At 41.8% G+C, this 70785-nt stretch overlaps 8 protein-coding genes across 8 annotated transcripts; all 8 read left to right on the top strand.

The window, feature by feature from the left end:
* The first annotated feature begins 1724 nt into the window (after positions 1-1724).
* Positions 1725-2645, top strand: LOC139314234 (mas-related G-protein coupled receptor member H-like). The gene has a single exon (XM_070939802.1). The coding sequence runs from the start codon at positions 1725-1727 to the stop codon at positions 2643-2645; it is 921 nt and encodes a 306-aa protein (XP_070795903.1).
* Positions 2646-8065: 5420 nt separating this feature from the next.
* Positions 8066-9010, top strand: LOC139315585 (mas-related G-protein coupled receptor member H-like). The gene has a single exon (XM_070941980.1). It carries the CDS (start codon positions 8066-8068, stop codon positions 9008-9010), a length of 945 nt encoding a protein of 314 aa, XP_070798081.1.
* Positions 9011-15900: 6890 nt separating this feature from the next.
* LOC139315586 (mas-related G-protein coupled receptor member H-like) lies at positions 15901-16833 on the top strand. Its single transcript, XM_070941981.1, has one exon. It carries the CDS (start codon positions 15901-15903, stop codon positions 16831-16833), a length of 933 nt encoding a protein of 310 aa, XP_070798082.1.
* Positions 16834-23300: 6467 nt separating this feature from the next.
* On the top strand, positions 23301-24248 carry LOC139315587 (mas-related G-protein coupled receptor member H-like). Its single transcript, XM_070941982.1, has one exon. The coding sequence runs from the start codon at positions 23301-23303 to the stop codon at positions 24246-24248; it is 948 nt and encodes a 315-aa protein (XP_070798083.1).
* Positions 24249-26717: 2469 nt separating this feature from the next.
* Positions 26718-27335, top strand: LOC139314246 (mas-related G-protein coupled receptor member H-like). Its single transcript, XM_070939818.1, has one exon. The coding sequence runs from the start codon at positions 26718-26720 to the stop codon at positions 27333-27335; it is 618 nt and encodes a 205-aa protein (XP_070795919.1).
* Positions 27336-40034: 12699 nt separating this feature from the next.
* LOC139314248 (proto-oncogene Mas-like) lies at positions 40035-43236 on the top strand. Its single transcript, XM_070939820.1, has 2 exons — positions 40035-40066; positions 42228-43236. Exons 1-2 carry the CDS (start codon positions 40035-40037, stop codon positions 43234-43236), a joined length of 1041 nt encoding a protein of 346 aa, XP_070795921.1.
* Positions 43237-53397: 10161 nt separating this feature from the next.
* On the top strand, positions 53398-55332 carry LOC139314255 (proto-oncogene Mas-like). The gene is made up of 2 exons (XM_070939831.1): positions 53398-53441; positions 54321-55332. The coding sequence occupies exons 1-2, from the start codon at positions 53398-53400 to the stop codon at positions 55330-55332; spliced, it is 1056 nt and encodes a 351-aa protein (XP_070795932.1).
* An 11940-nt stretch (positions 55333-67272) lies between these two features.
* On the top strand, positions 67273-69317 carry LOC139314261 (proto-oncogene Mas-like). Its single transcript, XM_070939839.1, has 3 exons — positions 67273-67300; positions 68125-68185; positions 68336-69317. Exons 1-3 carry the CDS (start codon positions 67273-67275, stop codon positions 69315-69317), a joined length of 1071 nt encoding a protein of 356 aa, XP_070795940.1.
* The last annotated feature ends 1468 nt before the right edge of the window (positions 69318-70785 follow it).

The raw sequence follows: 70785 nt of genomic DNA on the forward strand, positions 1-70785 counted from the left end.
TAGCTGTGTCTCCTATCCGATATTTAGCTGCTTTTATACTCTGGCACCATGCCACCGTTACAAGAACAGGCGTTGGGAAAAATGCTTCCTTAATAATTACTAATTTTTTTTTTATAGCTCACATGGGGATTTTGAATATCACAGTGCAATGGTTACAAAGTGGGAGAGAGGATGTTGCTCAATTTCAGAACAGTAAAAACATCCAATACAATCCAATACCAAATACATATTCAGATATTTATTGAGAAGCATGGATGGAGCAACATGTTAGTTATTTTTCCCCCTTAGGCATGGCAATAAACAGTTCAAGGAGTTGGCTCATTACTGCAGACATATCTGTCAAGCTATCTACAGAGAAAGTAGAATAACAGAATAACAATGTTGGAAGGACTTTGGAGGTCATCTAGTCCAACTCCGTTATGAAGCAGGAGATCTGATATCATTCCAGACAAATGGTTGTCTGATCTTTTCTTAAAGCCTGCAGTGTTGGAGCATCCACAGCTTCCAGTGGCAAACTGTTCCACTGGTTAATTGTTCTCACTGTTAGGAAATTTCTCCTTAATTCCAGGTTGCTTTTCTCCTTGATTGGTTTCCACAAAAGGTCCCAGGTTTTGAGCTTCCTCACCAGGATTGGTCCACTCTGAACTGGATCTGTACCCAATATTGTATGTGCCAGGACTCATTGTTTCAGTGGGGTCTTGTCTCTACCCCTCAGTGTAACTGTGGTGCTCCTTGACAAAATATCCACCACATTGTGTCCGAATGTCCGTCAGGAGCTCATACTTGCCCAATGTCTGATTATTTCAACATAGACCACCCTTTCCTTGAATGGATGGATGGACTGGACATTAAGATTTGAAACAGAGGTGGAATGCTCCCGGTTTGGACCAGATCACCCGATCCAGTAGTGATGGCAGCGGGTGGTTCAGAGAACCGGTAGCAAAAATCCCTGCCCCCACCATGCCCAACTGAGCCGCGCGATCATCAGAGGCTTTTTTTTTTACTTTTTAAAAGCATTTTTTCTACAACCTCTTCGGCCGAAAAAATGCTTTTAAAAGTAAAAAAAAAAAGCCTCTGACGATCGTGCAGTTCAGCTGGGATCGTCAGAGGCTTTTAAAAGCATTTTTTCTACAACCTCTTCGGCCGAAGAGGTTGTAGAAAAAACGGTTTTAAAAGAAAAAAAAGTTGGCCATGCTCACCCAGTCACATTACCCCCACCACCACCAAGCCACGCCCACAGAACCGGTAGTAACAAATTTTACATTTCAGCACTGATTTGAACCACTATAAGTCCATGTATTGCCATACACTAAATAAAAGTTTCTGTCCATTGCCTCTAGTTGTGCCTTCAGGTGCTTTGGAGACTAGGTTGACCCCCTTTTCTTTGTGGCAAACCCTTAGATAGTGGAAGCTATGATAATATTGATATTATTTAGGACAGGGATCCCCAACCGGCGGTACATGGCCCAGTGATGGTCTGCATCCCTTTAGGAACCCGGCCGAAGTTGTGGGCCAGCACGTCTATGTGAGTGTGAAGCTGCATTTGAAACAAATGCAAAACCATTCCGTCTCTCCCCACACTGCTTTCACCCCCTTTGCTGGTCCCCTGAGCTGGAAAGACTACTGATTTAGGAGACAAGAATGACTGAATCCACTCTTCTTTCTGTTCTTCTCATAGGAGCTTCCATTGAAAAAGATTGTCAGAGGATTTTCAGAAGCTTTTAATGATGAATTCCAGCTTTGGAGTTTTGGATACTGCAGAGAACTATTATGGATATAACAACACCAATGACTCATATGAGTACGATTCTGATTTAGGATGGATTGCTTTGATGGGCATTACTTTATTCACCTGTTGTATTGGATTTGTGGGCAATGGCTACATCATCTGGCTACTTGGCTTCCAGATTAAGAGAAACTGTTTCACCACATTCATCCTTAACTTGGCCGTTGCAGACTTTGGAGTCCTCACATCTGTATTTCTATATAATATCTACCAATTTACCTATTTTCAAGGAAGTGAAATTTACAGCTACATCTATCCCTTTTTCTTCCACGTGATGTACATCAACGGAAACTTTCTTCTGATGGCCATCAGCATCGACCGGTGTGTGGCTGTCCTCTTCCCAATCTGGCATCGCTGTTCCCAGCCAAAACATTTGTCCTCCAGCGTCTGTGTCCTCCTGTGGATCTCTTCTTTCCTCCTGAGTGGAATTATGAGTGTTATGGACATCTTTCTAAAATACAACCTGTACATCCTCAATTTCCTTCTGATTGCTATAGTTTGCCTTCCATTGATCTCACTCTCTACTGTGGTCCTTTTCATCCAAGTGTGCCTTAAACCTAAACAGAAAAATAAGGGTCGGCTTTTACTGATGATTTTAATTACTCTTGTCTGTTTCCTCGTCCTTTCTTTTCCATTATGTGTCCTTGCAGTGATTACTAGTTTTCCGTATAGTCCTGAAGATTACCTTAAACTGGAACTTTGGGCGACGTGTAGTATACTGTTTTTCTGCCTAAACAGCAGTATTAACCCAGTGATCTACTTTCTAGTTGGGAGAAAAAAAGGAGCTCCGTCCAAGGAGAGCATGAAGGTCATTTTGCAAAAGGTCTTCAGAGAAGGTGAAGCTACTGGAGGGATCTAGAAGAGCCCAAACCCACTTAGAAGACCTCTGTGTTTCTTCTGAGTAGCAATGGTTGATTTCTACTCGGGGTTGTAATCTTATAGGTAGGACCAAATTTCTTTCAACATATTGGCTCTTTCATTTGAATACACATAGAAGTAATTGCATTTTAAGAAATGTCTACATCAATCCACATCTAATGATTTGCAGGACACTGCACAACGTTTATAAAATACTCAGTTTATTTTGCTTTCTAGAAATAAGATTTTTACAAATACAGGGGAAGTCCAACCACACCTGCTACTTCCAGAGGTCAGTTAAAGGCAGTTAATTCATGAAATGAACAAACAATGTACTACCAAGAGCCTCGGTAGTACAATGGTCTAAAGCACCCTGTTATTAAGAACAGCTGCCTGCAATTACTGCAGGTTCGAATCTCGCCAAGGCTCAAGGTTGACTCAGCCTTCCATCCTTTCTAAGGTAGGTAAATTGAGGACCCACTTGTGGGGGCAATAAGCTGACTTTGTATAAATATACAAAAGAATGAAGGCTATTGCTTAGCGCATTGTAAGCCTCCCTGAGTCTCCGGAGAAGGACAGCATATAAATCATTTTTTTTTAAAAAAAAAAAAAAGTAAAAATAAGATAGGGCCAGTCAGAAGCCAGGTTAAATTCAGCAATGAATGTTAAGGCTTTAATCAGTTACTAAAAAGGGAAAGAACAAGAGAGACAGATTTCAAGCAAATCCCATGCCTTGGGAGGAACAGAAGAAAAAATAGGAGCATGGCAAATAGAGACATTCACAGTAGGGTTTCTAAGAGGACCTAAACATTTGCAGATACTGCAGGTTGCTAGAGAAAAAAAACAGAGTTTTCTTGTTGTTTTTGTTGTTCATTTTGTTTTGTCCCTCTTTTCCTTTTCTACATGAATAAACTGCATGTAGAAACACAGTTAAGACCTTCGAATAAGTCATCAAGTTAGGATAGAACCCATATTATTTAACAACCTTTTGATTATTTTGCTATTATCTATGAATGCCACCTTTAGCTGCAGATGTAAAATTTAAGCAACTTTATGCTTATCAGTAGAAACATGTAGTTCATAATCAATATTGCTGTAAACGTTTCTCTTTATTTTTAAAGGTCAAAGTTATCTAAACAACAGAGCGTTAATAATCTCCAGTCCATAGTGTATGAATTTCATTGTAACCAAATAATATACATTAATACCTGGGGACGTTGTGGGTTTGATTTCAGACCACAGCAATAAAGCAAGAATTTATTGTATAAATTATTGTATAAATATTGTAAGAATATAAATAAAATATTGTATAACTAACTAACTAACTAACTAAATGTATAAATAAAGTCAAGCCACACAATTTGAAGGGGGGAGGGGGTGTTTCCCAGTGCATGTAACAAAGTTTTAGGAATTAGCTTTAAAGTGGAATCAAAAAAATAGTCCACCTCCTGCTTCATTAGCACAGCATCCAGTTTCCATTGTCTATTGAGTTTCAGCCTGGTGCCTGCCCCAATCATGAGAGGATTTTATGAGGTCCAAAGTCTTCAAGTTCTCAAATACATTATTCAGAACTGAAGAACTAACACCGGTAGGTTAAACAGGTTGTTCAAAGAAAGAAAGAAAAAACCCCAAAATCCATGTGTCTTTTGGAAAAGCAGCTTTGGGAGAAGGTGAGAAAGCATGTTCAGGCAAGGATGTTAAGCTTCATTATCTCCATCCTCACATTTCTAATGACCAAAGACTGGAAATATATATTTAAGAGAAGTATCAAAACAAAAGAACAGACTATACAGTTGAATGACTGTAATCATTCAAAGATCATTACTGCAATGCTCTCTACATGGGGCTTCCCCTGGGGTGCACCAGGAGGCTCTAGCTGGTCCAGAATGCGGCCGCGCAGGGGATTATGGGAGCGACGGGGCGCTCCCATGTGACACCTCTCCTGCGCGAGCTGCACTGGCTCCCGGTGGTCTTCCGGGTGCGCTTCCAGGTGTTGGTGACCACCTTTAAAGCGCTCGATGGCTTAGGGCCGGGGTATCTATGAGACCGCCTTCTGCCACCAATAGCCTCCCACCGGCCAGTACGCTCGCACAGAGAGGGCCTCCTCAGGGTGCCGTCTGCCAGACAATGTCGGCTGGCGACCCCCAGAGGGAGAGCCTTCTCTGTGGTGGCGCCCGCCCTCTGGAACAACCTCCCCACAGAGATATACACAATACCAGACCTCCAGACTTTTCGTCGGGCCCTGAAAACTTATTTATTTCACCTAGCCGGGCTGGCTTGATCCCACTGTTTCGGTAAAATTGAATTGATTTTAATTGGGTTGTTTTAAATTGTGGCCAAAAATATTTAATTATTTTTTAAACTGTTTTTAAATTTTGTATGTTCTGTTTTATTCTGGCTGTTCACCGCCCTGAGTCGTGCTGGAGAAGGGCGGTATACAAATTAAAATAAATAAATAAATAAATAAATAAATAAATAAATAAATAAATAAATAAATAAATAAATAAGTAAGTAAGTAAATAAGTAAATAAATAAATAAATAAATAAATAAATAAATAAATAAATAAATAAATAAATAAATAAATAAATAAATCAGCTGGGCCTCTTCCTCAGTGGTCAAAGTCCCATTTATCAACTGAGAAATCCAACTGTCAGGGAAGATTTGTTCTTTGGTCTTCTCATATTATTTAGCAAATAGTCTACTTAAATCAGAGCATCTTCAAAGAAATGTAATCTGGAGAACAATTTTCCCTGTTTCCCAAAAGCTTTCTTTATAAGGATGTGCTACATTTTCTGAACAGTTCTTCAAAATTTAACTCTGCCTAAATTGGCTTTTGGCTCCCTTGCCCTAGCAAGCTCAAGCCAACTCTCTCTCTTCTACACTGACTGTTGGCAATTATCTTAGACAGACAAGGATCACATTTTGCATCACATGGTGCTAGATTCTGATTAGATAAGCCACAGAGTATGTGTGCATCTTTTAGTCTTTCTTTCTCATGCCAGAAGCAAAAGCTCTGCATGTTACTTTGGGAGATTGATCCTCACCTGTTATGCTGGCACTCAACCCTATGCTTTATATAAAAACACCTCTGAAGATTTCTGATCAGGCTCTACTTCCAGATATATCCAAATCTGCAGACAATTCTTTGAACCTTGAAACTCAAGATCGGTTGGATGGACTTCCCTTCTGTCGATGAACTTCATCTAAATAGGACTTAAAGTCATTGTGCCTGCAGATCCTGCCATCCCTGGTCACTTCAGCCCTCGATATTGTGTCCCAATAATATTCCACTCACCAACTTTGAAGAGTTTGGACCATCATTTTCAGGTATGTTATAATTTTGGAAGGTTTAATTAGACTGAGGGATATGCAAACAGGGTAATAGCCATTCTTTTGGTAGCTGTGTATTTCTTACCTGATATTTATATGTCGTCATATCTTCTCACTTGAGGTTTCTTGATTTTTGACTCATTTTCCAACCTACTTTTTGCCATTGTGATAGAACACTACAAGTATGTCAGAAGCAAATAAATTATCTTGAACTCAAGGACAAAGGAGTAAGAAGATGTTTCTTTAGTTTACCCACAATTGTTTTTCATCAGTTTTGGCTCTTCAGTTCTGTATGAAAATTCATCCCATTTATTTGTGTATCAGCTGGGAAAGTTCCAGTTAATCACAGAAAGTTTGCACAGACACGCATACAGGAAATCTTCTATAATTAAATAGTGAAGGAGAGAAGCAACCTAGAACTGAGGAGAAATTTCCTCACAATGAGAACAATTGACCAGCGGAACAAGTTGCCCCTTGAACTTGTAGGTGTTTCATCACTGGAGGTTTTTAAGAAGAGACTGGACAGCCAGTTGTCTGAAATGGTGTAGAGTTTCCTACTTTTTTTTTTTAATTTATTTATATGCCGCCCTTCTCCGGAGACTCAGGGCGGCTTACAGTGCGTTAAGCAATAGCCTTCATCCTTTTGTATATTTATACAAAGTCAGCTTATTGCCCCCACAAACTGGGTCCTCATTTTACCTACCTTAGAAAGGATGGAAGGCTGAGTCAACCTTGAGCCTGGCGAGATTCGATCTTACTTTAATTGCAGACAGCTGGTGTTAAATTACAGTGCTTCTGTCTGTTGAGCTATCCAGGCTCTTGAGCAGGGGGTTGGACTAGAAGACCTCCAAGATCTCTTACAATTCTGTTATTGTTATTCTGTTACTTAAGTTGACCAAAACAGGGTGTGTATGTGTACTTTCCCTTTTTTGGAGGTACCTGTAGCTCTACAAAATGTGTAAGCTGTCCATTTTTCTCTTAGCAGGAATTTCCCTCCAATATCATCTCCTAACTCCTGCTTTCAAGTCATAGATGATTTTCTCTTATCGTTATTGATTATTAGCTGCTCTTATTCTCTGGGCAGCATGCCACCATTACAAGGACAAGCGTTGGGAGAAATGCTTCCTTAATAATTACTAATTATTAGTAATTATTATAAGCAAAGCGTGTGCGCGAAGTGAACCGGTGGTAACGCCGGTTGAAACCCACCAGTGTCCAACCTGTAGTTGACAGCCCATTGCTGGTCTGCAGTCCGTTAAGAACACGGCTGCAGAAATGATGGGGCGCGCGGGTGGTTATGGGTGCGACATGGCGTTCCCATGTAACACCTCTCCTGTGCGAGCTGCACTGGTTCCTGGTGCTCTTCCGGGTGTGCTTCAAGGTTTTGGTTACCACCTTTAGAGCGCTCCATGGCTTAGGACCTGGCTACTTACGGGACCACCTACTACCACAAGCAGCCTCCCACCGGCTGGTATGCTCTCATAGAAAGGGGCTCCTCCAGGTGCCGTCAGCCAAACAACATTAACTGGCAGCCCCCAGGGGGAGAGCCTTCTCTGTGGGGGCACCTGCCATCTGGAACGAGCTCCCCCCAGAGATACGGAGGATCCCGGATTTACTCACCTTCCGCCGTGCCCTCAAGACCTTTTTATTTTAACAGGCTGGCCTGGCCTAACTTCTCTTTTAATTGTAAATTGTAAATTTGTTTTAAAACATTAGGGGTGTTTTAATTTGTTTTGGGCCAAATTATTTAATGGGTTTTTATATTGTCTTTTAAATTTTGTAGTTTGTGTGTTTTATCTTTTTGGCTGTTCACCGCCCTGAGTCCTTCGGGAGTAGGGCGGTATATAAATCCAAAAATAAAAATAAAATGATTAAAATAAATGGGCAGCCAAGTGCATGCGAGTACAAAGCTGCATTTGTGAAAACCATTCGCTTTCGCCCTTCCCCTCTGCTGCCTCCATCAGTCTGCTAAGCTAGAAATATTGGGGACCGCTGATTTAGGAGACATGAATGACTGAATTCACTCTTCTTCCTTTTGTCCTAATAGGGGTTTCGACTCAAAAAGATTGTCAGAGGATTACAAAAGCTTAATGATGAATTCCAGCCTGGGAGATCTGGATGCTGCAGAGAACTATTATGAATATAACAATTCAAATGACTTATATGTGTATGCAGAAGGGATCACCCCTTTTGATTTAGGAGGGATTGCTTTGATGGCCATTATTTTAATTACCTGTTGTATTGGGCTTGTGGGCAATGGCTACATCATCTGGCTACTTGGCTTCCAGAGTAAGAGAAATGGTTTCACCACATTCATCCTTAACTTGGCCATTGCAGACTTTGGGTACCTCGCATCTACATTTATATATGATATCAATTATTTTTCCTATTTTCAAGGAAGTGACATTTTCTACCACTTCTGTCTCTATTTCACCCGCGTGATGTACATCAGTGCAAAATTTCTTCTGACAGCCATCAGCATCGACCGGTGTGTGGCTGTCCTCTTCCCAATCTGGCATCGCTGTTCCCGGCCAAAAAATTTATCCTCCAGCGTCTGTGTCCTCCTGTGGATCTGCTCTTTCCTCCTGAGTGGAATTATGTGTGTTATGCAAATCTTTGTAAACTATAAAATGGCCGTTCTCCATTTCCTTCTGATTGCTATAGTTTGCCTTCCGTTGATCTCACTCTCTACTGTGGTCCTTTTCATCAAAGTGTGTCTTAAATTGAAACAAAAGAATCAGGGTCGGCTTTTACTGATGATTTTAATTACTCTTCTCTGTTTCCTCATCCTTGCTTTTCCATTAAGTGTCCTTGCGGTCATTATTAGTTTTTCTAGTAATGAAACTTACAATCAACTGGAATATTGGGTTATTTGCAGTATACTGCTTTCCTGCCTAAATAGCAGTATTAATCCAGTGATCTATTTTTTTGTTGGGAGAAAAAAAAGAGCTCAGTCCAAGGAGAGCATGAAGGTCATTTTGCAAAAGGTCTTCAAAGAAGGAGAAACTACTGGAGGGAGCAATAGAAGAGAATAATAGGCCACAGGCAAAATCTTAAATCACCAGGTCAATATAAATGGAAAGATGGTTAGTTAAGCAGGGAAACAGCTACAGGTGGGTCCAACATGTCCTTAGCCATTCTACAAATCTGCAGGGAAAGACTTCTCTTCCCGTGTCCTTGGTGGTCTCTGAGCTTCATTGCTTGCAGACATTTTATTACCTGATTAGGTAACGTCATCAGTGCTAGAAGGGAATGAGGTTTCTTTATATACAACTAGCTGATAACCTGGCATTGCCTGGGTATTCATTTATCCCAATCCTGTATTAGATCCCACAGTATTCTTTTGCAGAAAGTAAGTCATCTGTGTACCAAGTTTGGTTGAAATTGCTAAGGAAGAACCAATCCCCCTTACAAGAAGGAGCCCCTTGTGGAGTACTGTGAAGCTGTTACCATGGCAACTACTGTGCTGTACAGTAGAAGCCATTTGAAGGCGCAACAGGCTATATCTTAACAGAACTTGAATCCAAAATGCACACTATCACTGTCAAAAGTACTGTGATTTGACACTATAGATATAATTCATTCCTTTTCATTTCAGTGGCCCAGGTGTTCTAGAGTTATGCTGGAACACACACACACACACACACACACACACACACACACACACACCAAGGGGTGTTTTACACCCACAATATTTGTTTACAGGGAGTAAGTCATGTGTGTGCCAGGTTTGGTTGAAATTGGTCGAGGCGTTCCAGAGTTATGCTGGAACACACCCACACAGCCATTTTTATATACATAGATGGCTTGCCCTGTCAATGTTGGTGGGAGAATTGTTTTCTCCTTGGTCGTCCCTTGATTAGACTGCTATTTACTGTTTGTTTTTCTGAGTTTCTAGTTCCTGGATTAGGGTCTTTTTGAAAATTTTGCTACAGAGCATGGCAAATATAAACATTCACAATATGGTTTCTAAGAAGGCCTAAATATTTATAGATACTGCACGTTGGTAAACACAAAAAAGAACAATGTGAGAAAGCAGAGCCTTTTCTGTTGTTGTTGTTGTTGTTGTTGTTGTTGTTGTTGTTGTTGTCCTTGTTCTTCACTTGTTTTTGTTTCCTTTCTCCTTTTCTACATGCATAAACTGTAAATAGCAATAAAGTGAAGATCTTAGACTAAAGTATCGAAATTAAGGTAGAATTGTTATTATTTAATAATATTTTTACAATTGTGCTGTCATCTATTAATGCTACATTTATCTGTAGATGTAAAATTTAAACAACTGTATGTGTCAACCCTGAAACTGACGTGACTGAAGCCATCTTGGAGCCTTCAGTGGAACTGAGGGAGGGGGGATTTAAGATAGCTGGGATTTTGTAGCCAAAACAAAATACTTTCTCTTGGGAACCAAGGACATTCTCACACCTGGTCCGAGGAAGAAGGAGTGATATCACCAGGCAACCAGACAGAGCCGTGATTGGACCATGTGACTGATTGTTTTGAGAAAGTGACAAACTTTTACTTTTAATTAGGTGGAAACCACGGGAACCATAAGAGTTGGTTTTCACCAAAGCTGTGCCAATATGATCTATCCAATAAAGCTATTATTTCAGGAATCTACCTGTCTGAGTTTTGCTTGCTATGGGTCTATTACTTTGAACTCTGACATCCTAATCACTCCAATATGTAGATATAGATGGCAATGCTTGTACTGTCGTCACCCATGATGGAAAGGCTGCAGAGCTCACAGTTCTTCCGTCAGTTGCCCAGCCGTTCTCACATAGTCTGAAATACGTTTGGAAAAGGAAAGTGAATTCAGCATTCCACCATCTCTGCTTCTTAAGCTCTTGAGTCTCCAAACTCAACCAAGATGGCCAAACGTGAGCAGCATTAGCCCACAGAGCGTCTGCCTCAAATCCTGAGATTAAAAGTAGATACTCTGATTTTCACATTTATAATGTTTCAAAAATATAATTCCTTTAAAGTTGTAATAATAGTCAATCTCCTACTGGCTATCCTCGTATTCTCCAATCTTCACTTCTCCATGCTCTGCTTGTCACAATCCTTAAAGTCCTCTCGCAGTTAGTGTCCTTTCCTCATGCTTTACGGAATCCACTTATTGGGCTCTTCCTGTTTTATACGCTAGGCTTTCTCAGATCCGTCTCACCACTCTGCGCTCTACTCCATTTTAGGCACCGCTTTTCCGGACACGCTTTGTTCTTCTCCTTAGAGCCTTACTCTCTCCACGCCTCCAATCCGCAAAATATTTCTCACCTCCTTCTGGGGTTATCTTCTCTGCCAAACAAAGCTGTCATTTCCCACTTTTTGCTTCCTTCTTATGCAGCTGTCATCACTCCCAATCTGTCTTAAAGGCAGACTCTTTCTTTCTTCACCATATTTAAGAGGGTTGCTCCTGTCTGCTCAGGTGATTGCTTTTCATCCTGCATCTTCAGAGCTTCCTCTTTAGTTTCCCAATCTCTACGGGATTGGTATTGCCCTTAAAGAGCTCCTGATGAAGATTTTTCGGGATTTGGGTACGGAGCTCCGTTTCCTTTTTCCTGCTCCACGATGACATCACCACCGGATGTCCTGACCTCTGTTTTCATTTTCTGCAATGGGGTGGGGGGGGATAGGGGGCTGATGGAAACCAGAAACTAGACCAGTGTCCACTCCATCCTCTACAATGAAAGCTAACTGGGGAAAATGGGAGGATTCACTGATATCCAAAGGCTTCTAGTCCTCAAATACATTATTCAGAATTGATGAACTAACCCAGCTCGGTTAAGGAGGTTCTACCCATACCAGATAGCTTTGCTTACAATGTCCCACATTTGTCACACATTGGAGTAGCAGGTAATAGCAAGCAGACCTTCTGCAGAAAATATTCCTTTTGCTCTAGGTAAAAGCAGTGGTGAAATGTAAAATTTCTGTGGGCGTGGCTTGATGGTCGTGGGGGTAATGTGACTGGGTGGGCATGGCCAACTTTTTTTTTTTTTACTTTTAAAAGCATTTTTTCTACAACCTCTTCGGCCGAAAAAATGCTTTTAAAAAATGCTTTTAAAAGGCTCTGACAATCCCAGCTGAGCCGCACAATCATCAGAGGCTTTTTAAAAAAAAACTTTTAAAAGCATTCTTCCGGTCAAAGAAAAAATGCTTTCAAAAATAAAAAACTAAAAGCCTCTGATGATTGTGCAGCTCAGCTGGGCATGGGAGGGGGCAGGGATTTTTGCTACCAGTTCTCCGAACCACCCGCCGTCATCGCTACCGGATCGGGCGATCCGGTCCGAACCGGGAGCATTTCACCTGGTAAAAAGATTTTATTAAGTCTCAGACAATAAGATATATTCTTTATCTTGCATAATCAAAGTGAGCACCAAGCGATAACACAATCTGGATCTTGTTTTTGTAAGATAATCACCAACTGTAGAATAAGGAGATTACCCAAGAACCTTGGCTGCCAGGTTCAGTTCTGAAGGAGAACTGAAGAAGCTTCTTGCCTGAAAAGTAAATCGTTGGGAAAAAAAAAACAAAATGCCAGAAAAGAAAAGTTCAGTTGCCTTTTGGAAAAGCACCTTTGGAATTTGGTTAGAAAAGCAATCTTCAGGCAAGAATATTAAGCTTCATTATCCCCATCTTCATATTTCTAATGACCAAAGAGGAGAAATAAACATTAAAGAGAAGGCAGTATCAAAACAAAAGAACAGGCTCTACAGTTGAATCATTGTGATTCAATGATGGGTCTCTTCCTCAGGGATCATTTAACAGCTAGGAAACCCAACTGTCAGGGAAGATTTGTTCTTTGGTCTTCTTACATCAGTCGGCAAATAGTCTACTTAATCAGAGTATCTTAAAAGAAATATAATCTGGAGAACAATTCCCCTGTTCCCAAAAAGCTTTCTTTATAAGGAGATGCTACATTTCTGAACAGTTCTTCAAAATTTAACTCTGCCTAAATTGGCTTTTGGTTCCCTTGCCCTAGCAGGCTCAAACCAATTCTTTCTTTTCTACGCTGACTGTTGGCGATTATCTTAGAGAGACAAGGACCACATCTTCCATTACATGGTGATGGTTTCTGATGAGAAAATCCACAGAGAAAGTGTGCCTCTTTTAAACTTTCTTTTTCATGCCAGAAGCAAAAGCCCTTCAGGTTTTCTTCAGGAGATCGATCCTCACCTGCTATGCTGAACCCTGTTCCTTTTATAAAAACACCTCTGAAGATTTCTGCTCAGGTTCTACTTCCAGGGATATCCAAATCTGCTGACAATTCTTTAAACCTTGCAACACAAGATCGGGTGCTTGGACTACTTCCCTTCTGTTGATGAACTTCATCTAAATTGCACTTAAAGACATTTTGCCTGCAGGTCCTGCCATCCCTGGTCACTTCAGCCCTCAATATTGTGACAGAATAATCTTCCACTCAGCAACTTTGAAGAATTTGGATCATCAGTTTCAGGTGAGTTATAATTTGGGAAGGTTTCATTAGACCCAGGGATATGCAAACAGAGCAATAGCCATTCCTTCAAGTAGCTGTATATTTCTACACCTCATATTTATGTGTTAATGTAACAGTCTCAGTTGAGGTGTCCTGATTTTCATTCATTTCCCAGCCTAATTTTAGCCATCATGACAGAACAATACAAGTATGTCAGAAGCAAATAGTGAGAACAATTAACTAGTGGAACAATTTGCCTTCAGAGGTTGTGGGTGCTTTACTGCTGGAGGTTTTAAGAAGAGACTGGATAGCCACTTATCGTAAATTGTATAGGGTCTCCTGCTTGAGACTAGACTGGGTTGGACTATAAGATCTCCAAGGTCCTTCCATCTGTGTTATTGTTATTAAGTAGAACAAAATGGGGTGCGTATGTGTCTTTTCCCTTTTTGGGACGTATCTGTAGCTCTACAAAATATTTAAGCTACCCAGTTTTCCCTCATATCATCTCCTAACTTCTAATTTCCGGTCATGGATATATTTTATTATCATTATATCTTATTATCTCTGTTATACTCTGGGCATCATATCAACATAACAATGACAAGCATTGGGAAGAATGTTGCCTTACATAATATCTGCTTTGTAGCTCACATGTAGCTCTCATGGCTTAGGTCCGGGGTACTTGCAGGACCATCTCCTACTCGCCTCCCACCATCCTGTCCGCTCACACAGGGTTGCCCTCCTCAGGGTACCGTTGACCAGACAATGTCGGCTGGCAACGTCCAGGGGTAGAGCGTTCTCTGTGGGCGCTCCTGCCCTCTGGAATGAGTTACCCACCAAGCTCCGGACGGCGCCTGATCTCCGCTCCTTCCGTCGAGGCCTAAAGATATGGCTGTTTCAACAAATGGGCTGATTCTGATTCTTGTGTTTTATTATTTATTTTTCCCTGTTTTAATTGGTTTTAATTAGGATTTTCCTTTATTATTGTATGTTTTTAACTTGTGTTCGCTGCCCCGAGTCCTTTGGGAGAAGGGCGGCATATAAATATTTGTAAATAAAGTAAATAAGATTTTGCATGTATCAGAGCAATGGTGGCAAAGCAGCAGAGAGAACATTGCTGAATTTCAGTACAGTGAAACCATCTAATGCAGTGATGGCTAACCTTTTTGCCATCGCGTGCCAAAAGCGAGGGTCGCACGGGGTGGTGGTGTGCTTGCCTGCCCACACCCATAATTCAATGCACCCTGCACATGCGACCCCCCCTGCACTCTCCCTGCTTTTGGCACGTGATAGCACAGTGGGCCCGTTTCTCACCCTCCCCAGGCTCCAGGGGCTTTCTAGGAGCCTGGGGAGGGCAAAAACGGCCTTCCCCAACCCCCTGGAGGCCGGAAATCGCCTGTTTCCTGACTTCTGGTGGGCCCGGAAGGCCCAAAAACCAGCTGGCCAGTGCGCACATGTGCACTGGAGCTCAGCTAGGGCAATGCTCGCGTGCCCACTGATATGGCTCCGTGTGCTACAGGTGCCACGCATGCCATAGGTTCGCCATCACGGATATAATGCAATCCAATACCAACTGCATTTTCAGATATGTATTGAGAGGCATGGTTAAAGCAACATCCCCCTTAGATGTGGCAATAAACAGTTCAAGGAGAAGGTTCATTACCGAAGCTACATCGTGTCAGCTTTGGAAGCCATATTAGGCCGGAAGCTTCCATGCTGCCACCTTCTCCTGTGTGGGAAAGTAGGAGGAGGGATTTAGTAGAGGGGTTGACTGTAGACATAATAGCTTTCTTCCTGTCGGTCAAGGTTAGGGCGATCCTGCATCTGGAGAAGAAGTGGTCGGAGTGATGTCTCAAGATGTTGATTGGAGCATGTGATCGACCGAGGAATGAGGGGATGGTTTTGGGGGTTTTGATTTCCTGAGGGAAAACCTGGACCTCTCAGATTTGGGTTTTCCCAGATGTGCCAGTTTACCTATTCTAGTAAATAGAACTTTGAAAAGTGCTTACTTCAGAGTCTTTACTTGGAGTGGGGGGTTATCTGGAACGCTGTCACATCGCTCAAGCTATTCACAGGGAAAGTAGAATAACAGAATAACAGATTTGAAAGGACTTTGGAGATCTTCTAGTCCAACTCCCTGATCAAGCAGGAGATCCTATGCCAGACAAATAGTTGTCAAATCTCTTCTTAAAAGCCTCCAGTGAGAGAGAACCCACAGCTTCTGAAGATAAGCTGTTCCACCTGTCTACGATTCTAACTGTCATTTCTAAGTTGGTTCTCTCCTTGATTATATTGATCCATTTCTTCTTGACTTGCCATCAGGTGCTTTTGAGTACAGTTTGATCCCCCTCTTCTTTGGAGCAGCCCCTTAGATACTGGAAGCTATGATAATATTTGTATTATTTCGGAGACAGGAATGACTGAATCCCCTCTTTTTTCTTTTCTTTTAATAGGAACTTCCTCTCAGAAAGATTTTCAGAGGATTAAAAAAGCTTAATGATGAATTTCAGCCTGGGAGATCTGGATGCTACAGAAAACTATTATAGGTATAAGAATACCAGGGACTCCTATGAGAACGCAAGAGAGATCATCCCTTTTGATTTAGGATGGATTGCTTTGGTGGGCATTACTTTCATTACCTGTTGTGTTGGGTTTGTGGGCAATGGCTACATCATCTGGCTACTTGGCTTCCAGATTAAGAGAAACTGTTTCACCACATTCATCTTTAACTTGGCCTTTGCAGACTTCGGGTTCCTGGCATCTATAGTTATATATGTCATCCATCAATTTACTTATTTTCTAAGAGGCAACATTCAATTCCATTTCTTTGCTTTTTTCTCCCACATGATGTACATCAGTTCAAACTTTCTTCTGATGGCCATCAGCATTGACCGGTGTGTGGCTGTCCTCTTCCCAATCTGGCATCACTGTTCCCGGCCAAAACATTTGTCCTCGACAGTGTGTATCTTCCTGTGGACCTCTTCTTGCCTCCTAAATGGAATTATGAGAATTATAAAAGTCTTTGTAAATTACAGTCCCCTCAATTTCCATTTCCTTGTGACTGCTATAGTTTGCCTTCCATTGATCACACTCTCTACCGTTGTCCTTTTCATCCAAGTGTGTCTTAAATTGAAACAAAAGAATCAGGGACAGCTTTTACTGATGATTTTAATTACTCTTCTCTGTTTCCTCATCCTTGCTTTTCCATTAAGTGTCTTTGCGATGATTATTAGTTTTTCTAGTAGCAAAGCTGATGATCAACTGAAATATTGGGTTATGGGTAGTATATTGTTTTCCTGCCTAAACAGCAGTATTAATCCAGTGATCTACTTTCTAGTTGGGAGAAAAAAAGGAACTCAGTCCAAGGAGAGCATGAAGGTCATTTTGCAAAAAATCTTCAAAGAAGGTGAAGCTACTGGAGGGAGATAGAAGAGCCCAAACCCCCTTGCAAGACCTCTGCAATGAATGGCTTGCACTTGAGGCTGTCATCTTATAAAGATAAAGGTTCCCCTCAAACATGCATGCTAGTTGTTCCCAACTCTAGGGGGCAGTGCTCATCTCCGTTTCTAAACCAAAGAGCCAGTGTTGTCTGATGACGATTCCATGCTCATGTGGCCAACATGACTCAACGCCAAAGGCTTATGGAATGCTGTTACCTTCCCACCAAAGTGGTCCCTATTTTTCCACTTGAATTTTTTACGTGCTTTCGAACTGCTAGGTTGGCAGAAGCTGGGGCAAGTAACCGGAGGGTGGGTGTGGCCTGCACGTGATGCATCCGGCTTGTGGGCTACCAGTTTGACGCTCCTACTTTAATTATACTGAATTGCCCGGGAATTACCCAGAGCTGGTTTTGCTTTCATTCTGTGCCGAAATGCTGTACTCAATAAAGTTTTGCATTAAGAGATTGGATTGGCTCAACAGTGCTTGCTTGCTTGGATTTGTCGGTCCGAACCTTGACAATGCTAAGAACAATCAAGTCAACATTAACCAACAAGATTTGTAGGCATGACTTGGACTATCCTGTTCCTTGATGACATCAACCATCAGATAATCATACCACTGTTTTCCATTCCATCCACAATGGAAGGGCTGCAGAACTCACAGACATATTTCAGACCAAGTGGGAATGGCAGCCATTCCCATTTGGTTTGAAATATTATTATTATTATTATTTATTTATTATTATTTATTGAATTTGTATACCGCCCTACTCCCGAAGGACTCAGGGCGGTGAACAGCCAGATAAAATACATATAATACAAATGTTAAAAAGCATTAAAATACAATTAAATAATTTGGCCCGGAAAACGAAATTTAAAACACCCCAAATTCTTAAGACAAATTTAAAATTTAAAATTTTTTTAAAATTTAAAAGTTTAAAAGAGAGGTTAGGCCAGGCCGGCCTGCTGAAAAAGAAATGTTTTGATGGCACGGCGAAAAGCGCACAGGTCCGGGATCCTCCATATCTCCGGGGGGAGCTCGTTCTAGATGGCGGGTGCCCCCACAGAGAAGGCTCTCCCCCTGCGGGCCGCCAGTCAATATTGTTTGGCTGACGGCACCCTGAGGAGCCCCTCTCTATGGGAGCGTACTGGTCGGTGACAGGCTACTGGTGGCAGAAGGCGGTCTCGTAAATACCCCGGTCCTAAACCATGGAGCGCTCTAAAGGTGGTAACCAAAACCTTGAAGCGTACCCGGAAGACCACCGGGAGCCAGTGCAGCTCGCGCAGAAGGGGGGTCACATGGGAGCTCCCCGTCGCTCCCATACCCACCCACGCGGCCGCCTTCTGGACCAGCTGGAGCCTCTGGGTGCTCCTCAAGGGGAGCCCCATGTAGAGAGCATTGCAGTAGTCCAGGCGGGAAATATGTTGAAAAAGAAGAGGAAAGTGAATTCAGCATTCCACATTCTCTGCTTCTTAAGCTTCTGAGACGGCCAAACTCAAACAAGATGGCCAAATGTGACCAACATTAGTCAACAGACCTTCTGTCTCAAATCCTGAGATTAGAAGTAGGTACTCTGCTCCCCACATTGAGCAATACACCAAACCAGGGTAAACTCCATCCGCAACCCTCATTGGGGAAAATGAGAGAGGTGCAAAGAACACAGGTTAAGTAGGTTATACCAGGGGTGAAATGCTCCCGGTTCGGACTGGATCCTCCAATTCAGTAGTGATGGAGGTGGGTGGTTAGGAGAACCGGTAGCAAAAATCCCTGCCCTCCCACCCCCACCCCCCATGGCCAGCTGAGCCGCACAATCATCAGAGGCTTTTTTTTTTTACTTTTAAAAACATTTTTTCTACAACCTCTTTGGGCAAAAAATGCTTTTAAAAGTAAAAAAAAAAAGCCTCTGATGATCACGCGGCTCAGCTGGGATCTTCAAAGGCTTTTTTTTTTTTTTAAATTTTGATTTATATACCACCCTTCTCCGGAGACTCAGAGTGGCTTACAATGCGTTAAGGAATAGCCTTCATCCTTTTGTATATTTATACAAAGTCAGATTAACCAAAAAAAAAAAACACCATTCTTTTTCTTTTAAATGCCTCTGACGATCCAAGCTGAGTTTCCTAATTGGCAGAGGTTTTTTAAAAAAGCCTCTGTCGATCAGGCAACTCATCTGGGATCGTCAGATCCTTTTGAAAGCATTTTTTTACAACCTCTTCACCAAAGAGGTTGTAGGAAAAAATGATTTTAAAAGTAAAAAAAAAAAAAATTGGTCACACCCACCCAGTCACATTACCCCACCATCACCAAGACACGCCCACAGAACCGGTAGTAACAAATTTTAGATGTCACCACTGGGTAATACCCATACTAGGCTTTGCTTATAATGTTCAAAATTTGTCATACACTGGAGTATAAGGAACATTAAGCAGATCTTCTGTAATAAATATTCTTTCTGTTCTGGGATGGGCCAAGCAGACTTTGTTAAAAGTGTCACAGAATCAGATACATTTTTTATCTTGCAGAATCAATGTGAGCATCAAGTGACAAGACCATCTGGTTCTTGTTTTTGCAAGATAATCACCCACTGCAGAATCAGGAGACTGCCCAAGAACCTTGGCTGTCAAATTCAGTTCTGAAAAAGAACTGAAAAAGCTTCTGGGCTGAAAAGCAAAATGTTTTCGAAGAAAAAAACCAAAAAAGTCCAGTTGCTTTTTGGAAAAGCACCAGGGGTGAAATCCAGCAGGTTCTGACAGGTTCTGGAGAACCGGTAGCGGAAATTTTGAGTAGTTCGGAGAACTGGCAAATACCACCTCTGGCTGGCCCCAGAGTGGGGTGGGAATGGAGATTTTGCAGTATCCTTTCCCTCCAGTAGGGTGGGAATGGAGATTTTGCAATATACTTCTCCCAGGAGTGGGGAGGGAATGGGGATTTTGCAGTATCCTTCCCCTGCCACGCCCACCAAAAGATGCCCACAGAACTGGTAGTAAAAAAATTGAATTTCACCACTGAAAAGCACCTTTGGGTGATAGTCAGAAAGGAGGTTAAGCTTCATTATCCCCATCCTCATATTCCTAATGACCAAAGAGAGGAAATAAACCTTAAAGAGAAGATAGTATCAAAACAAAAGAACAGACTGCATTGTTGAATGATTGTGATCTTCCTCAGTGGTCAAAGTCCCATTTATGATCTGGGAAATCCAACGGACAGGGAAGTTTTGTTGTTTGCTCTTCTCACATCAATCAGCAAATAGTCTCCTTAATCGGAGCATCTCCAAAGAAATATAATCTGGAGAACAATTTCCCCTGTTCTTCCAAAATCTTTCTTTATAAGGAGATGTTACATTTTCTGTTACAAATTTCTTCAAAATTTAACTCTATCTGAGTTGGCTTTTGGTTCCCTTGCTCTAGCAGGCTCAAGCCAACTCTCTCTCTTCTACACTGACTGTTGGTGATTATCTTAGACAGACAAGGACCACATCTTGCATCACATGGTGGTAGGTTCTGATTAGACAGGACACAAAGTATGGATGCATCTTTTAGAGCAGTGTTTCTCAACCTTGGTAGCTTGAAGATGGGTGGACTCCAGCAGTGCTGTCTGGGGGATTCTGGACATTGAAGTCCACCCATCTTCAAGCTTCCAAGGTTGAGAAACACTGTTTTAGAGTTTCTTCTTCATGTCAGAAGCAAAAAGTCAACTATTGGTGATTATCTTAGACAGACAAGGATCACATCTTGGGAGTCACATGGTGGTGGTTTCCGATTAGAAATTCCACAGAGTATGTGTGCATCTTTTAAACATTCATGCCAGAAGCAAAAGCTCTTCAGGTTTTCCACAGGAGATCGATCCTCACCTGCTATGTTGAACCCTGTTCCTTTTATAAAAACACCTCTGAAGATTTCTGCTCAGGTTCTACTTCCAGGGATATCCAAATCTGCGGACAATTCTTTGAACCTTGTAACTCAAGATCGGGTGGATGGACTTCCCTTCTGTTGATGACCTACATCTAAATAGGACTTAAAGAGATTTTGCCTGCATGTCCTGCCATTCCTGATCACTGTAGACCTCTAATATGAAACGATAATCTTCCATTCAGCAACTTCAAAGAGATTCAACCATCACTTTCAGGTAAGTTACAGTATTGGAAGGTTTAATTAGACCTAGGGATATGCACACTGAGCAATAGTAGCTGTATATTTCTACACCTGACATTTGTATGTTCTCAGTCATAACAGTCTCTGTTGAGGTTTCCTGGTTATCACTCATTTTCCAACCTACTTTTAGCCATCATGACAGAACAATACAAGTAGTGTATGTCGGAAGCAAACAAACCATTTTGAACTCAAAGTCAAGGAAATAAGATGTTTCTTTAGCTTACCCATAATTTATTTATTTATTTATTGGTTCAATTTATATTCCGCCCTTCTCCGGAGACTCAGGCCGGCTAACAATGCGTTAAGCAATAGCCTTTATACTTTTGTATATACCTGCTTAGAAGGGCTTTGCCCCCCCCATCCCCAAGCGGTGTTCTTTTTTATACAAAGTCACCTTATTGCCCCCACAAATTGTGTCCTCATTTTACCTACCTCGAAAGGATGGAAGGCTGCGTCAACCTTGAGCCTGGTGAGATTCGAACTTGCAGTAATTGCAGGCAGCTGGTGCTGTTTAACAGCACTTTAGTCTGCTGCGCCACCAAGGCTCATAATAAAAATAATCATTTTTCATCAGTTTTGGCTCTTCAGTTCTGTAAGAAAATTCATCCCATTTGTTTCTGGATCAACTGGGGAAGTTCTGGTTAATCACACAAAGTGTGGACAGGTACTTACAGGAAATCTTCTATACTTAAATAATGAAGGAGAGAACCAACCTGGAACTAAGCAGAGTGAAAAGAAGCGCTAGGTGTGACGTGGTAGCAAGTTTCAATATTTGAGGGGCTGCGCCAAAGAAAAGGGCGTCAACCTATTTTCAAAATTACCAGAAGGCAAGGCAAGAAACAATGGATGGAAACTAATCAAAGGGAGAACCAACCTAGAACTTGGGAGAAATTTCCTGACAATTAGAACAATTAATCAGTGGAACAATTTTTCTTCAGAAGTTGTGGGTGGTTCATCACTGGAGATATTTAGGAAGAGTTTGGACAGCCACTTGTCTGAGATGGTATAGGGTCCCCTGTTTCAGCATGTAGTTGGACTAGAAGACCTCCAAGGTCCTTCAAACGCTGTTATTATTGTTCTGTTACTTAAGTAGACCAAAATGTGGTGTGTATGTGTGTTTTCCATTTTTTGGGAAGTATCTGTAGCTCCACAAAATGTTTAAGCTGCCCATTTTCCCCTCTTATCATTTCTTAAGAGAGACTTGGTGGTGCAGCAGACTAAAGCACTGTTAAGTAACACCAGCTGCCTGCAATTTCTGCAAGTTCAAATCTCACCAGGCTCAAGGTTGACTCAGCCTTCCATCCTTCCGAGGTAGGTAAAATGAGGTCCCGGATTGTGGGGGCAATAAGCTGACTTTGTATAAAAAAGAACACCGCTTAGGGGGAGCCGAAAGCCCTACTAAGCAGGTATATACAAAAGTATGAAGGCTATTGCTTAACGCATTGTAAGCTGCCCTGAGTCTCTGGAGAAGGGCGGCATATAAATTGAACCAATAAATAAATAAAATAAATAAGTAAATATAAGAAATATATTTCCTTACAATTATCTCTTATTATCTCTGTTATACGCTGGGCACCATATCACCATAACAAGACGAAGCATTGAGAAAAACGCATCCTTACATAATTACTATTTTTTTTGGTAGCTCACAAGGAGATTTTGAATATATCAGAGCAATGGTGGAAAAGCAGCAGAGAGGACATTGCTGAATTTCACTAGAGTGAAACCATCTAATGCAATCCAAAACCAATTGCATTTTCAGATATGTATTGAGAAGCATGGATGGAACAACATGTTAGTATTTTCCCTCTTAGGTGTGGCAATAAACAGTTCAAGGAGTTGGCTCATTACTGCAACCACATTGCTCAAGCTATTCACAGGGAAAGTAGAATAACACAATAACAGATTTGAAAGGACTTTGGAGATCTTCTAGTCCAACTCCCTGATCAAGCAGGAGATCCTATATCATTCCAGACAAATGGTTGTCAGATCTCTTCTTAAAAGCCTCCAGTGAGGGAGCACCCACAGCTTCTGAAGTTAAGTTGTTCCACCTGTTTATTGTTCTAACTGTTAAGAAATTGCTCCTTATTTCTAGGTTAGTCCTCTCCTTGATTATTCTTGATTCATTGCTTCTTGTCCTGCCTTCAGGTGTTTTGGAGTGCATGTTGACAGCCCCTTAGATACTGGAAGTTATGACAATACTGGTAGTATTTGGGAGACAGGAATGACTGAATCCACTCTTCTTTCTTTTCATCTAATAGGAGCTTCCATTCCAAAATATTTTCAGAGGATTACAAAACCTTCATGATGAATTCCAGCCTGGAGGATCTGGATGCTACACAGAACTATGAATCTTATGAATATAACAATAGCAGTGACTCATATGAGTACGAAGAAGGGATTACCGCTTCCTATTTAGGATGGATTGCTTTGATGGGCATTACTTTATTTACCTGTTGTGTTGGGTTTGTGGGCAATGGCTACATCATCTGGCTACTTGGCTTCCAGATTAAGAGAAACCGTTTCACCACATTCATCCTTAACTTGGCTGTTGCAGACTTTGGGTTCCTGGCATCTATAGTTATATATGACATCCATGAATTTACTTATTTTCTAGGAGACAGAATTCTCCCCCATTTCTTTGCTTTTTTCTCCCATATGATGCTTATGAATTCTCATTTTCTTCTGACAGCCATCAGCATCGACCGGTGTGTGGCTGTCCTCTTCCCAATCTGGCATCACTGTTCCCGGCCAAAACATTTGTCCTCCAGGGTCTGTGTCCTCCTGTGGACCTCTTCTTTCCTCCTGAGTGGAAGTATGAGTATTATGCTACTCACAAATGTCTTTGAAAATTACAACCCATTCGGTCTCCATTTCATTGTGACTGCTGTAATTTGCCTTCCGTCTATCACACTCTCTACCATGGTCCTTTTCATCAAAGTGTGTCTTAAATTCAACCAGAAGAATCAGGGCCGGCTTTTACTGATGATTTTAATTACTCTTCTCTGTTTCCTCATCCTTGCTTTTCCATTAAATGTCTTTGTGGTGATTCTTAATTTTTTCAATATTCAACCTGGTCCTCACCTGATGAATTGGGAGGCAGCTATTATAATGTGCTCCTGCCTAAACAGCAGTATTAATCCAGTGATTTACTTTCTAGTTGGGAGAAAAAAAGGAGCACAGTCCAAGGAGAGCATGAAGGTCGTTTTGCAAAAAATCTTCAAAGAAGGTGAAGCTACTGGAGGGAGATAGAAGAGCTCAAACCCCCTTGCAAGACCTCTGCAATGAATGGCTTGCGCTTGAGGCTGTCATCTTATAAAGATAAAGGTTCCCCTCGAACATGCGTGCTAGTTCTTCCCAACTCTAGGGGGCAGTGCTCATCTCCGTTTCTAAACCAAAGAGCCAGTGCTGTCTGACGACGATTCCATGCTCATGTGGCCAACATGACTCAATGCCAAAGGCTTAGGGAATGCTGTGACCTTCCCACCAAAGTGGTCCCTATTTTTCTACTTGAATTTTTTACGTGCTTTCGAACTGCTAGGTTGGCAGAAGCTGGGGCAAGTAATGGGAGCTCACCCCGTTACGTGGCGCTAGGGATTCGAACCGCCCAACTGCTGACCTTTCTGATCGACAAGCTCAGCATCTTAGCCACTGAGCCAGTGCATCCCATATAGGTGGGACCAAATCTCTTTCAACATATTGGCTCTTTCATCTTAATTGACTTATAGAGAATTGCATCTTAAGAGATGTCTACCTCGGTTCACAACTAATGCTGTGCAGGAATTAAACTGCATGACATTTATAAAATACTCAGTTGATGTTTCTTTGTAGAAGTAAGATTTTTACAAATACAAGGGAAGCATTAACCACAGCTGCTGCTTTCAGGTGTCAGCTGAAGGCAATTAATTCATGAAATGAAGCAACAATGAGTAAGGTGAAAATGGAATTGGTTAGAAACCAGTTCAAATTCAGTAATTTTTTTTTTTATTTTTAATTTGATTTATATGCCGCCCTTCTCCGAAGACTCAGGGCGGCTTACAATGTGCTCAGTAATTAGCAATGAAGCTTTATCCTCTTACTAAGAAGGGAAAGAACAAGAGAGACAGTTTTTAACCATATTCCATGTCTTGGGAGCAACAGAAGAGCCAAAATCTGAAATCACCAGGTTGGTAAGAAAGGATGGAAAGATAGCAGTAGCAATAGCACTTTTTTTTAAAATTTGATTTATATGCCGCCCTTCTCCGGAGACTCAGGGCAGCTTACAATGCGTTAAGCAATAGCCTTCATCCTTTTGTATATTTTATACAAAGTCAGCTTATTGCCCCCACAATCTGGGTCCTCATTTTACCTACCTTAGAAAGGATGGAAGGCTGAGTCAACCTTGAGCCTGGTGAGATTTGAACTTGCAGTAATTGCAGGCAACTGATGTTAATAACAGTGCTTTAGTCTGCTGCACCCCCAGGGCTCCTTTGACTTCTATACTGCTTCACGGTACTTTCCAGCCCTCTCTAAGTAGTTTACAGAGTCAACATGTTGCCCCCCAACAATCTGGGTCCTCGTTTTACTGACCTCGGAAGGATGGAAGGCTGAGTCAACCTTGAGCCGGTGAGAATTGAACTCCCAAATTGCAGGCAGCAGAAGTAGCCTGCAGTACTGCACTCTAACCACTGCGCCACCTCGGCTCAGTTAAAGTGTCAAGAAGTGTATTCAAACTGCTTTCACTTTTACTGCTTCGCAGCTTGCCAAAAGACCTGGGAGAAAGAGAGGGAGAGATTGGAATGTGTATTCCAGATGATAACAAGAAACGTTCTCATGGGAACCAAGGATGTTTCAGCAGGTGTTTGCCAGAGTTGTGGAAATCTTCCCACAACAACACCTGGACACCTAATTGGACAAGGGGACCTGCAGTAATGCGGGGAGGGAGGATTCTATACTTTAATTCATGGGTGTCAAACTCAAGCGTGTCATGTGATGTCACATGATGTATTGTGGTGTTTTTTGCCTTTGCAGAGCGAGGGTGGGTGTGGCCTGCACATGATGCATCTGGCCTGTAGGCTGCCAGTTTGACGCTCCTACTTTAATTATACTGAATTGCCTGGGAATTACCCAGAGCTGGTTTTGCTTTCATTCTGTGCCGAAATGATGTACTCAATAAAGTTTTGCATTAAGAGATTGGATTGGCTCAACAGTGCTTGCTTGCTTGCTTGACAATGCTAAGAACAATCAAGTCAACATTAACCAACAAGATTTGTAGGCATGACTTGGACTATCCTGTCCCTTGATGACATCAACCATCAGATAATCATACCGCTGTTTTCCATTCCATCCACAATGGAAGGGCTGCAGAACTCACAGACATATTTCAGACCAAGTAGGAATGGCTGGGCAGTTGAATGTTTTTCATTCAGCATGAATTCAGCATTCCACATTCTCTGCTTCTTAAGCTTCTGAGACGGCCAAACTCAAACAAGATGGCCAAATGTGACCAACATTAGTCAACAGACCTTCTGTCTGTGGGTTTGTGGGCAATGGCTACATCATCTGGCTACTTGGCTTCCAGATTAAGAGAAACCGTTTCACCATATTCATCCTTAACTTGGCCGTTGCAGACTTTGGTTTCTGGCATCTATAGTTATATATAAAATTCATCAATTTACTTATTTTCTAGGAGGCAAAATTCTCTTCCTTTTCTGTACCTTTTTCTCCCACATGATGTACATGATGCTTATGAATTCTCATTTTCTTCTGACAGCCATCAGCATCGACCGGTGTGTGGCTGTCCTCTTCCCAATCTGGCATCGCTATTCCCGGCCAAAACATTTGTCCTCCAGCGTCTGTGTCCTTCTGTGGATCTCTTCTTTCCTCCTGAGTGGAATTATGAGAATTATGAAAGGCTTTGTAAATTACAGACTGTTCAATCTCCATTTCTTTGTGACAGCTATAATTTGCCTTCCATTGATCTCACTCTCTACCGTGGTCCTTTTCATCAAAGTGTGTCTTAAATCGAAACAGAAAAATAAGGGTCGGCTTTTATTGGTAATTTTAATTACTCTTCTCTGTTTCCTCATCCTTTCTTTTCCATTAAGTGTCTTTGCAGTGATTGTTAGTTTTTTTAATATTGAAGCTGATCCTGACATAATGTTTTGGGAGGCAGGTATTATAATGTGGTCCTGTCTAAATAGCAGTATTAATCCAGTGATCTATTTTCTAGTTGGGAGAAAAAAAAGAGCTCAGACCAAGGAGAGCATGAAAGTCATTTTGCAAAAGGTCTTCAAAGAAGATGAAGCGCCCAGAGGGAGAACCCAAACCCACTTGCAAGACCTCTGTGCTTCCTTCTGAGTAACAATCAACCATATTGCTACTTTAGGTTGTAATCTTACAGGTGGGACCAAATCTCTTTCAACATATTGGCTCTTTCATCTGAATACACATAGAAATCCTTGCATTTTAAGCAAGGTCGATATCAATCCACAACTAACGCTGTGCAGGAAATGAACTGCATGACATTTATAAAATACTCAATTTATTTTGCTTTCTAGAAACAAGATTTTTACAAATACAGGGAAAGCACCAACCACACCTGCTGCTTCCATATGGTCACCTAAAGGCAGCTAATTTTGGAAATGGAGCAATCATAAGTAAAATTAAAAGAGCACCAATTTGAAACCAGTTCAAATTCAGGAATTAACAGTGAGGTTTTAGCCTCTTATAAAAAGGGGTACAGCAAGAGAGACACTTTTCAACTTTATTCCATATCTCGGGAGCAACAGAAGAGAAAAATAGGTCACAGGCAAAATCTTAAATCACCATGCTGGTAAGAAAGGATGGAAAGATGGCTAGTTAAGCAGGGAAGCTACAGGTATGTACAACGTACAGGTGTATACAAAAAGTCCTTAGCAGTTCTACAAATCTTCTTTTGGCATCCTTGGTGCTGTCCAAGCTTCACTGCTTGTTTGAAGACATTTTGTTACCTTGCTAGGTAACATCATCAGTGCTGGAAGGATGTGGGATTTGGTCTTTGTTTATTACAATACCTTGCCCTATCAGCATTGGTGGGAGTGTTTTCCCTTTGATAGTTTCTTGGTTAGGCTTATGTTTACTGTTTGATTATTTTTATTTTTCTGTTTGTAGCTCCTAGATTAGGATCTTTTTGAAAGATTTACTACAGAGCATAGCAAGTACAAACATTTACAGTATGATTCCAAAGAGGGCCTAAATGCTTACAAATATTGCACATTGCTAGACACGGTGGCTCAGTGGCTAAGATGCTGAGCTTGTCGATCGAAAGGTCAGCAGTTCAGCGGTTCGAATCCCTAGTGCCGCGTAATACAGTAAGCTCCTGTTACTTGTCCCAGCTTCTGCCAACCTAGCAGTTCGAAAGCAGGTAAAAAATGCAAGTAGAAAAATAGGGACCACCTTTGGTGGGAAGGTAACAGCGTTCCGTGTGCCTTTGGCATTGAGTCATGCTGGCCACATGACCACAGAGACGTCTTTGGACAGCGCTGGCTCTTTGGCTTTGAAACGGAGATGAGCACCGCCCCCTAGAGTCGGGAACGACTAGCACATATGTGCATGGGGAATCTTTACCTTTACCTTTAGACACAAAAAAGAACAAAGTGAGAAAGCAGAGTCTTTGGGTGGTTTTGTTGCTGACTTGGTTTTGTTTCTTTTCCTTTTCTACATTCATAAACTGTAAATAGTAATACAGTTAAAACATTAGAGTAAAGCTTAAGGTAGAATTGTTATTTAATAACTTTGTTTTTATTTTTCTGTTGTCTGTTAATGCCACATTTAGCTTTAGGTGTAAAATTAAAACAACCTTATGCTTATCAGCAAAACCATGTAGTTCATAATCAATATTGATGTTCTGTCCCCGTCCCACACACGCACCCCCACAGACGGCCCAGAGTTAATAAGCCACACGACAAAGTCTTTGAAGATAAAGCTGGAAGCAACCCAGTGGCTAGCTGCCAATTCAGACTTTACTCACACAAAACAAAGATTAGACTGCAAGCATTCTGATAAAGCAGGCAAAGTTTCAGCAATACAAGGATTAGTCCAAATGCAGTCCGACAAGGCAGGCAGAAGTCCAGTAATGCAGAGATCATGGATTATTTCTAGTTTTTGCTCGTCACAAACTGAACCGGCCACCACACCCACATTTATACCCTGTGGGGTGTGGTCCAGTGACTCAGCTAATCTCTGGCATGCCTTCCCCTCTGCTGCGCACGCTTCTCCCTGCGCCGCTGTCGAGGATCCAGCCAGCACTTATCTCCTTTGTCGCTGTCCACCTGTGGCTGCAGGGACGTGCTTGGCTCTGGGCCTATCTCTTGGCCTTCGGTGTCCTCCGGAGGCATTGCCAGAGAGGAGGGTCCTGGAGAGGGAGGCCTTGCCAACTCCTCTCCCTCACTCTCAGAGTCTGCATCTGTCGATAGCCCAGGCTCAGGCAACGGAGCCACAACAATTGATGTGAACTTTTTTCTTTGTCTTTAAAAGTCTACGTTATCTAAACAACAGTTAATAAACTTCAGTTCTACTGTATAACAAATGTCTTTAACCAAGTAATATACAGGCACACCAAGGAATTATTATGGGTTTGATTGCAGACCACCACCACAATAAAGCAAGTATCACAATAATACCAGAGGATGGTAGAGGACAGGAAAGTCTGGAGGAACATTGTCCAAGGGTTTGCGATGGGTTGGACATGACTTTGCAACTAACAATCACAATAAAATCGAGGCACACATTTTTTTTTGTTTCCCAATACATGTAACAAATTTTAGGAATTAGCTTTAAAGTAGAATCATAAAAGTGTCCACCCTCTGGTTCACTAGCATAGCATCCAGCTTGTGATGCCAGAAAAAAGTTTGATATGTTTGGCTCCAACATAAAGCTGAAAATGCAAAAAAATCAACATACTGTCCCTTCTTTGAAGACTCTCAACTTTGTCTCAAAGCTCAATGTATCTTCATCTCTCCAAGTTGCAAATCAATCTCAATCTCAAAACAAAAATCTCTCAAGGCAAAAATCCAGTTTCCAGTTTATGTAATGTTCCTCTGTTCACTACACCCCCTGTTGGTGACTACCTGCATCTACCACCACTCTTGGAGCCACCTATTGGAAAGAGAGTGAAGTTGAGAGTGACTGTTGGAAGAAATCCACTGAGTTTTCTTGTTGGTCTTAACACTGTGCCTGTTGTGGTCCGTACACAGCCTATGCAGCTGGTGGCTGATTTGGAAAGCGAGGAGGCTGGTGTGGTGCTGTGCCAGCAGCCTGTGCAGCTGGCACTCGAGTCGGACAATGAGGCTGGAGAAGATGTGGTGCCAAAGGTGGGGATTCAGCCAGGGCCTTCAGAACCTCCAGAAGCTCCTTTAAGTGAAGAGGATGCATCGAGAAGCAGAGCTGCCAAAAGGCAGGAGTGGCTCCTCAGGAGGAGGTCTCCTTGAGAGTAAGGCTTGGGGCTAATTGGCCACTCCCTTAACCTATTTAAGGAGGAACGCCGACTGAAGCAATTTGCAGGGAACAACTTCGTTCACTCTCCTTCATGTCTTGATCTTCGTTCTTTGCAAATTGCTTCTAGGCTTTCTGCCAATCATAGTAAGATTAAGATTATTTATTCTTTGGATTTTTGTAGGCTGTTAAGAAAGTTAATTAACAGCCTTTGTTTGGAAAAAAAACCTTATTTAATTTAGTAAACTAAGGTTTGTACAAACTTTGTGTGTGCTGCATTCTTTGGGGTCTGTAGCTGGGGCAGAACAGTTCCTGCCCCAGATATTTGAAGTATCTTGGAACAGTTCTTATCATCAACTCCCAGGGCCAACCCTCGTCCCCCCCCAACTCTTGTAACCTGCTCCCAGTACAATATTACCATTGTGTAACAGCCCAGCCATGGTGACACCCAAATTGTAGTTGCTGGACATGCTGATAATAACTTCATAATATTTAACTTGCTTTGTTTGTTAATAAATTATCAAGGAACTTCTTATCTGTCTTCAAGATCTTCCAGTAACCTGTATTCCTGAGTATTCTGTTTTTTTTTTCCCAGTTCAATGTTAAATGAGATTCAAGAAACTTCCTCAACTCCTCCACATGTTCCTCAACATATGAAGAACGGTTGCAGGAACTGGATATGTCTAGTTTAATGAAAAGGAGGACTAGGGGAGACATGATAGCAGTGTTTCAATATCTCAGGGGCTGCCACAAAGAAGAAAGGGTCAACCTATTCACCAAAGCACCTGAGGGCAGGACAAGAAGCAACGGGTGGAAACTGATCAAGGAAAGAAGCAACTTAGAACTAAGGAGAAATTTCCTGACAGTTAGAAGAATTAATCAGTGGAACAACTTGCCTGCAGAAGTTGTGGGTGCTCCATCACTGGAGGTTTTCAAGAAGATACTAGATAGCCCTTTGTATTGAATGGTATAGGATCTCCTGCTGTGAGCATGGGGTTGGACTAGAAGACTTCCAAATTTCTTATTCTATGTTCGATGTTCTACCTCAAAGCTGCTTTGTCAATTTGCTTCTCATGGTGAAACACAGTGGCCATGCTATTTTGTATTTTCCTGTCTTTCCTTAAGATAACTATAGGATTGTGATGGGGAACCTATGGCACACAGAGCCATCTCTCTGGGCATGCCAGCTGTCGTCCATTGCTCTTCCAGGTTCCATGCACACCAGCCAGCTGGTCTTCGCACAAGCAGAAGCACCGGAAACCAGAAGAGTAGCTCCCTGCTTTGCATGTGCGTGCCAGTCAGCTGATCTTCGCACGCGTGTGCATGCCAGTAACCGGAAGACCAGGTGATCGGCACACATGCACGTGCCAGAAACTGGAAGCTCAGCTTCCCGGTGCGTGCATGTGCACAGGGGAAAATGCTCTTCCGGTTTACGGTGCTCCCCCGTGCGTGCACATGCGCTCCCATTTTGGCACTTGGTGCTGAAAAGGTTCGCCAACACTGCTATAGGAGAACATTGAGAGAAACCTCTTTAATGCATAATGTGGGCAGGGGTGGAGTCCAATGAATCTTGGATTTGTGGTTGTTTGTGTTGTGCCCCAGGCCCAAGTAGGTAGTAGTTGACGCAAACAGTTCCAAAACAAACAGACTTTATTAGAACAGCTGAGAATTAACTCATTCTCACCGTAGTCCAAGATAAATCAAAACAAATTCTTCATAACACAAATTCTTCAGTCTAATCACCAACCTTGGTATAATTAGGCAAATTGCCAAAGGCTTCTCTTGGCAAAAGTTCAGAAGCAGAAGACGCCGACAAGAGATAAGTGCAGCAAGACTATCAACGTTGTTTTCCGACAAAGAGCCCAAGAGCTGTTGCTGGTCTTTTAAGCCTTATGGGAGGGGCCAATCATCTCTTGGCCTTTCTCCTGAGTCGTCCTCTTTGCTCCTCCTGTTCCTCTTTCTCTCTACTGTCAGCCTCTGGAGGCTCCGGAGTCCGCACCTCACTCCCCGATGGCCCTGGCCCCATCCCTGCCTCCGATGCAGAGCCCTCATCTGGGCCTTCCCCAGCCTCCAGGACTGGCCCATGTTCTTCCTCAAACTCATCACTGTCCGACTCCGCAGCCAGCTCCGCAGGCTGTTGGTGGACCATAACAGTTTGCCTCCATCCATAAGGAATAAAGTAATGCTTCTGGGTGATCCTTTGGGGCATCTAAATGGAATTGTTCTTGAAAATATAATTTCCTGCTTAGCTTGAAGTTTCTGATAACCATAATGGGTGCTACACTATTTAAAAGCTTTGTGTTTTTGTTTCTTTGATGAATAAAGCATATTTTCTATAAGCAGTGGAAAAGAGATGTTGATTGTAAAGTATTTTCTCCCCTAATAGAGGAAGGAAATGATTTTAGATAGGCCAGGAGAATTAGTGCATTAAACAGCCAATTGCAAAAGATTTAGCCTTCCATTAAAAGGAATTAAATTAGCAAAATGAGAAAACAAAGTTCAAGTATCCAACTTACAATAAGGCAGATTTGAATGTATCACGAGTGTCGGTATGGTCCTTATAGAGAAGATGTAAAATGGAAGTCTCCAAATTCTGCCATTCCATTATGTCATGGAATATATCTTGAACACAATGTAAGGTAAAAAAAGAACAGTCTTGTGCCTAGACTCTGCATGAGGTTTTGTACCCATTGAATTTGTTTTCTCCTCTCGTCAGCTCTGTTTCCACCATCCACCATCCTTTCCCCCTCAACTTTCTGATTTTTGATCTTCTTGCTTCTTTGTCCAACGTCTTCTCCATCAGTGCTGCTAACTAGATGTTTCCATCAGTGCTGCTAACTAGATGTTACCTCATTTTGGTAATGAAACATCTGCAAGATCAGAGAGCATCACGGACTTCTCATTTCAACCCTGAGATGCAAATATTCTCCTTTATTGATACTCTTGTTTCTTTCATGCACTTGATGCTCTGCAGTGTTTGACATCCCCAGGGAAGAAATAAAAAACAGAGATCCAATTTTCCCCATTCTTGCTTCTTTTCCTTCTGTGATGGTAGCCATTAAGGGCAATTTAAACAGGAAATTTAATTGCCCATTGAGGGTAATTTAAAGAGGAAAACAAGATGACTTTTGGATACTAAGAATGATTGCAGAGTTCTGCCAAAAACTAATGGTTCAGAATTGAATGGCTTTATAAGGAATATCTTGAAGAATCAATGTCTCACTCTTCTGGAGCCAAGACCACCTCTGGGTTTACACTTTGCTGGAAACCTGGGAGAAGCGAGGACTTCTTTTGATGCCAGATCAGCAATTAGAATGAAGACATCCTGAAATAGGACAACTCAGTAGAATTTGGATATCAAAAGGTAGGCACTCTATGAATACATCCCATACCTGGAATTTATCTCTATGATTGATTGATTATGTGCCATCAAGCCATTATCAGTTTTTAGCGAGCACATAGATGTTCAATCAATCAATCAATCAGAATAGAGCTGGAAGGGAACTTGGAAGTTTTCTAGTCCAACCACCTGCTCAAAGAAGGAAACCCTGAACAATTTGAGACAAGTGGCTGTCCAGTCTCTTCTTTAAAGCAGTGGTCCCCAACCTTTTTATCGCCGCGGCCCGCTGAGCGCGCGCAGGGGTGGGGCCACGGCCCAGGAGCCTTTGCGCAGGCCCATTGCGCACGGCCCAGGAGCCTTTGCGCAGGCCCATTGCGCACGGCCCAGGAGCCTTTGCGCAGGCCCATTGCGCACGGCCCAGGAGCCTTTGCGCTGCAGCGTTCCTGTCCCCCGGCCGCTGCGCGGCCCGGTGCCAGGTACTCCACGGCCCGGCACCGGTCCGCGGACCGGGGGTTGGGGACCACTGCTTTAAAGAACTCCAGTGATGAAGTGCCCACTATTTCTATAGGCAAGCTGTTCTGGTGATTAATTGTTCTCACTGTCAGGAAGTTTCTCCTTAATTCCAGGTGGCTTGTCTCCTTAATTAATTTCCATCTATTGTTTGTCTTGCCTTCAATAAATTGACCCCCTCTTCTTTGTGGCAACCTCTCAAAAACTGGAATACTGCTATCAGGTCAACTCAGTCTTTCTTTTCGCTAGACTAGCTATATCCAGATCCTGCAACCGTTCTTCATATGTTTTAGTCTCCAGCCCCTTAATCATCTTAGTTGCCCTTCTCTTCCCTGTTTCCAAAGTCTCAACTTCTTTTTTGTAATGTGGTGTGTAGAGACCACACACGCAAAGGTTGAGGATGTATGTGGTGATTTTATTGTCTTACATAGTGACATTATATAGTTTGTTACTTTCAAGTTACAGTGAACTTGGCAGCATCTCATTGGCTACAGAATCTTCCAGGTAACTAGAGTCTTTGGTTAACCATTACTGCTTTGCTTAAGCACTTATAATGTTAGACTTTAATTAAAGTCTAATACACATATATCCCATTTCCTCTTCTGCTGTTCCTCTTATTTACAGAATTAGGGTCTTATCTTCTAATGTAGTTTCCTGGCGCTTACGTGCAAGTAACCTCCCTTATCTGAGGTTTGCCATCCAAGATAGGGAAATCCCTGTACATATGCAGATTGCAGATTCCTACAATGGTGACCAAAACTGGATACAGTATTCCAGGTGCGGTCTTACTAAGGCTTTGTAAAGTGGTACTAATACTTTCCATGATTTTGATTCTCTGCCTCTGTTTATACAACCAAGATATTGTATTAGCTTTTTTTTGGCTGCTGCCCATTGCTCCCCGTTTAGGCGATCATCCATTATCATCTTTCCTTAAGAACATACAGAATTGATACAAACTTACTGAGCAAAGTACTTAAAAGCAAAAACTATATAAACAGGAAGTATTGCTGTGTCTTCATTTTTCATTCCGAAGAACTTGTTTAACGGGAAATGTTTTAGCTGAAATGTTTTAGCCGTTTAACACATTTTTGATCTTGAAAAATGTCAGACATAGTATCATTCAATTACATTTTATAATAAGTTTATTATTAATAATAATAATTAGAGGCTTTCTTTTTTATTAAATATATGTAGCTTCTGTAATAATGTCATGTTCATGGAGTATATATTGGAGGCAGTGACCATTTGAGAGCTGTATGCAGTGAAATGTCATTTTAATGTATGTTGATTAGTGTACATTCAAAGTGTCAATAAAGTTATTCTATTCTATTCTATTCTATTCTATTCTATTCTATTCTATTCTATTCTATTCTACTCTACTCTACTCTACTCTACTCTACTCTACTCTACTCTACTCTACTCTACTCTACTCTACCCTACTCTACCCTACCCTACCCTACCCTACCCTACCCTACCCTACCCTACCCTACCCTATTATTAATAGTAAACCTACCCTCCTGCCACATTTTTATGGTGATTTCAAGTCCGTATTTCTATTTATTTATTTATTTTATTAAATTTTTTATACCGCCCTTCTCCTGCTGGACTCAGGGCGGTGTACAGCCAAGAATAAAAAACATCCATTACAAAATTTAAAATTATTAAAAGAATTAAACAAATTTTGGCCCAGATTTAAAACATTCCAACTAAAATCCATTACAATTAAAATATCTAAGAGGGTGGGGGGGTTACGCCAGCCCAGCTTGGTGAAATAGAAAAGTTTTGAGGGCATGGCAAAAAGCACGGAGATCTGGTATCCTACGTATCTCTGGGGGCACATCGTTCCAGAGGGTAGGTGCTGCCACAGAGAAGGCCCTCCCCCTGGGGGTCGCCAGCCGACATTGCCTGGCTGACGGCACCCTGAGGAGTCCCTCTCTGTGGGAGCAAACTGGCCGGTGGGAGGCTATCGGCGGCAGAAGGCGGTCCCATAAGTACCCAGACCCTGTGCCATGGAGCACTTTAAAGGTGGTAACCAACACCTTGAAGCGCACCCGGAAGACCACCGGGAGCCAATGCAGCTCGCACAGGAGGGGTGTCACATGGGAGCGGCCCATCGCTCCCATAATCCCCCGCGCAGCCGCATTCTGCACCAGTTGGAGTCTCCGGGTGCTCCTCAAGGGGAGCCCCATGTAGAGAGCATTGCAGTAGTCCAGGCGGGAAGTGACGAGAACCTGAGTGACTGTGCGTAAGGATCCAGAAAAGGACACAACTGGCGAATTAGGTGAACCTGATGAAAAGCCCCCCTGGCCACAGCCGTCATATGCTCTTCTAAAGACAGCCGTGCATCCAGGAGGACGCCCAAGTTGCGAGCCCTCCCCGAGGGGGCCAGTAACTCGCCCCCAATAGCCAGCGATGGCACCATCTGGCTATATCGGGACGCCGGAAGCCACAGCCACTCGGTCTTGGAAGGGTTGAGTCGAAGCCTGTTTCTCCCCATCCAGACCCGCACGGACTCCAGGCACCGGGACATCACTTCAAGGGCATTGTTGGGATGGCCTGGGGTGGAGATGTACAGCTGAGTATCATCAGCGTACTGATGGAAGTCTACCCCAAAACCATGGATGATCTCACCCAGCGGCTTCACATAAATGTTGAACAGAAGGGATGAGAGGACCGACCCCTGCGGCACCCCACAAACAAGGCACCTCGGGGTCGACCTCTGCCCCCCTGCCAACACCGACTGCGACTGGTCAGAGAGCTAGGAGGAGAACCACCATAGGATGGTGTCCCCTACCCCCAACCCCTCTAACCGGCGCAGCATGATACCATGGTCGATGGTATCAAAAGCCGCTGAGAGATCTAACAGGACTAGGATAGAGGAACAACTGTTAGGGGAGGGCGCACTCGCTACTTGCTAGCGATTGCACGCTCCAGCCCCCAATGCTCTTCTCATTCCCCGGGTTGTTCGGACCCCCAGGGCCTGAGCCTCCGGTTATTATTATTATTATTATTATTATTATTATTATTATTATTATTATTATTTATTGGTTAATCTTTAGTGAGATTCACAGCCTTTGAGGCTGGTTAATAGCTCAGCAGCTCGAGTCCTAACCAAGGACCTAGGAACTGTTAAGGTGTCGTCGGAGGATGTAAGCTGTTCCGAGTAAGGTGGTTTTTTGTAGAGTCAAAATGTTCAAGTCCGGCAAATTTAGAATTTCTAAATAGCGGGGTAGCCCTTTGGGTATTGCTCCGAGGGCTCCAATTACAATTGGGACAACACACGATTTCTTTTTCCACAGTCGCTCAACTTCAATTTGTAAGTCCCGGTACTTTGTGATTTTTTCTTGCTGCTTATCTTCAATTCGTGCATCACCAGGTATTGCAATGTCAATGAACCATACTTTTTTCTTTTCAACTATTGTTATGTCAGGTGTGTTGTGGACCAAGTGCCTGTCAGTCTGAATCCTAAAGTCCCACAAGATCTTGAGTTTCTCATTCTCTAAAACTTTCTCAACCTGATGTTCCCAGTGGTTTTTGCTGTACTCAAATCCAAACTTCTGGCACAATTTCCAGTGAATGATTTTAGCAACATGGTCATGGCGTTGTAGGTAGTCAGTTCTTTTTTCAGTACTCCTGATCTTAACCAGTTCCAAGTTAGTTTCTGGTCAGCTTTGCCTTCAATACTTTTCAAGTATTGGCCATGCAGAGCTTTGTGTTTCCAATTTTCAGCTCGCTGCTCAGTTACTTCTTTCTTATATTCTGCTTTTGTTTTAGTTGTCTTTAAAAGGCATCCTTTATTTACTTCCTTAATCATTGGTTCTTCACTTTTCTGGATGTAATCATTCAAGCTGAATTTTTCTTCTTCCACAGTCTGCTTTACTTATTTACTTATTTACTTATTTATTTACTTATTTACTTATTTACTTATTTACTTTACTTATTATTATTATTATTATTATTATTATTATTATTATTATTATTATTATTATTATTAATTAAATTTCTATACCGCCCTTCTCCAAATAGGACTCAGGGCGGTGCACAGCCAAAGTAAAAACAGAGCATACAAAATTTAAAAACAGTATTAAAATAATTAAATATTTTGGCCGTAAATTAAAACAACCCAATTTAAAATCAATTTAAAATTTAACTCGGTTGATGTTGTGCAATGCCAGGTCCGTGGTAAATAAAGCCCCCCTCATTTGTGATCTGGCTCAGGAGGGGGGTGCGGACCTGGTAGGTATTATGGAGACCTGGTTGGGCCAGGAGGGGGGTTCCCCTCGTCGAGATGTGCCCACCAGGTTTCTATGCATTCCATCAACCGAGGTCCCAGGGGAGGGGTGGGGAGGTGGCGGTTCTGGTAAAGGAAGGACTTGCTCCAAGGGAGGCCACTGTACCTCAGATAGCCGGATGTGAGTCCCTCCTCGTGAAGTGGGGACATGGGAGACAGATGGGCTTCTAGCTGGCAACAACCTTACCTAGTAAAATTCTGGAATAGAAGAACCTTAGTAATTTTTCCTTTTCATTCACAAACCTCTTCTGGGTTTTTATTCTTAATTTTGTATGGCTGTTTTTGGAATAGAAGGATTTTTTAAGGATTTGTTGTGAGGGTATGGGTGTGAGTGTCGAAAGATAGAGATAGATAGATAGATAGATAGATAGATAGATAGATAGATAGATAGATAGATGAGAGATAGATGAGAGACAGACAGATACATAGATAGAGGCATACAGTGGTACCTTGGTATGCAACTGCTTTGAAACTCATCAAGTTTGTTGCTGAATACATTTTGATGCAAAACTTTTGTCCATCTATAGATAGATAGAGCAGCAATTTAATTACTCAGACGGTATGAACAGCATGAAAATTATATTATATATAAAATTTCCTTTCCTTTGTGGGTACTACTCTTAACGAAAACCTCAAGGGTTCATCATGCTTTGTAAGCTTATTCCAAAATTGAAACTCTATCACCGAATCATGAGTTCCTGTTTTCCACTCTCTCCTGAGGTTGGGGATTGCATTGGCGTTTTATCACTGGAAGCTTCCAAGAAGAAATTAGACTGCCATTTGTCATAAATGGTGAAGGATCTTCTGCTTAGGTGCGGGGTTGGATTTGATGGCCTACAAGATCCCTTCCAACTCTGTTAATCTATTGATATGTAAAATATAGCTGTCATGTGACGTATTGTGATGTATAACTGATTGTATCATGTGACATATTGTGACGTACCACAACTTTTTTTGTCTTTGCGGAGCCAGGATGGGCGTAATCTACACATGACCCATCCATCCCATGAGCCACCAGTTTGACAGGCCTGCTGTAAAACATTCAGTGGGTGCATTCGCAAAATGGCTTAGGAATGAATTATTCATAATTCCTGCCATAAGATGTTCCTTTCCTTTAAGGCTCCTGGACTTCAAGAATTTGATGTCCAGAATAGGCTGCTTCTCTAACAAGTGCCTTTTTCTTGTTCCTTCTTTCAAAATATGATTGCCTCTTTAGCCACTTCTTTCATATATTGTGTGCGATAACATTTAAAAATGCAGAATTCAGAGAAGAATATCACACAAGTTTTCTGAGAAAATTTGCAGCTTGGTCCAGCTCAATTCTCCTTTTGGACTGTACTTGCACCAAGTGAAGGCCAACAGGATTCACTGAAAAAGATCTCGTCCTTAGATTCTGGAAAAGACCTTTTTTTCCTTCTGGAGATTCTTCCTATCATTATCAGGTATGGCTTTAATGAAGGCAGAACTTGTGCTGTGGTAATTTGTTATATCCAAAAGACCCCATTTTGGGTTCAGACTAAGACCTGGGGAACATTGGGATGTTATCAGCTAATTCCACAGGATTGTCTGATGAAATTCACTTTAACTGAGAACTGAAGAAGAAGAACTGACACCAGTCTTCTCATCTCTATCTCCAATAAACCTTAATATGTTTTTATTTATTTATTATTTTATTTTCTTGAGTACATATTAGATAATATATATAAGTATAAGCATGAATTGAATACATAAAATGAATACAATTAAAGGGAACATTAGGACAGGGACGGTAGGCACGCTGGTGCTCTTATGCACACCCCTTACAGACCTCTTAGGAATGGGGTGAGGTCAACAGTAGACAGTGTTAGGTTAAAGTTTTGGGGGTTTTGGGATGAGACCACAGAGTCTGGTAGTGCATTCCAGGCATTAACAACTCTGTTACAGAAGTCATATTTTCTGCAATCGAGTTTGGAGCGGTTCACTTTAAGTTTGTATCTATTGTGTGCTCGTGTATTGTTGTGTAGGACATTGTAGCAGATGATTTTATGAGCTACGCTTTGGTCATACCGAAGGCGGCATAGTTCTAAATTTTCTAAAGCTAGAATTTCAAGTCCGGTGGCATAATGTATTTTGTTCCGAGCAGAAGACTGGAGGACTCTTCTTGTGAAATATTTCTGGACATGCTCAATTGTATTAATGTCCGATATGCAATGCGGGTTCCGTTTTACGAATTCTTTTCTCATGTTATTAATTGTTATTAACTGGAAAACTGCCCCATTTTTTGAAGATTTTTCCTCATTTTTAAATGAGGAATTTTTAAATTATTCTTAGGGTTCTTGTAATGTATTCCTTATCTTTTGATTGCATTTGGTCTTGGACTGTAAATACATTTTATTGCTTCATGTGTGGATGGCAAACCAATAATGACTTGGAATTCTCCAAGAATCCAATTTCTTTAAGCCATTTTGACAATCAGAAGAACAGTCCAGTTTTCTTTTAATAATTTTATTTCCCTCTAAATTACAGTGTCCCAAGTGGTCCACCTTATCCACGGAAGTGAACTCTTCTAAGCAAGGAAACAACACTTTTTGCACAATGGAGCAGCAATTTAATTACTCAGGAGGTAGGCATATCATGAAAACTATATTATGTATATAAACTTTCCTTTCCTTTGGGGGTACTACTCTTAAGGAAAACCTGAAGGGTTCATAATGCATTGTGAGCTTATTCCAAAGTTGAAACTCTATCACCGAATAAAAGTTCCTGTTGTCCATTCTCTCCTGAGGTTGGGGATTGCATTGGCGTTTTATCACTGGAAGCTTTCAAGAAGAGATTGGACTGCCATTTGTTAGAAATGGTTCTGCTTGTGTGGGGGGTTGGACTAGATCATCTACAAGGTCCCTTCCAACTCTGTTAATCTATTAATCTGTAAAACATCCAGTGAGTGCATTCTTTAGGTTTAGGATGGTATTTTTCATAAAATAAGGGAGTTTAAGAAAATCAACACACTGACACCTGTTGCTTCCTGCAGACCACATCCTCCCAGAATTGTCCTTTGGAAGGACACAAGGATGGAGTCAACCTCTTTGTTCTTCTTTAATTAGAAAAAAAATAATTAGAGGCTAAAAGCATTTCTGAAAATGAAAGACAAGCAAGGGTGGGGGAAATAGTTCCCTTTTCAAAATGAACATTAAAAATTTTTTTTTAATGTTTCAGGTGAAATAATTCTGGGGCAGCTTAGAGGATCACAAGGACTGAATATTGGCCAATGATCATCTGGGCAATGAGAGGAAAAAAAACCTACTGGAGAATATTTTATTTATACCTTCACAGACTCCCATTCAGGGAGAAACAAATCTGTGTGGATGAAGTTTCTAAAGCACATTAGCATATTTGCAGCCTGCTGTTATTGATCAAAATAATGACTTACTATAATTGCTTCCTTAGGTAATGCATCAATCCCACTAATACCACACGGCTACCCTCCTGTGGTACGCTTTATACATGAGTAAGTATATTATGATACAAAATATTCTGCCTCTTTTTAACATTAAGAATAAAGAATATTTTAATCTAGGAATAGGGTGGGGCCTTCCTACAGTATGTATTTATTTCACTAACAAGGACTGATTCTCTTTTTGTTTCTTTGTGTTATTAGGATACGGACCATATTTATAACTCCTCCAAGTTCTGAAAGTGGTTCTGGACTGACCGACTTGCCTTTCAATACTACTGGAATTGCTCCAAATGTTTCTAAAATACCAGAATTTTTTTCTTCTCCTTATGATCCACTGTTTGATAATTTAACACAAAATCTTCTCACTGGCATCATTGCCCTTATTTGCATTTTAGGCCTGGTGGGAAATGGAACGACAATTTATCTCCTGGCCTTTTCCATTAAGAGGAATCCTTTCACCACTTTCATCCTGAATCTCTCCATCGCTGATTTTGGGGTCATCACATCCCTCATTACTGCAGCTATATTTGTGTCAGTGTTTACTCTGAGTCACAAAACACACCTTCTCAATGCCTTTTTCTTCTTACTTTTTGAGTTCTTTTTCTTCACCTATTCTGCCAGCCAGTTTCTGCTAATGGCCATCAGCCTGGACAGGTGTGTGGCTGTTCTTTTCCCTCTCTGGCATCGCTGCCATCGTCCTCCATATTTATCCACACTTCTTTGTAGCCTCATCTGGATCCTCTCTTTCCTGCTCTCTGTGGTGCACTTCATTCTCCATCAGACGAGAACCTATGGAAGATCACCTTTGTTTTACCAGCTGATTGTGAATGGTTTACTTTGTACGCCTCTCATGGTTGTATCCACTGTGACTCTCATGATTCATATGAGATCTAAAATGCAACACAATCAAAGGAAACTTCTCACGACCATCTTTCTGGCTCTCCTCTTCTTCCTCCTGCTTTCTCTCCCAATGGATGTCTTTTACGTCCTTGAATATTTTGTTTCCTATAATCCCCTCCTCCTGACCATTGGGGTAGGATGTACAGCTCTCAACAGCAGCATCAACCCACTCCTTTATTTCTTAGTGGGGAGGAAGAAGAGAGGAAAGCATCAGCCCAGAACCTCTTACAAGGTTGCTCTGCAAAGAGTCTTCAAGGATGAGAAAGGAAGCATGGAAGATCAGGAAACCACGCGTGAAAGCCAGTTGTGAAGAGTCAAAAATATTGCATATAAAATATTTTAAGGTACAAGTTTATTTGGGATATCACATGTGCTTTCCTTAAGAACCTACAGATGTGATAAAATTTACTGAGCAAGGTACTTAAAAAAAAAAAACTATGTAAACAGGAAGTGTTGCTGTTTCCTCATTTTTTATCTGTAGAACTTGTTCAAGAGGAAATGTTTTAGCTGATATAGTTCCTTTTTCATAATTAGCATCCTGTTTCCCCCAAAATAAAACCCAACTGGAAAAGAAGCATGACTTTTCAGGATGCTCGTAATATAAGCTCTACTGCCCAAAATAAACCCCAGTTAAGATTATCAGCCAGAGGGTCGCATTTAGTTCCATATTTCCCTCAAAATAAGACCTAATTGGAAAATAAGCCCTAATGCATCTTTAGGAGCAAAAATTAATATAAGATCTGCTCTTATTTACAAAGAAGCGCAGTTAGTGTTAAGAATAGGTCTTACTGAATGAAATGTTTAAAATGTGTAATTCATTTTATGCATTTTTCTTTGTGACATGGAAATTTATATACATATAATGGAGATGAAGGAGAAGGGAAAAATGTGCTGTACACGATACAGTTTCTTAGAATAAAATGTGCCATTTTTGATTCTGAAAAATTTCAGACATAATAACATTCAATTATATTTTAAAATTAGAATTCATTATTCATAATCATTAATTAGTGGCTTTTGTTTCTTGACTAAAGATATGTAGCTTCTATCATTGTAAACCTTCCTTCCAGGCAATCTTTTATAAATATTTCAAGTCCTGATTTCTTAGCTGGCACCGACGTCACCTGGCAAAGTTCTGGACTAGGAGGACCTTAGTAGACCTTTCTTCTGTCAACACAAACCTCAACTGAGTTTCTATTCTGTAATTCTGTATGGCTACTTTTGGAATAGAGGTGTTTTTAAAGGATTGTGCATATGTGTGTACGTGTGTGTTTCTGTAGATAGATGATAGATGGATGGATGGATGGATGGATGGATGGATGGATGGATGGATAGAGAAATAGATTAGGGATAGAATTAGAGAGAGAGGTAGAGAAAGAGAGAGATAGAGATTAGAGATAGAGATAGAGATAGAGATGGGGATGGGGATGGGGATGGAGATGGAGATGTAGGTAGCTAGATTTATATAGATGACATAGATAGTAGTTTTTCAAAATATTTTTTGACTTTTATGTATTTTTTTCAGCTTTTGTTTGCATTCTATCCTTCTTATCTAGTATATAACCAAAATAAATATTTAATTTGATTTGTGTTATGGAATTGGGGATATGATTTCAGAAGGGAAGGCCACTTTCTCAAGGAGCCAAAAAGCAAAATCGGCCTTGAGTCTTTGATACGCAGGAAGAAGTCTAGAAGGGATCGTCCCTAAAACCTTCACAGGATTTGTCTGATTGTTATCTAAAGTGTGCTTTAGTCTGGCAAGATTCCTGTCTAGAACAGCAATAAAGTAACTTTTCTGATCAACTTGTTGTATTGTTCTTGATTTCCTGCACTGCTCCATTTTATATGTATGTCCCACAGCTGCATCATGAATTATTTTGTTTTGGGATGTCTGCCTGCAGGGAGAAAGAATTGCTAGCTTGGAATTTCAGCCCTTGGTGCTGAAGGTCAGCTGGGTGGTAATAGCACCTAGAACTGCCACCATTGGTGCCACTGTGCAAGAACAGAGATGGAAATGAGATGGGTGGGATGAATGATTCCTACTTGAGACTCCATCCATTTAATGACTTGAACGATCATTTAACAACTTCAACCGGAAGTGTTAGGATTCTTGTTGTTGAACAAGGAGTCACGAGTGCCTGGTTTAATTATAAGAATGACTAATGACTGCAATTCTCTGGTCAAATGTGGTCCTAAATCAAGGACTACCTATAATATCTTGTATTGCTTATATTAGAGATTTAATTGGTGAACCAGTCACTATTGACAGGCATAAGATACATTTTTTCTCCTTTCTTAGTTTGTATTATTTTAACTTTGTTTTGTTTGATTTTTTGCAATAATATTCAGTTTATTGAAAGAAAGTTAAAATACAAAACATAAAAATATATAAAACAAATGAAGAAAGGAAAAACATGACAAACAAGACATTAAAACATAACATCCTCCCTAGTTAGTACCAATTAATATAATATGACAATATTAATTCCCACCCCTTACAAAATAAGCCAAAAGAATTTTAAACAACTCAACTATTAAATCTGTTTACAAATTGTTAGCCGGTCACCTATAAACTATATTAATAACAAAATAGTTAATAGAAAAAAACAACTATTCGACTACTAAATCTATTTACAAATTAGTTTATATTCTATATTAATAGAAAAATAGTTAACAGAAAAAATAAGAATAATATTTAAAAGTAATAATAAAAATAATAAAATTATTAATAATAATGAAAGAAAGACAAGATTCAAATTCCAAAATCCTCTGTTAACAAACTATTATTATAATCAACTTGTAGAAAATTTACCATGGCTTCAATCTAGTTCCTCCCAAAAGATTGACACTGATCAAATATCCATGTTTGTTGCCGATCAAATATCCATGTTTGTTTTCTAATGCCATCTCTTACCAATTTCTGATTGATTGATTAAATACAATAAATCCAATTGTGAAAGCCAATCTTTCCCCCCCACCCCAAAAAAGTAAGATGGGATCGTTCCCCACTTAAATGTAACAGGTTCATTTCATTTCATTTCATTTATTAGATTTATATACCGCCCTACTCCCGAAGGACTCAGGTTCATTCCCCACTCTCCTTCAAACCCCTTAAAAAAGACCTATTTATCAGGGGTGAAATGCTTCCGGTTCGGGCCGGATCGGACCATCCGGTAGCGATTGTGGCAGGTGGTTCAGAGAACCGGTAGCGGTGGCAGCATGAGGCTCCGCCCACCTGCCCAGGTGTCATTACTTCCTGGTTTTGCACATGCGCAGAGGGTCTGCAATTAATGTATTGTGCCTGCATGATATGTGTACTTCCAAACTGGTAAGGAAGGTAAGTAGATTTCACCCCTGCTATTTATCCACCCAAAGTTTCTCTGCTATTATATGGAAACATAGGATTGAATTTCAGAGAAGTGTATGAAGTCAGCTCTGTACATTTCTAGATCCATCTTTCTTCCCTGCTGCTTTTCTGCTGGAAAGTGGCACTCCTCTTGGCTTTGATTTTCCACTGTGTTGTATTGTTTCTGGGTCCATATTGTTTTCAAACTCATCTGCTACTTTGGAAACAGATTTCTTTTGTGAGTTTTGTAGGAACCCCTCTCCTAGGAAAATGAGATCTTCTAGGAAATATTAAAAAAGCAGAATGTTATATTTCCCTGGATGAGAAAAGGAGAAACAAGTTTTAAAGACAAAGCAGGTCCCTGCAGCTCCCTGCCCCCTCCCCTCACCTTTGTCAATGGGCCATTAAGGCCTGAACCAGTCTATTCTACATAAGAAAGATCTACCTCTGTCAAACAGAGCCATAATAGGAATCCCAAAGCCCTTTCATTACCTCATCACCCAGCAAGGCTCAACCAAACTTGAACTCAAAACACAGCCTACATGGCCCCATGGGAGTCTGACAACCAATCAGAATACAAGCTCAAATTCAAAAGCCCAACAGAGGACATAAAACTGCGGGACTCTCAGCATCTCTTCCCCTTTTCCCCCAGGACCTCAAACCATGTGATCCTGTCCACCATTAGACCATCTTTCCAAACAGTCTCCATGTTTCTAGTGTCTTTTTCCCCACTTGGAACCAAACCCAAAAGGATATTTCTTCCAAGAGTTTAAAATATTTAGAGTTGGTTTCTTCAGAATGTTTTCCACAGACTTTATGAGTTCATCATACCTTTGAGGAACAAATTCGACTAGAGATTACATGTTGCTAAGTTTTCTTCCACCGAGTGTCAGCCTCCTCCTTCTCTCTGATATATTGTTACTCAGAGAAATAGATAAACAAAACAGGGGATAATAAAGAGACAGGAAGGATAGGTTTTTTACTATTTTTACTATTTTGGTCCAAGTTAATAAAGTACAGATGGCTGGACTAGATGGGCCAGGGGACACTGCTTATGTTTCTATGTTCTTATGACTGAAGGAGCTCTATGATCAGCTGGGGCTCTGAGACTGAATCTCTATAGTCCAAGTCGAACTTCTCAATTGCAACACTTACCATATTTTTTGGAGTATAAGACGCACCTTTTTCCCCTCTAAAAGGGGGTGAAAATTTAGGTGCGTCTTATACACCGAATGTAGCCCCGCCCACCCACTGGCCCCCACCCTTTGGCCTCTGCCTCCCAGCAGTTATCTCCTTGCAGCAAGCAGCAAGAAGAAACAGCTCCTTTCAGCTTCAGCACAGCGTAATTAGCACAAGTTGATTGGATCGGCCTCCCGACTCCCAGCTGTTTTGCTCTCAGCTGTTTTGCCCGGGCTTACTGCAAGGAGGTAAATTGCTGGAGCAGAATTTTTTTTCCTTGTGTTAATCAAGCTATGCTGAAAATGAAAATGAAAGTAAAGCAGGCTGTTTGCTGTTTGCTGTAACGAGGCAAAATTGCTGGGAGGCAGAGGCAGATTTCTTTTTCTTGTTTTCCTCACCAAAAAAGATAGGTGCGTCTTATACTCCGAAAAATACAGTACACTGCCTCTCATCTTAAATACCTTCCCCATGTACTACTCTAATCCTAAACAATCACTATTTTTTAATTTCCATTTAAATGGAATTTGGTGGTAGTATTTTTTTCTCAGCCCTTGATGTTTGAGTTATTAGCTCAAGGAAAGAATCATGTTGCATTAAAGACTTATTTTTATTGATTGGTCATTGCTTGTGATTGACGAATAAATTGCATGTCTTATCATTGTAACAAGTGATGCCGTGGTGGTGCAGTGGTTAGAATGCAGTAATTGCTTGCACATTGGGGAAATGGCCAAGTGGTTACAGACCAGAGTACATGAACACGAATGGGCTGTCCGACACAAGGAACAGCGCTCCCAGATCTGGATGCATATGAAGGACACAACCACACATTTGATTTTCAAGAAGCTGAGGTTATTGTCCACGATAGGACTAAAGGAAGACGCCTACTAAAAGAAGCTTGGTTCTCCAATAACAATTCCATCAACAAGCATATCGAACTGCCACCGGCCTACCATGCTTTGAGACATCAGGAAAGACCCTGCAGGATGAGCAGAGATGGCTTTCCATCAGTGAGCAGGGACCAATGGCACCCACCCCCCACCTCTGAGCATGCAGACTCAGCCTGTGAAGGCATAGTCAATCCTGACCAAACACAGAGCAACCTGGCAGGGCTGTCTCAAACTGTAACAGATAGGATTAATGAGAAAGGAACCTGGCCGACCACAAGGTCATGGACAAGGCAGCAAATTGCAATAGTTGACAGGCTAACATTATCCCCCATTGATAAGCAAGCTAGGAGGGAGGAAACAGTAGAAATTAAGCCTCCATCATCCAGCATGACGACAGCAAAAACAACACAGCTAATTACAAGTGGGAGACGGCTGGAAGGGCCTATTACACATGCAATGGCCAAATTGATTAATGGCATATAATGGCAGAGATCTCTGTAATGGTGGTTTAATATTCTTTTTTTTTAATTGAAAAAGTTTTTCAAATACAGATTTTTCCCCCTTTTTTCCCCCCCTCCTCCCTAACCCCCCTCCCCCTCCCCTCCCCCCGTGGCTTCTCCAAAATAAAACCCAAATTAATAACAGATTATATAATACTTTACCATCCTTTTTACTCCACCCCCATATGCTGACCCTTTCTTTCTAACAATATTATTATATCCCCCTTATACTATACATTTCAAAGCAACATTCAGCTGTAAAATTATATAATAAATCCTAATTTGGCAATTTCAACTCATAATCTATCCATTTCCTCCTCCCCCATGCATATATCTCTTAATTCAAATCTTTTACGTATGTTAATATAACATAACATCCCTTTTCCTAAACTAAACAATCAGTAAGCTAATCTATCTCCACCCACTTTCCTACAGGTCTATCCATACATAATATTTTCAATATCTTTGTTCTTCTGCCCACACCACTAAAAAATATTTCCATATATAAATAAAATTCTCAAATGACTTTAAGCTTATAATCCATATTTATTTTTATTTTATTTATTTTATATTGGATTTCTATACCGCCCTTCTCCCTGAGGACTCAGGGCGGTGTACAGCCAGATTAAAAAACATGCAGAACAAATATTAAAAACAATTAAAAGATATATAAATTTGGCCCAATTAAAACTCATTTACCAATTAAAAACGTTTAAAACATTTAAAAAACAGTTAAAAATTTCATCTTAAGCCAGCCCGGCTTGTTTAAATAAATGGGTTTTAAGGGCGCGACAGAAGGCACTGAGGTCTTGGATTCTCCTTATCTCTGGGGGGAGCTGATTCCAGAGGGTAGGTGCCCCCACAGAGAAGGCTCTCCCCCTGGGGGTCACCAGCCTACACTGTCTGGCTGATGGCACCCCGAGGAGGCCCTCTCTGTGGGAGCGCACGGGTTGATGGGAGGTCGTTGGTAGCAGCAGGCGGTCTCGAAGATAGCTAGGCCCTATGCCATGGAGCGCTTTAAAGGTGATAACCAACACCTTGAAGCGCACCCGGAAGACAACTGGGAGCCAGTGCAGCTCGCGCAGGAGCGGTGTTACATGGGAGCGCCATGCTGCTCCCGTCACTACCCGCGCTGCTGCGTTCTGGACCAGCTGGAGCCTCCGGGTGCTCCTCAAGGGGAGCCCCATGTAGAGAGCGTTGCAATAGTCAAGGCGAGAGGTGACGAGGGCATGAGTGACTGTGCACAGGGAATCCCGATCAAGAAAGGGCCGCAGCTGGCGAATCAGGCGAACCTGACAAAAGGTCCCCCTGGTTACAGCCGTCAGATGTTCCTCCAAGGACAGCTGCATATCCAGGAGGACTCCCAGATTGCGAGCCCTCTCTGTGGGGGCCAATGACTCACCCCCAATAGTCAGTGATGGAGTCAACTGACTATATCGGGATGCCGGGAGCCACAGCCACTCAGTCTTGGAAGGGTTGAGCTTGAGCCTGTTCCTCCCCATCCAGATCCGTACAGCCTCCAGGCACTGGGACATCACTTCAAGGGCATCGTTGGGGTGGCCTGGGGTGGAGATGTACAGCTGGGTGTCATCAGCGTACTGGTGGTATCTTACCCCAAAGCCACGGATGATCTCACCCAGCGGCTTCACATAAATGTTGAACAGGAGAGGCGAGAGGACCGATCCCTGTGGCACTCCACAAATGAGAGGCCTCGAGGTCGACCTCTGCCCCCCTGCCAACACAAACTGTGACCGGTCAGAGAGAAAGGAGGAGAACCACCGCAACACGGTGCCTCCCACCCCCAACTCTTCCAGCCGGTGCAGCATGATATGATATCTTCTGTGATGTCTTTCAACTGGATTGTTAATTCCATCACCCATGTTAGGGTAACATCAAATTCTAGTTCCAACAGTATGTTCAGTATCTTCAATTACCATCTGCCCCCATCAATAGTAAGTATTTTCGTATATCAAAAAACCACCCGAGTGACTTTATATTTATATTCCATATAGTGTCTTTTGTAATGTCTTTCATCTAGATTATTCATTCCAACCACCGTGTTGGGGTAACAACCAGATCTTCCCCAATCCCAATCCCATAATTCTCTTGCCTTGTAGCTTAGCATAAACATAATCCATTTGTCAAAGAGTCCAAATTCAATTTAAGGCCATCTTCCACATCCCAAAAGTACAGCACTGCAGAGATCTGTCACTCTCCTCAAAATAATATAAACCAATACTTTGCCTCAGCTATATTTTCATGTATTCAATCATCTCTTAAGTAACTGGCATTACACTGTTGTTTAGTCTAAAAATTTTTATTTTTGTAGGACCTGCTTCTTCTTTTCTTAACTTTTTGTGGCTTAAATCTCCATCCTGGTTTCCTTTCTATGAGTTGTATATCAACTGTTTGATTTCCATGCTGGTCTGTAGCTTGATAAGTCATCACATTAGAATCCAAAGCCGCCTCTCTTGTATTTATAGGTAATCCAACTATAACCTCTGAAGGAGAATCCAGAAGCGGCTCGTCCACAAAGGCCTCTGTAACTTGTTGTTTTTCCGTTACCTCCACCACCATCTGCTTAGCCTGAATTTCAATCTCTTGTTGATTTTGCTTTTCTTTATTCCCCTCGTATGTTATACATGGAGATGTTGAACCCATTTTAAGAACCTTATAGTAAAATTCTTCTGCTTTTTCAACAGTATTTAGTTGATATCTTTCTCCTTAATATCTCAATATTATACCAACTGGAACATCCCACCTAAATGGGATGTTTTGTTTCTTTAGCTCAGTCACCAAAAATCCAAAATTCTTTCTATCTTTTAACATCTTGGGCGGCAGCTCTTTAAATATTCAAATCTTCCTTCCATGCATTTCCAGAGTGGAGTTAAAAGACTTTTGCACAATATCATTTCTTATTTCTTTATCAGTAAAGTAGATCACCACATCTCTAGGCAGCTGCCTTTGCTTTGCCACCCAAGAATTAACTCTGTAGGCCTTATCAATCTTGCAGGATACCTCTTCAGAACTAACCTTTAAAATCCCAGCCAGAACTTCAGCAGACACCTTTCTCAAATCTTCTCTTTTATTTTCCTGTATTCCCCTAATTCTGACCGCAAATTCCATGAATCTGAATTGCATTATTGTGGCTTCATTTTCAATCCTTTGTTTTATATTATCTACATTGTGAGTCTTGTAGTCAGCTTCCTTTATTTTTTTAAACTCTACTTCTGAGCTTTTTTCTTGAATCATTATTAAATCATTTTCAATTCTTTGTATTTTATTGTCCAAGTTATAAATCTTATGATCAACTTCCTTCATTTTAGACTCTATTTCTAAATTAATCTCTTTATCCATCCTCATAATTACGTCTAAGAAACTTTTCATATGTTGCTTCAGGATATCATACTTTTGTTGAACCAACTCTTTAATTTCCTGTCTAAAATTTTCGAAGTTCTGATTCACAGTCTTATCATGTCTTGCCATCTCCTCCCGTACAAATTCCTTTAGGTCTGTAAAACCATTCTTCTGCGTCTGCAAGCTCACAACTTGTTCATGTGGTTTACAAATGGGGGAGCCTCCCCCCCCACAGCTTGGTTATCTGGCTTTGTCAGTTTTAGCGCCATCCTGCCACACAAACAGATTTTTTTCCCCTTTTAAAGAAAAAGACTTCTCTCCAGACAATATCAATATCAAGTCTCTAAGAAGGAAGAAGCATGAAATAAAAAAAATTCTCTTCACTTCTAACCAGCACTTTTGTTTTAGATACTTTGTAACATAGTAAACTATTCAAATGGAAGGACTTTCGCTTTCAGCTTTCTTTTCAAGCCTTGGCCAGTCGCCATTTTAAATTCTCTTTTTTCCTCCTTTCACTCTTCTTTACTTTTAAAAATCAGTCTTAGGGTTAGAAATACTTGCAGTTTAGGATCCCAGATCCAGATTTCATCCTGCTTGTTCAGATGATCTGTTAGTTTTGTTAATTGGTCCGGTCCCATCGCCTGGCTCTGCAAAGCGCAGAGTTCTCCCGAAGCCCGGAGCAGCGGCGAGCGGAAATAGGGAGCCACAACCTGCTTCGTCCCCAAGAGTAAAAAAGAACTCTGGGGACTTCGCAGAGGGCTCTACCTGCCCTCGCCGGCTCTGTCTCACATTTCCTTAAGGAAATGGAGTTTTTCGAGCCGCCTTTCAGCTGTAAAGGCGGCTCTTTACGGGCGACGGGGCTGGCGGTCTCAAAGGACCGTCTGGTGGCGATGGAAGCCAAACCGGAAGCCGGTAGTTTAATATTCTGATGATGTCAGCAGATGGCTGACCAAAGCTTAGTAAAATAAAATTTTAATTATTTTAAAATTGTAAGTTCCGGAGCACGCAGGATGTCTGCTTCTTTCTTTACTAATATACCTGAAACTCGTATTTTTAGAATAGTTTATACTAAACATTTTAGAGTGGCACATAAGTAACCATATGGAATGAAATTGAAATGTCTCCTCTTGGAAATAATATCGTTGAGCTAAATGGAACTTGGTGGAATGGAAAAGATGAGGAAGAAAAACAGGGCAAGCAGGATGGCTTTGAGAAGTTTTGCTCGCTTCTTCATTTGTGATTTAAGGTAGCCTTTGATGAAGAGGGCTAGGCTGGAGGCCACCATGACTGGGATGCAAACTGAGGTAAATATGAGAATAAAGAAGTATCTCTATCTTTAATCATCAAAGTTAATCTATTCATTTCTGCACAATCTAAGATTTTTTTAATTACTTCTTCTTCCAAAGGTATTTTCTCCGCTTTCCAATTTTGTGCATAGACAATCCTTGCAGTTGTTATTACGTGTATTATCAGATAAAAATTTTCCTTGCTAATTTTTTTCAGGTAGAATACCCAGTAGGAACAGCTCTGGTTTAAATTCAAGACGTTGATGTATCATTTCCTCCAACCAAATTGTTTAGTTTAAAATCGTCTGGCTTTTTGAGTATTGAAGTGAACATCTTTTCTCTAATAAATACAAACTATAGTTATTAGAGTTAACAAACTCCGATTGAAATTGAGCAGCATTTCCCATTGTGTGCCTGTTTGCACACTTGCGATCTTTTATTCTCTAATGAATATAAATATTAAAATAATTAGTGTGTCTTCCCCCAGCATCTGTCATCCTTTCCAATTGTTTGTGTTGCCCTTTGCCTCTGCAAATACCAGGTAACCCTACTCTGCCCTCAGCCACAATGGCTAATTGGTGGCACTTGTCCTGAATTACACTTTGAAGGATTTTTGCACTGGAGCTTCCATCACTATTGAGTGTAGCAATTCTCCAATCTTGCAAGAAACTTTAACTTTAACTTTAGAGCTGTAATTACCATCAGGTTGTCAAATAGTAGATATGCGTTGATATGTGAAGGTTAAAAAATGTGTTTCTGTGTGTTTATCTCTGTGGTGTGTGTATCTATGTATTTCTCTAACAAGGACTGATTCTCCTTTTGTTTCTTTGTGTTCTTAGGATAAATGAGTGGCCTCCTGAGATTTTTGAAACATCTGGGAGTAACCCTGAAGATATCAACATTCTTTTCAATACTACTGGAATTGCTCCAAATATTTCTAAAATACCAGAATTTTTTTCTTCTCCTTACGATCAACTGTTCGATAATTTAACACAAAATCTTCTCAGTGGATTCTTTGCCCTTGTTTGCCTTTTAGGCCTGGTGGGAAATGGAACAACAATTTATCTCCTGGCCTTTTCCATTAAGAGGAATCGTTTCACCACTTTCATCCTGAATCTCTCCATCGCTGATTTTGGGGTCCTCACATCCCTCATTACTGCAACTATATTTGTGTCAGTGTTTACTCTGAGTCAAAGAACATACATTGTTGATACCTTTTTCTTCTTATTTTTTGAGTTCTTTTTCTTCACCTATTCTGCTAGCCAGTTTCTGCTGACGGCCATCAGCCTGGACAGGTGTGTGGCTGTTCACTTCCCACTCTGGCATCGCTGCCATCGTCCGCCATATTTATCCACACTTGTTTGTGGCCTCATCTGGATCCTCTCCTTCCTGCTCTCTGTGGTGCACTTCATTCTCCACCAGACCAGGACCTTTGGAAGTTCACCTTTGCTTTACCAGCTGATTGTGAATGGTTTACTTTGTACGCCTCTCATGGTTGTGTCTACTGTGACTCTCTTGATTCATATGAGGTCTAAAATGCAACGCAATCAAAGGAGACTTCTCACCACCATCTTTCTGGCTCTCCTTTTCTTCCTCCTACTTTCTCTCCCAATGAATGTCTTTTACATCATTGAATATTTTGATACCTATAATCTCCTCCTCATGTCCATTGGAATAGGATGTGCCACTCTCAACAGCAGCATCAACCCACTCCTTTATTTCTTAGTGGGGAGGAAGAAGAGAGGAAAGCATCAGCCCAGAACATCTTACAAGGTTGCTCTGCAAAGAGTCTTCAAGGATGAGAAGGGAAGCCTGGAAAATCAGAAAACCAAGAAGGAAGACCATTTATGAAGAGTCATAAATATTGCATATTGCTGTTTAACACAAAATGCGACATTTTTGATCTTAAAAATTTCAGAAATAATACCATTCAATTATATTTTATAATATGGTTATTATTAATAATAATTAATTAGTGGCTTTCTTTTTTGACTAAATATATGTAGCTTCTATAATAGTAAGCCCTCCCTCCTGCCACTCTAAAGATTACTCCTTTTAGTAATCTTTTCTTTTCATTCGCAAACCTCTTCTGGGTTTATATTCTTAATCTTGTATGGCTGTTTTTGACATATAAGGTTTTTAAAGGATTTTTTGTGAGGGCATGTGTGTTGATAGATAGATAGATAGATAGATAGATAGATAGATAGATAGATAGATAGATAGATAGATAGATGATAGATACTGTAGATAGATAGAGAGATAAGATAGATAGACAGAGACAGATATAAATGATATAGAGATGTATATGTATATGTAGATGTAGATGTAGATGATATAAATATAGAGATAGAGAAATAGAGATGATAGAGAGAGAGATGGTAGGGGTAGAGTCAGAGATAGATATATAGACATAGATGTAGCTGTAGAAAGGTAGTAAGATATAGATATTATGTTTTCAAAATAATTTTGCACTTTATGTATTTTATTTTTTTTCAGCTTTTGTTTGCATTCTAGCCTTTTTATTCTGGTCCATAACTAAAATAAATATTTAATTTGATTTGTGTTACGGAATTGGAGGGAAGGCTTTCTTTCTCAAGGAGCTAAAAGGCAAATCAGCCTTGAGTTATTGCAGAAAGTGGTTCAGGGATTCTCTCTAAAAGTTGCATAGGATTTATCTGATAGATATGCAGAGTGTGCTTTAGTCTGGCAAGATTCCTGTCTATATGCAAACAGCAATAAAGAAACTATTCTAAGCAAACTGTTGTATTGTTCTTGATTTCCTGCACTTGACTATTTGATGGTTATGCCCAGCAGCTGCATCATGAATTATTTTCTTTTGGGAGGTCTGCAGGCAAAGGGAAAGGATTGCCAGCTTGGAAACAGCTCTTGGTGCTGAAGGTCAGCTGGGTGGTAGAGTGGAACTGTGCAATGTGTCTAAAAGAACATAGATGGAATGTCAGGGGTCCAAGTAACACCCCCAACTGAAATAAAACTCCAAGGGAGGCATTTTCCTTAAAGTTCCATTTTATTAGAGATGTCATATTGGCACATCTGGGAAAACCCAAATGTGAAAGTCCCCTGGGTTTTCCCCACCCAAAGGAAAGTCAAAATCCCTTCCCCTGCACCCACATGTCCGCCACATGGTCTAATCAGGTCCCCACCCCGACTGGAGTTGATTCTCAATCACACCTCTCCAGACGCAGGCTGAACGTCCTTGACTCCCAGGGAAAAGAATGTTGTTATGTCTATACATCTCACATTGTCTCCATCCAACCGCCCTCCCATTTCCCACAGCATGCCCATCCACCAAGTGTGGATCCAAAGAAAAAGATGGCCTCCAGAGCTGGCATGGAAGTGAGATGGGTGGGGTGAATGATTCTTAGCAGGGACTCAAAATCTAGTCTGAAATCCAGACAGCCACCAAGATTTGCCAGCCAGTCCAAAGGTCAGAATTTTGGGGGGGGCGGGGGTTACACAAAAAATGCACTAGAACAAAACAGGACAGGAGATGAGATGAGATACCTAATGGTTTCCAAGACAGAAACTGGACTGGTCAGCACTCTTACTTCTATCAGACTGCAACCAGCTCTTTTCAGTTAAGGGAGTGGCTCCCTGTTTGGCAAGGAGCCCTATTGAGCTTCATTGCTTTGCTCCCTGTGTCAAGGTTCCGAGAATGAACCCAACCAAGCCTGAGAGAAATGGAACTAAGAGGTGAAGGGCAAAGAAATCTCAATGTTTCCTTATAAATATTGGAAACAGGAAGGCGGTATCCATATGGGGCCCACTATATCTGGCATGCCTGAGAGCTGGCCAGAATCTCATAAAACCCCTAAACGTTGGATTGAATGAAGCAGCAAAAATACAGGTAGTTCTCAACTTACGACCACAATTGAACCCAATTTTATTGTTGCTAAGTGAAACATTTGTTAAGTGAACTTTGCCCCATTTGATGACCTTTTCTGTGTCACAGTAGTTCAGCTTTCTCAAAGAAGTGCTTCACTGAATACGTCATTTCGGCATGTTTGAAATGCAAAACCAGCTCTGGCTAGTTCCTACGCTTTCAGTATAATTAAAGAATAGGCAGCTCCTTCCCTCCTTGTCACAAGTCACATTGTCCAATTAGGTGTTCTGGCATCTCCTTGGTAGCCTCTTCCAGCCTTCCCCCAGCACCTGTTGGGAAGACCTTGGTTCCCACATGACAATAGGTTGTTGATGTCTGGTCTGACATTCCAGAGCTCCATACACCCCACCCCCCAAAGTGTGTCAAGCTAAGAAACGGAGAAAATGGCTGCAACAGGCCCAATCCCTTTCGAAGTTCACACTCTGCTCTAATCCCTGAGGCCCAGGGATTGAATGCCATATTTCACTGTCTTCTGATTGAAGCTGGTCTGATAGTGTCTATTTTTGGCCCTAAGCTTCTGGTGATTCATAATAATAATAATAATAATAATAATAATAATAATAATAATAATAATAATAATAATAATAATAATAATAATAATAATATATTATTATTATTATTATTATTATTATTATTATTATTATTATTATTATTATTATTATTATTATTTTATTTCTATACCGCCCTTCTCCCGAAGGACTCAGGGCGGTGTACTGCCTAATTAAAAACAGAATAAACATCAATTTAAAATAAATTTAAAAATATTAAATAAATTTGGCTTAATTTAAAATCCCAAAAATTTAAAACATCCAATTTAAAATTATATTGCTAACCCAGCCTGGCGGAACAATAGGGTCTTGAGTGCGCAGCGAAATACCCGGAAGTCAGAGATCTTACGAATTTCCGGGGGCAGTTCATTCCACGGGGCTGGGGCTCCCACAGAGAAGGCCCTCCCCCTGGGTGTCGCCAGCCGACATGACTTGGCCGATGGCACCCTGAGGAGACCCTCTCTGTGGGAGCGAATTGGCCTGTGGGAGGCTATCGGTGGCAGAAGACGGTCTCGAAGGTACCCGGGTCCTATGCCATGGAGCGCTTTAAAGGTGGTAACCAACATCTTGAATCGCATCCGGAAGACCACTGGGAGCCAGTGCAGCTCGCGCAGGAGGGGTGTCACGTGGGCGCAAAGGGTTGCACCCATAACCACCCACGCGGCCGCATTCTGGACCAGTTGGAGCCTCCGAGTGCTCTTCAAGGGGAGCCCCATGTAGAGAGCATTGCAGTAGTCCAACCGGGAGGTAACAAGGGCATGAGTGACTGTGCGCAGGGCGTCCCGATCCAGAAAGGGCCGCAACTGGCGAATCAGGCGGACCTGATAAAAGGCCCCCCTGGCCACGGCCGTCATATGTTCTTCTAAAGACAGCCGTGCATCCAGGAGGACACCCAGATTGCGAGCCCTCTCTGTGGGGGGCAAAGATTCACCCCCAATAGTCAGCGATGGCACCTGCTGACTATATCGGGACGCCGGGAGCCACAACCACTCGGTCTTGGAAGGGTTGAGTCTGAGCCTGTTCCTCCCCATCCAGACCCGCACAGCCTCCAGACAGCGAGACATCACATCAAGGGCATCGTTGGGGTGGTCTGGGGTGGAGAAGTACAGCTGAGTGTCATCAGCGTACAGGTGACACTTCACCCCAAAACCACGGATGATCTCACCCAGCGGCTTCACATAAATGTTGAACAGGAGGGGCGAGAGGACCGACCCTTGCGGCACTCCCCATGCGAGATGTCTCGAGGTCGACCTCTGTCCCCCTGCCAACACAAACTGCGAGCGGTCGGAGAGGAAGGAGGAGAACCACCGCAGAATGGTGCCCCCTATTCCCAGCCCCCTCAACCGCCGCAGCATGATACCATGGTCGATGGTATCAAAAGCCGCTGAGAGGTCTAATAGGACTAGGACAGAGGAACAACCCCTGTCCTGAGTCCTCCAGAGATCATCCACCAATGCGACCAATGCCGTTTCTGTGCTGTGCCCCTGCCTGAAGCCCGACTGGCATGGGTCCAGATAGATAGCTTCATCCAGGTGTCGGGGAAGCTGTCGTGCCACCACGCTCTCAACAACCTTCGCCACAAAACGAAGGTTGGAGACCGGATGATAGTTGGCTAATTCAGCCGGGTCCAGGGAAGGCTTCTTGAGGAGGGGCCTCACTACCGCCTCTTTCAAGGTGGCAGGAAAGGCACCCTCGCTCAAAAAAGCAGTTATAATCCCCTGGAGCCAGCCTCGTGTAACCTCCCGGGAGGCCAGTACCAACCAGGAGGGACACGGGTCCAATAAACACGTGGCGGCACTAATCTTACCCAGAACCCTGTCCACATCCTCGGGAGCCACAGGATCAAACTCCTCCCAGATAACATTCTCAAGACCTGCCCTCGTCTCCTCCTGTGGACTCATCCAATCGGAGTCCAAGCCTTCCCGAATCCGAGCGACTTTATAGTGCAGGAATTGCACAAAATCCTCAGCACGACCCTGCAAGGGATCTTCCCGCACTCCCCCCCGAAGAAGGGACTGGGTCACCCTAAACAGGGCGGCTGGGCGGTTCTCTGCAGATGCGATAAGAGCGGAAAAATGGTTAGATTTTGCCGCTTTTATCGCCACTAGGTAGGTCTTGATATAAGACCTCACCTGTGTCCGGTCGGAATCGGATTGACTAGTCCTCCAAATGCTCTCTAGGCATCTTTTCCGACGCTTCATCTCTCTCAGCTCCTCAGAGAACCAAGGAGCCAATTGAGATCGGCATCGGGTCAGAGGCCGCAAAGGCACGACGCGGTCCAAAGCTCCAGCGGCCGCCCTTTCCCAGGCGGCCACCAGCTCTTCAGTCGAGTCGTGTGTCAGAGTCTCAGGAAACGGCCCAAGCTCCGTCAGGAACCTTTCGGGGTCCATCAGGCGCCTGGGACGGAACCATCTGGTCAGTTCCGTCTCCCTGCGGTGGGGGAAAGCGGTAGGAAAGTCCAGGTGGAGGAGCGAATGATCTGTCCATGACAAGGGTTTGATGTCTAGATCCCCTCTACCAATGGTTTGGTACCTTTTAGGATTGAAATTCTGCTGGTTCATCTGATGCAGTTTCCTCAGAGTCAGAATCTGGTCTAAGGCAATGATTGCTAAAGCTCATACACCAGAATCTCTCCACCTAAAGTTGAGCCAGATAAGCATCAACAAAATTCAAGATGAGTTGGATTTGGGCCATTTTGTAAAGCAATTTACTGAAATATTGAATGAGGAAACTGCAGAAGAAGAAAAGAACATCAATCAATAATGTCTTTAGGAAGGAAATCCTGTGTGGGTAGTTTCACTTTCAAGAGGAACACACAAAACAGAAGTCAAAATCTCATCTGAAATCCAGAGAGCCAAGCAAGTTTTGTCAGCCAGTCCAAAGGTCAGGATTTCCAGGGGTGGGGGTTTTACACAAAAAAATACACTAGAGCAACACACCAGGACAGGAGATGAGATAATTGTTTCCAACATAGAAACTGGACTGGTCAGCACTCTCAATAAAACTCAGACTGCAGCCAGCTCTTTTCAATTAAGGATTGTTTGGCTAGGAGCCTTATTGAGCTCTGCTCTCTGCTGTAACCCCTGAGGCCCAGGGTTTGAATGCCATAGTTCACTGTCTTCTGACTGAAGCTGTCCTGATCCTGCCTATTTCTGGCACTAAGCTCCTGGTGATTCCTGGTTTGGTGCCTCTTGGGGTTGAAATTCTGCTGCTTCATCTGGTGCTTTTTCCTCAGTCAGAGTTTGACTCCTGACCTAAACCAATGATTGCTCAAGCTTATAGACCAGAATCTAGAGTTCAAATCTGAATCGCAGCCTGATAAGCATCAAAGGAATTCAAGGTGGGCTGAATTTGGACCATTTGTGGGGACATAACAATGGTAGGCTGATGATTTACTTAACTCCACCTAGCATCCCCAGTTTCACCTCCTCTTCTCCTACACTTTCATGCATTTGAACCATTATCCATTATGCTTAATGGAATAAGGGAAAGTTGTCATGGATTTACCACATATGGTGGGATGTGCATGATTGCATGAGGGAGGGGACCTCTGCTGAGGAGTCAAAGGCAAATTGGACAAGAATCCTTGGAATGAAGGAAGAGGCATAGACTAAATCCTCCGGAACCCTTTCACGGAGTATATCTAAGAGTTAGGTTGCGCAACAGCTCCCCCTGTACCTGAATGAAACAACGTATCTGGATCTGTTCCAGTCGGGCTTCAGGCCTTGGTACAGCACGGAAACGGCATTGGTCACATTGGTTGATGATCTCTGGAGGGCTCGGGACAGGGGTTGCTCCTCTGTCCTGGTCCTATTAGACCTCTCAGCGGCTTTTGATACCATTGACCATGGTATCATACTGCACCGGTTGGAAGAGTTAGGGGTGGGGGGCACTGTATTACAGTGGTTCTCCTCCTTTCTCTCCGACCGGTTGCAGTCTGTGTTGGCAGGGGGGCAGAGGTCGACCCCGAGGCCCCTCATATGTGGGGTGCCACAAGGGTCGGTCCTCTCGCCCCTTTTGTTCAACATTTATGTAAAGCCGCTGGGCGAGATCATCCTTGGTTTCGGGGTGAAGTACCATCAGTACACTGATGACACCCAGCTGTACATCTCCACCCCGGACCACCCCAACGATGCCCTTGAAGTGATGTCCCGGTGTCTGGAGGCTGTGCGGATCTGGATGGAGAGGAACAGGCTCAGGCTCAACCCATCCAAGACCGAGTGGCTGTGGTTTCTGACATCCCGATATAGTCAGTTGATGCCATCGCCTACTATTGGGGGCGAATCGCTGGTCCCCACGGAGAGGGCTTGCAACTTGACACCTCTCCAGCATGAGTGCACTGGCTCCCGGTGGTCTTCCGGGTGCGCTTCAAGGTTTTGGTTACCACCTTTAGAGCGCCCCATGGCTTAGGACCTGGTTATTTACGGGATCGCCTACTACCACAAGCAGCCTCCCACCAGCCAGTACGCTCTCATAGAGAGGGGCTCCTCCGGGTGCCGTCAGCCAGATAGTGTCGGCTGGCAACCCCCAGGGGGAGAGCCTTCTCTGTGGCGGCAGCCTCTGGAACAACCTCCCCTCAGAGATACGTACAGACATACGTACAGATATGTACAGACCTCCGGACTTTTCGTCAGGCCCTGAAAACTTATTTATTTCACCTAGCCGGGCTGGCTTGATCCCACAGTTTTGGTTAAATTTAATTGATTTTAATTGGGTTTGTTTTAAATTGTGGCCAAAAATATTTAATTATTTTTAAACTGTTTTTAAATTTTGTATGTTCTGTTTTATTCTGGCTGTTCACCGCCCTGAGTCCTGCTGGAGAAGGGTGGTATACAAATTAAAACAAACAAACAAACAAATAAATAAACAAATAAACAAATAAATAAATAAATAAATGTCGACACATTTTTTTAAGAAGATGTCACATGTAAATAGAAAGAAAGAGACCCTCCAATATCTCCCCCATTAAGTCATGGGGACCTACTGCTCCTTTCAGAAATCATCTCCTTCCAGGTACAAAATAAATGTCCTTCAAGATTTTGTCTGTTTGGTTGAACCAATCAGAAGAAAAACTGCATTTGGTTAAAAATGTACACTAACCAGCAACATTTGCACACGGGATTAAATGGGCAAAACGGTGAAATGTTGCATTGTTTCCTGGAGTCTTCTCCTTAACTACATCTTTAGCATATTGTGTGCAATAACACTTGATGTTGCAAAATTCAGACAAGAATGTCACGCAAGTTCTTTTTATTCTTCAGAGAAAGTTGGCAGGTTGGTCCAGTTTAAATCCTCTTTCTGACTAACTGCATCAAGTGCCAGCTAACGGGATTCATCGGATTAATCAGGAAAATATCTCATCCTTAGAGTCCAAACGAGACCAGCTGGTTCCATCTGGAGATTCTTCCTATCATCCCCAGGTATGTCTGCAGTAAAAGCAGAGTTTCTGTTGAGGTCATTTATTAATCATTTATTATTATGTATGAGATCGCCTTCTGCCACCGATAGCCTCCCACCGGCCAATACGCTCCCACAGAGAGGGACTCCTCAGGGTGCTGTCGGCCAAACAATGTCAACTGGCAACACCCAGTTGAATAAATAAATAATAAAGATAGCTGGCGACTCCGGCTGGGACTAGGTGAAAGGTGATATTTCGCTGAGGGCCGTTTCGACCCCTCGGGACCATTGGGAGGTCGCTCCTGAACATTCTCCAGGCGCCGCGGAAATACGTCTCCGGGAGACAGCAGCGACATCCCTATGGCCCCGACGGTGCTCTGATCGAGTCCAAGAACCCTGCGGTGCAGGAAAGGTGGTCTGAACAAATTCCTGGCCAGGAATCTACGGAGTAGGAGCATTTTAAGTGAGTATATTGTAAAAGAATTGTACCTGTCTCATTTGAAGACAGACGGAGGGATTTGATCACTCCCTCGGACTCGGGGTGGCTACCCTAATGAAGTCCATGTCAGGTTGTGTGGGTGGTTAAGCCATCACATTTCTCGTTAGTGGCCGTGAGTTTCCGGGGCTATGAGTCGACGGCAGTGTGATAGAAGGGATGGGGTTCAGAGCGTGCCAAATACTCCGTTGGCATGCATGTTAAAAGGTTTTGACAAGTATTTTAGCAACCCTTCCTATCCGAAAGGATCAAAGGATCAATTAAAATTCTTATGTAAACATGTGTGGCCACAAAGGGAGATGGGCTGACTCCCTCCCTCTCAGGGATGGTTAAGGGAAGGAACAGTGGATAAGTTGTGGGGAGTGATTGTAGTGAATCAGGATAAATATCCTGATCAATTTCAATATATTGATCAATGGGTGAGAGCCCTGTTGAAAAAAGCTGAGGATTTATTTCAATGTAGGGCTGAAACAGTCGGGTTATGTGTATCTGAGCAGGCAGGAAAAGTAAGCGAGCTGCTGGAGGGAGCGGAGGAGGAAATCAGAGGCGTATGAGTGATCCTGGCATGAAGTCAAGGGGAGTCATTTGCCTAGAGGTAGCAGTCAGAGTGCTGGAGAGGGGGATGATGAGGAGGAGGATGATTTGGAGGCTGTGGGGGCTGTAGGTGGAGAAGAAAGAGCAGGAGGCACGGATGAATAAAAAGGCTGGTTTGTTGGCAGGGGCACTGCAAAGTGGGATGCAAGGGTTTTTTTTTTCTCTCCCCCCCCCTTCCTTTGAAGGGAAGAAAGAGGAAAAGAGATGCTTTTTTTTAAAAAAAAACTTTTTTCTCCTTTCTCTCACCCCCCATCCCTCCTCCTCTTTCTGTGAAGCCTCTTTCATTAACAGTTCACTGCTATCTTTCTGATCATATTTTCATATTTTTTAAAATTCCCTTTTTATGGTTATGGAATTGTGCTCCTGGTCTTTTAATTCCCTTAGTTGTGAAATGCAACTAAATTTTATTGCTTGATTGAAAAGTAGGAGAGGCTAAACCTATCTTGTGTGAATGGCAAACCATCAATAACTTTGGATCACCCAAGAACACAATTCCTTTCAGCCATTTTGTCTGAAATTACTCCAAAATTGAAATTCTATCCCTGAATCATGAGTTCCTGTTTTCCACTCTCTCCTGAAGTTGGGGATTGCATTAGCATATTATCACTGCAAGCTTCCAAGAAGAGATTGGACTGCCATTTGTCAGAAATGGTGCAGGGTCTTCTGCTTGGGTGGGGGGTTGGATTTGTTGTGGTCCACCAGCAGCCTGTGGAGCTGGCAGCAGAGTCAGACAGTGAGGAGGCTGGGGAAGAACATGGGCCAGTCTTGGAGTCTGGGGAAGTCCGAGACGAGGGCTCTGCATTGGAGACAGAGATGGGGCCAGGGCCATCGGGGAGTGATGCGTGGACTCCAGAGCCCCTGAGTCAGATAGCAGAGAGGCAGAGGAACAGGAGGAGCCTGTTCCTAGTGCAAACATGTGTAGAGCTACCAGAAGGCAAGAGCAATGAAAGCAAAAGGGACGACCCGGGAGTAAGACCAGGAGATGATTGGCCCCTCCCAGAAGGCTTAAAAGAGAAACAAAGGCAGTTGGGCCTTTTGCAGGAAAGCAATGTTGCTAACTCTGTTTCCAGTTGGCACCTCTTGTTTCTTTCTGAACTTCATAGGGCTTTGCCAAGTAAGGTCTTTGGCAGGGTGTCAAAGAAGATAAAGATTGGTGATTATCCTGGCGGACTTCTTCCGAAGGACTTGTTTTGCAACTAATTGGAACTCAGCTGGGAATGAACTTAATTCTCAGCTGTTACAATAAAATAGGTTTGTTTGGGACTAATGATTCAGTAAGCCTAGGTCACAACAGGATTAGATGGCCTACAAGGACCCTTCCAACTCTTGTTAATTTATTGAACTTTAAAATATAGGTGTCACATGACGTATTATGATGTATAACTGATCGCATCATGTGACATATTGTAATGTACCACAATTTTTTTTGTCTTTGTCAAGCTAGGGTGGACGTGGCCTACACATGATGCATCCATCCCATGAGCCACCAGTTTGACAGGCCTGCTGTAAAACATTCAGTGGGTGCATTCGCAAAATAGTTTAGGAATGAATTATTCATAATTCCTGCCATAAGATGTTCCTTTCCTTTAAGGCTCCTGGACTTCAAGAATTTGATGTCCAGAATAGGCTGCTTCTCTAACAAGTGCCTTTTTCTTGTTCCTTCTTTCAAAATAGGATTGCCTCTTTAGCCACTTCTTTCGTATATTGTGTGCGATAACATTTAAAAATGCAGAATTCAGAGAAGAATATCACACAAGTTTTCTGAGAAAGTTTTCAGCTTGGTCCAGCTCAATTCTCCTTTTGGACTCTACTTGCACCAAGTGAAGGCCAACAGGATTCACTGAAAAAGATCTCGTCCTTAGATTCTGGAAAAGACTTTTTTTTCCTTCTGGAGATTCTTCCTATCATTATCAGATATGGGCAAAGTAAAGGCAGAACTTGTGCTGTGGTAATTTGTTATTTCCAAAATACCCCATTTTGGGTTCAGGCTAAGACTTGGGGAACATAGGGCCTGGTGGCTCAGCAGACTGATAGCATTGTGATTAACACCAGCTGTCTGCAATTACTGTAAGTTCGAATCTCACCAGGCTCAAGGTTGACTCAGCCTTTCTAAGGTAGGTAAATTGAGGACCCAGTTTGTGGGGGCAATAAGCTGACTTTGTATAAATATACAAAAGTATGAAGGCTATTGCTTAACGCACTGTAAGCCGCCCCTGAGTCTCCGGAGAAGGGCGGCATATAAATAAAATAAAATAAAATAAAATAGGACATTATCAGCTAATTCCACAGGATTGTCTGATGAAACTCACTTTAACTGAAAACCAAAGAAGGTCCTGAATGAGAAACAGAAAGTTTTCAAAGAAAATACAAAGAAAGTCCAATTGACTATTCGGACAACCATGATTTGGATGATTAAGACTCTCCAGAGACATTAAACTCAATTTCCCAGCAACTTTTTTTCAGACTGGTGTGACTCCAACAAACCTTAATATGTTTTTATGAATTCTTTTCTCCTGTTATTAATTGTTATTAACTGAAAAACTGCCCCATTTTTTGAAGTTTTTCCTCATTTTTAAAAATGTCTTTCTTAGGGTTCTTGTAATGTATTCCTCATCTTTTGATTGCATTTGGTCTTGGACTGTAAATACATTTTATTGCTTCATGTGTGGATGACAAACCAATAATGACTTGGAATTCTCCAAGAATACAATTTCTTTCAGCCATTTTGACAATCAGAAGAATAGTCAAGTTTAATTTTAATAATTTTATTTCCCTTTAAATTACAGTGTCCCAGGTGATCCATTTTATCCACAGATGTGAAATCCTCTAAGCAAGGAAACAACACTTTTTGCACAATGGAGCAGCAATTTAATTACTCAGGAGGTAGGCATATCATGAAAACTATATTATATATAAACTTTCCTTTCCTTTGGGGGTACTACTCTTAAGGAAAACCTGAAGGGTTCATAATGCATTGTGAGCTTATTCCAAAGTTGAAACTCTATCACCGAATAAAAGTTCCTGTTGTCCATTCTCTCCTGAGGTTGGGGATTGCATTGGCGTTTTATCACTGGAAGCTTTCAAGAAGAGATTGGACTGCCATTTGTTAGAAATGGTTCTGCTTGTATGGGGGGTTGGACTAGATGATCTACAAGGTCCCTTCCAACTCTGTTAATCTATTAATCTGTAAAACATCCAGTGAGTGCATTCTTTAGGTTTAGGATGGTATTTTTCATAAAATAAGGGAGTTTAAGAAAATCAACACACTGACACCTGTTGCTTCCTGCAGACCACATCCTCCCAGAATTGTCCTTTGGAAGGACACAAGGATGGAGTCAACCTCTTTGTTCTTCTTTAATTAGGAAAAAAATAATTAGAGGCTAAAAGCATTTCTGAAAATGAAAGACAAGCAAGGGTGGGAAAAATGGTTCCCTTTTCAAAATGAACATTAAAAAAAATATTTTTTAATGTTTCAGGTGAAATAATTCTGGGGCAGCTTAGAGGATCACAAGGACTAAATATTGGCCAATGATCATCTGGGCAATGAGAGGAAAAAAAACCTACTGGAGAATATTTTATTTATACCTTCACAGACTCCCATTCAGGAAGAAACAAATCTGTGTGGAGGAAGTTTCTAAAGCACATTAGCATTTTTGCTGCCTGCTGTTATTGATCAAAATAATGACTTACTATAATTGCTTCCTTAGGTAATGCATCAATCCCACTAAGACCACCGGGCTACCCTCCTGTGGTTCACTTTATACATGAGTAAGTATATTATGATACAAAATATTCTGCCTCTTTTTAACATTAAGAATAAAGAATATTTTAATCTAGGAAGAGGGTGGGGCCTTCCTACAGTATGTATTTATTTCACTAACAAGGACTGATTCTCTTTTTGTTTCCTTGTGTTATTAGGTTACAAAACGAATTTCATTTTTTTTTTGAAAGTGGTTCTGGACCGACCGATTTGCCTTTCAATACTACTGGAATTGCTCCGAATGTTTCTAAAATACCAGAAATTTTTTCTTCTCCGTATGATCAACTGTTTGATAATTTAACACAAAATCTTCTCACTGGCATCATTGCCCTTATTTGCATTTTAGGCCTGGTGGGAAATGGAATGACAATTTATCTCCTGGCCTTTTCCATTAAGAGGAATCCTTTCACCACTTTCATCCTGAATCTCTCCATCGCTGATTTTGGGGTCATCACATCCCTCATTACTGCAGCTATATTTGTGTCAGTGTTTACTCTGAGTCACAAAACACACGTTCTCAATGCCCTTTTCTTCTTACTTTTTGAATTCTTTTTCTTCACCTATTCTGCCAGTCAGTTTCTGCTGACGGCCATCAGCCTGGACAGGTGTGTGGCTGTTCTTTTCCCTCTCTGGCACCGCTGCCATCGTCCGCCATATTTATCCATACTTGTTTGTAGCCTCATCTGGATCCTCTCCTTCCTGCTCTCTGTGGTGCACTTCATTCTCCACCAGACGAGAACCTATGGAAGATCACCTTTGTTTTACCAGCTGATTGTGAATGGTTTACTTTGTTCGCCTCTCATGGTTGTGTCCACTGTGACTCTCTGGATTCATATGAGGTCTAAAATGCAACGCAATCAAAGGAAACTTCTCACCAGCATCTTTCTGGCTCTCCTCTTCTTCCTCCTGCTTTCTCTCCCAATGGATGTCTTTTATGTCATTGAATATTTTGTTTCCTATAATCCCCTCCTCCTGACCATTGGGGTAGGATGTGCCACTCTCAACAGCAGCATCAACCCACTCCTTTATTTCTTAGTGGGGAGGAAGAAGAGAGGAAAAGGTCAGCCCAGAGCATCTTACAAGGTTGCTCTGCAAAGAGTCTTCAAGGATGAGAAGGGAAGCAGGGAAGATCAGTTATGAAGAGTCATATATATTGCATATACAATATTTTGAGGTACAATTTTATTTGGGATATCACATGTGCTTTCCTTAAGAACATACAAATGTGATACAATTTACTGAGCAAAGTACTTAAAAACAAGAACTATGTAAACAGGAAGTTTTTGCTGTGTCCTCATTTTTTATCTGAAGAACTTGTTCAAGAGGAAATGTTTTAGCTGATATAGTTCCTTTCTCTTAATTAGCATCCTGTTTCCCCCAAAATAAAACCCAACTGGAAAACAAGCATGACTTTTCAGGATGCTCGTAATATAAGCTCTACCCCCCAAAATAAACCCCAGTTAAGATTATCAGCCAGAGGGTCGCGTTTAGTACCATATTTTCCCCAAAAGAAGACCTAATTGGAAAATAAGCCCTAATGCATCTTTAGGAGCAAAAATTAATATAAGATCTTCTCTTATTTACAAAGAAGCGCAGTTAGTGTTAAGAATAGGTCTTACTGAATGAAATGTTTAAAATGTGTAATTCATTTTATGCATTTTTCTTTGTGACATGGAAATTTATATACATATAATGGAGATGAAGGAGAAGGGAAAAATGTGCTGTACACGATACAGTTTCTTAGAATAAAATGTGCCATTTTTGATTCTGAAAAATTTCAGACATAATAACATTCAATTATATTTTAAAATTAGAATTCATTATTCATAATCATTAATTAGTGGCTTTTGTTTCTTGACTAAAGATATGTAGCTTCTATCATTGTAAACCTTCCTTCCAGGCAATCTTTTATAAATATTTCAAGTCCTGATTTCTTAGCTGGCACCGACGTCACCTGGCAAAGTTCTGGACTAGGAGGACCTTAGTAGACCTTTCTTCTGTCAACACAAACCTCAACTGAGTTTCTATTCTGTAATTCTGTATGGCTACTTTTGGAATAGAGGTGTTTTTAAAGGATTGTGCATATGTGTGTACGTGTGTGTTTCTGTAGATAGATGATAGATGGATGGATGGATGGATGGATGGATGGATGGATGGATGGATAGAGAAATAGATTAGGGATAGAATTAGAGAGAGAGGTAGAGAAAGAGAGAGATAGAGATTAGAGATAGAGATAGAGATGGGGATGGGGATGGGGATGGAGATGGAGATGGAGATGTAGGTAGCTAGATTTATATAGATGACATAGATAGTAGTTTTTCAAAATATTTTTTGACTTTTATGTATTTTTTTCAGCTTTTGTTTGCATTCTATCCTTCTTATCTAGTATATAACCAAAATAAATATTTAATTTGATTTGTGTTATGGAATTGGGGATATGATTTCAGAAGGGAAGGCCACTTTCTCAAGGAGCCAAAAAGCAAAATCGGCCTTGAGTCTTTGATACGCAGGAAGAAGTCTAGAAGGGATCGTCCCTAAAACCTTCACAGGATTTGTCTGATTATTATCTAAAGTGTGCTTTAGTCTGGCAAGATTCCTGTCTAGAACA

This window comes from Pituophis catenifer, unplaced genomic scaffold (genome assembly GCF_029215685.1).
Source record: "Pituophis catenifer annectens isolate HBS135680 unplaced genomic scaffold, rPitCat1.0.hap2 SCAF_3, whole genome shotgun sequence".
Taxonomy (NCBI): domain Eukaryota; kingdom Metazoa; phylum Chordata; class Lepidosauria; order Squamata; family Colubridae; genus Pituophis; species Pituophis catenifer.

Excerpts from the sequence above, each read along its gene's own strand:
- LOC139314234 (XM_070939802.1), top strand. The coding sequence starts at position 1,725 with ATGATGAATTCCAGCTTTGGAGTTTTGGATACTGCAGAGAACTATTAT.
- LOC139315585 (XM_070941980.1), top strand. The coding sequence starts at position 8,066 with ATGATGAATTCCAGCCTGGGAGATCTGGATGCTGCAGAGAACTATTAT.
- LOC139315586 (XM_070941981.1), top strand. The coding sequence starts at position 15,901 with ATGATGAATTTCAGCCTGGGAGATCTGGATGCTACAGAAAACTATTAT.
- LOC139315587 (XM_070941982.1), top strand. The coding sequence starts at position 23,301 with ATGATGAATTCCAGCCTGGAGGATCTGGATGCTACACAGAACTATGAA.
- LOC139314246 (XM_070939818.1), top strand. The coding sequence starts at position 26,718 with ATGCTTATGAATTCTCATTTTCTTCTGACAGCCATCAGCATCGACCGG.
- LOC139314248 (XM_070939820.1), top strand. The coding sequence starts at position 40,035 with ATGGCTTTAATGAAGGCAGAACTTGTGCTGTG. Across the intron at positions 40,067-42,227 it reads AAGGCAGAACTTGTGCTGTG|GATACGGACCATATTTATAA; the intron begins GTAATTTGTTAT and ends TTGTGTTATTAG.
- LOC139314255 (XM_070939831.1), top strand. The coding sequence starts at position 53,398 with ATGGCTTTGAGAAGTTTTGCTCGCTTCTTCATTTGTGATTTAAG. Across the intron at positions 53,442-54,320 it reads TTCTTCATTTGTGATTTAAG|GATAAATGAGTGGCCTCCTG; the intron begins GTAGCCTTTGAT and ends TTGTGTTCTTAG.
- LOC139314261 (XM_070939839.1), top strand. The coding sequence starts at position 67,273 with ATGGAGCAGCAATTTAATTACTCAGGAG. Across the intron at positions 67,301-68,124 it reads GCAATTTAATTACTCAGGAG|GTAATGCATCAATCCCACTA; the intron begins GTAGGCATATCA and ends TTGCTTCCTTAG. Across the intron at positions 68,186-68,335 it reads GTGGTTCACTTTATACATGA|GTTACAAAACGAATTTCATT; the intron begins GTAAGTATATTA and ends TTGTGTTATTAG.